This window comes from Microcebus murinus, chromosome 22 (genome assembly GCF_040939455.1).
Source record: "Microcebus murinus isolate Inina chromosome 22, M.murinus_Inina_mat1.0, whole genome shotgun sequence".
NCBI classification, from domain to species: domain Eukaryota; kingdom Metazoa; phylum Chordata; class Mammalia; order Primates; family Cheirogaleidae; genus Microcebus; species Microcebus murinus.
Window position 1 is genome coordinate 28,570,168 of NC_134125.1, and position 71,653 is coordinate 28,641,820.

Consider the following 71,653-nt stretch of genomic DNA (forward strand, 5'->3'; position numbering starts at 1 on the left):
CTTCCCGTCTGCCGTGGGTCAGTGGACATAGCCAGATCCACACAGCACCCTCTCTGCCCGTCTCCCATGGGTGAGTGGACACAGCCAGATCCACACTGCGCCTTGCCATCCCATCTCCCGTGGGTGAGTGGACACAGCCAGATACGCACTGCGCCCTGCCTGCCCGTCTCCCGTGGGTGAGTGGACACAGCCAGATCCGCACTGCGCCTTGCCTGCCCGTCTCCCGTGGATGAGTGGACACAGCCAGATCCGCACTGCACCCTGCCTGACCGTCTGCCGTGGGTGAGTGTACACAGCCAGATCCGCACTGCGCCCTGCCTGCCCGTCTCCCGTGGGTGAGTGTACACAGCCAGATCCGCACTGCGCCTTGCCTGCCCGTCTCCCTAGGATGAGTGGACACAGCCAGATCCACACTGCGCCCTGCCTGCCCGTCTGCCGTGGGTCAGTGGACATAGCCAGATCCACACAGCACAGTCTCTGCCCCTCTCCCGTGGGTGAGTGGACACAGCCAGATCCACACTGCGCCCTACCTGCCCGTCTGCCGTGGGTCAGTGGACACAGCCAGATCAGCACTATGCCCTGCCTGCCAGTCTGCCGTCGGTCAGTGGACATAGCCAGATCCACACAGCGCCCTTTCTGCCCGTCTCCCGTGGGTGAGTGCACACAGCCAGATCCACACTGCGCCTTGCATTACCGTCTGCCGTGGGTGAGTGGACACAGCCAGATCCGCAATGCGCCCTGCCTGCCCGTCTGCCATGGGTGAGTGGACACAGCCAGATCCGCACTGCGCCCTGCCTGCCCGTCTGCCGTGGGTGAGTGGACATAGCCAGATCCACACAGCAACCTCTCTGCCCGTCTCCCGTGGGTTAGTGGACACAGCCAGATCCACAATGCCCCTTGCCTGCCCATCTGCCATGGGTGAGTGGACACAGCCAGATCCGCACTGCGACCTGCCTGCCCGTCTGACGTGGGTCAGTGTACATAGGCAGATCCACACAGCACCCTTTTTGCCCGTCTCCCGTGGGTGAGTGGACACAGCCAGATCCACACTGCGCCTTGCCTGCCCGTCTCCCGTAGGTGAGTGGACACAGCCAGATCCGCACTGCGCCCTGCCAGCCCGTCTGCCGTGGGTGAGTGGACGCAGCCAGATCCGCACTGTGCCCTGCCTGCCCGTCTCCCGTGGGTGAGTGGACACAGCCAGATCCGCACTGCGCCCTTCCTGACCGTCTGCCGTGGGTGAGTGGACACAGCCAGATCCACACTGCGCCCTACCTGCCCGTCTGCCGTGGGTCAGTGGACATAGCCAGATCCACACAGGACCCTCTCTGCCCATCTCCCGTGGGTGAGTGGACACAGCCAGATCCACACTGTGCCTTGCCTTACCGTCTGCCGTGGGTGAGTGGACACAGACAGATCCGCACTGCGCCCTGCCTGCCCGTCTGCCGTGGATGATTGGACACAGCCAGATCCGCAATGTACCCTTCCTGCCCGTCTGCCTTGGGTCAGTGGACATAGCTAGATCCACACAGCACCCTCTCTGCCCGTCTCCCGTGGGTGAGTGGTCACAGCCAGATCAACAGTGCGCCTTTCCTGCCCGTCTCCCGTGGGTGAGTGGACACAGCCAGATCCGCACTGCACCCTGCCTGACCGTCTGCCGTTGGTGATTGGACACAGCGAGATCCGCACTGCGCCCTGCCTGCCCCTCTGCCGTGGGTCAGTGGACATAGCCAGATCCACACAGCACACTCTCTGCCCGTGTCCCTTGTGTGAGTGGACACAGCCAGATCCACACTGCGCCTTGCCTGCCCGTCTCCCGTGGGAGAGTGGACATAGCCAGATCCGCACTGCGCCCTGCCTGCCCGTCTCCCGTGGGTGAGTGGACACAGCCAGATCCGCACTGCGCCCTGCCTGCCCGTCTCCCGTGGGTGAGTGGACACCGCCAGATCCGCATGCGCCCTGCCTGACCGTCTGCCGTGGGTGAGTGGACACAGCCAGATCCGCACTGCGCCCTGCCTGCCCGTCTGCCGTGGGTGATTGGACCCAGGCACATCCGCACTGCGCCCTGCCTGCCCGTCTGCCGTGGATCAGTGGACATAGCCAGATCCGGACAGCACCCTGTCTGCCCGTGTCCCATGGGTGAGTGGACACAGCCAGATCCACACTGCGCCTTGCCTACCTGTCTCCCGTTGGTGAGTGGACACAGCCAGATCCGCACTGCGTCCTTCCTGACCGTCTGCCGTGGTTGAGTGGACACAGCCAGATCCGCATTGCGCCCTGCCTGCCCGTCTGCCGTGGGTGAGTGGACACAGCCAGATACGAACTGTGCCCTGCCTGCCAGTCTGCCGTGGGTCAGTGGACATAGCCAGATCCATACAGCACCCTTTCTGCCCGTCTCCCGTGGGTGAGTGGACACAGCCAGATCCACACTGCGCCTTGCCTTACCGTCTGTTGTGGGTGAGTGGACACAGCCAGATACGCACTGCGCCCTGCCTGCCCGTCTGCCGTGGGTGAGTGGACACAGCCAGATCCGCACTGCGCCCTGCCTGCCCGTCTGCCATGGGTGAGTGGACAAAGCGAGATCCGCACTGCGCCCTCCCTGCCCGTCTGCCGTGGGTCTGTGGACATAGACAGATCCACACAGCAACCTCTCTGCCCGTCTCCCGTGGGTGAGTGGACATAGCCAGATCCACACTGCGCCTTGCCTGCCCATCTCCCATGGGTGAGTGGACAAAGCCAGATCCGCACGGCGCCCTGCCTGCCCGTCTCCCGTGGGTGAGTGGACACAGCCAGATTCGCATTGTGCCCTGCCTGCCCGTCTGCCTTGGGTGAGTGGACACAGCCAGATCCGCACTGTGCCCTGCCTTCCAGTCTGCCGTGGGTCACTGGACATAGCCAGATCCACACAGCGCCCTTTCTGCCCGTCTCTCGTGGGTGAGTGGACACAGCCAGATACACACTGCGCCTTGCCTACCTGTCTCCCGTGGGTAAGTGGACACAGCCAGATCCGCACTGCGCCCTGCCTGACCGTCTGCCGTGGTTGAGTGGACACAGCCAGATCCGCATTGCACCCTGCCTGCCCATCTGCCGTGGGTGAGTGGACACAGCCAGATCAGCACTATGCCCTGCCTGCCAGTCTGCCGTCGGTCGGTGTACATAGGGAGATCCACACAGCACCCTCTTTGCCCGTCTCCCGTGGGTGAGTGGACACACCCAGATCCGCACTGCGCCCTGCCTGCCCGTCTACCGTGGGTCAGTGTACATAGCCAGATCCACACAGCACCCTCTCTGCCCGTCTTCCGTGGGTGAGTGGACACAGCCAGATCCACACTACGCCTTGCCTGCCCGTCTCCCGTGGGTGAGTGGACACAACCAGATCAGCACTGCGCCCTGCCTAATCGTCTGCCGTGGGTGAGTAGACACAGCCAGATCCGCACTGCGCCCTGCCTGCCCGTCTCCCGTGGGTGAGTGGACACAGCCAGAACCGCACTGCGCCCTTCCTGACCGTCTGCCGTGGGTGAGTGGACACAGTCAGATCCGCATTGCGTCAGCCTGCCCGTCTGCCGTGGGTGAGTGAACACAGCGAGATCTGCACTGCGCCCTCCCTGCCCGTCTGCCGTGGATCAGTGGACATAGCCAGATCCACACAGCAACCTCTCTCCCCGTGTCCCTTGGGTGAGTGGACACAGGCAGATCCACACTGCGCCTTGCCTGCCCGTCACCCGTGGGTGAGTGGACACAGCCAGATCCGCACTGTGCCCTGCCTGCCCATCTCCCGTGGGTGAGTGGACACAGCCAGATCCGCACTGCGCCCTGTATGCCGGTCTCCCGTGGGTGAGTGGACACAGCCAGATCCGCACTGCGCCCTGCCTGCCAGTCTGCCGTGGGTCAGTGGACATAGCAGTATCCACACAGCACTCTCTCTGCCCATCTCCCGTGGGTGAGTGGACACAGCCAGATCCACACTGCGACTTACCTACCCGTCCTCCGTGGGTGAGTGGACACAGCCAGATCCGCACTGCGCCGTGCCTGACCGACTGCCATGAGTGAGGGGACACAGCCAGATCCGCACTGCGCTCTGCCTTCCCGTCTGCCGTGGGTCAGTGGACATAGCCAGATCCACACGGCAACCTCTCTGCCCGTCTCCCGTGGGTGAGTGGACACAGCCAGATCCACACTGCGCCCTGCCTGCCCGTCTGCCGTGGGTCAGTGGACATAGCCAGATCCACACAGCACCTCTCTGCCCGTCTCCCGTGGGTGAGTGGACACAGCAAGATCCACACTGCGCATTGCCTGCCCGTCTACCGTGGGTAAGTGGACACAGCCAGATCCGCACTGCCCCCGGGCTGCCCGTCTCCCGTAGGTGAGTGGACACAGCCAGATCCGCACTGCGCCCTGCCTGCCCTTCTGCCGTGGGTCAGTGGACATAGCCAGATCCACACAGCACCCTGTCTGCCCATCTCCCGAGGGTGAGTAGACACAGCCAGATCCACACTGCGCCTTGCCTGCCCGTCTCCCGTGGGTGAGTGGACACAGCCAAATCCGCACTGCGCCCTGCCTTCCCGTCTGCCGTGGGTCAGTGGACAGAGCCAGTTCCACACAGCGCCCTTTCTGCCCGTCGCCCGTGGATGAGTGGACACAGTCAGATACACACTGCGCCTTGCCTGCCCGTCTCCCGTGGGTGAGTGGACACAGCCAGATCCACACTGCGCACTATCTGCCCGTCTGCCATTGGTGAGTGGACACAGGAAGATCCGCACTGCGCCCTGCCTGCCCGTCGGCCGTGGGTCAGTGGACATAGCCAGATCCACAGAGCACCCTCTCTGCCCGTCTCACGTGGGTGAGTGGACACAGCCAGATCCGCACTGCGCCCTGCCTGACCGTCTGTCATAAGTCAGGGGACACAGCCAGATCCGCACTGCGCCCTGCCTGCCCGTCTGCCGTGGGTCAGTGGACATAGCCAGATCCACACGGCACCCTCTCTGCCCGTCTCCCGTGGGTGAGTGGACACAGACCGATCCGCACTGGGCACTGCCTTCCCGTCTGCCGTGCGTGAGTGGACACAGCCAGATCCGCACTGCGCCCTGCCTGCCCGTCTGCCGTGGGTGAGTGGACATAGCCAGATCCACACAGCACCCTCTCTGCCCGTCTCCCGTGGGTGAGTGGGCACAAACAGATCCACACTGCGCCTTGCCTACCCGTCTCCTGTGGGTGAGTGGTGACAGCCAGATCCGAAATGCGCCCTGCCTGATCATCTGCCGTGTGTGCGGGGACACAGACAGATCCGCACTGCGCCCTGCCTGCCCGTCTGCCGTGGGTCAGTGGACATAGCCAGATCCACAGAGCACCCTCTCTGCCCGTCTCCCGCGCGTGAGTTGACACAGCCAGATCCACACTGCGCCTTGCCTACCCGTCCCCCGTGGGTGAGTGGACACAGCCAGATCCGTACTGCGCCCTGCCTGACCGTCTGCCATGAGTGAGGGGACACAGCCAGAACCGCACTGCGCCCTTCCTGCCCGTCTGCCATGGGTGAGTGGACATAGCCAGATCCACACGGCACCCTCTCTGCCCGTCTCCCGTGGGTGAGTGGACACAGCCACATCCACACTGTGCCTTGCCTGCCTGTCTCCCGTGGGTGAGTTGACACAGCCAGATCCGCACTGCGCCCTTCCTGCCCGTCTGCCATGGGTGAGTGGACACAGCCAGATGCGCACTGCGCCCTGCCTGCCCGTCTGCTGTGGGTCAGTGGACATAGCCAGATCCACACAGCACACTCTCTGCCCGTGTCCCGTGGGTGAGTGAACACAGCCCGATCCACACTGCGCCTTGCCTTCCCATTTCCCGTGGGTGAGTGGACACAGCCAGCTCCGCACTGCGCCCTGCCTGCCCGTCTCCCGTGGGTGAGTGGACACTGCCAGATCCGCACTGCGCCCTGCCGGCCGGTCTGCCGTGGGTGAGTGAACACAGCCAGATCCACACTGCGTCCTCGCTGCCCGTCTGCCGTGGGCCAGTGGACATAGCCAGATCCACACAGCACCCTCTGTGCCCGTCTCCCGTGGGTGAATGGACACAGCCAGATCCAAACTGCGAATTGCCTACCCGTCTCCCGTGGGTGAGTGGACACATCCAGATCCGCACTGCACCCTGCCTGACCGTTTGCCGTGGGTGAGTGGACACAGCCAGATCCCCACTGCGCCCTGCCTGCCCGTCTGCCGTGGTTCAGCGGACATAGCCAGATCCACACAGCACCCTCTCTGCCCTTCTCCCGTGAATGAGTGGACACAGCCAGATCCACAATGCGCCTTGCCTGCCCGTCTGCCGTGGGTGAGTGGACACAGCCAGATCCGCACTGCGCCCTGCCTGCCCGTCTCCCGTGGGTGAGTGGACACAGCCAGATCCGCACTGCGCCCTGCCTGCCAGTCTCCCGTGGGTGAGTGGACACAGCCAGATCCGCATTGCGCCTTGCCTGCCCGTCTCCCGTGGGTGAGTGGACACAGCCAGATCAACACAGCACCCTCTCTGCCCGTCTCCCGTAGGTGAGTGGACACAGCCAGATCCACACTGCGCCCTGCCTGTCCGTCTCCCGTGTGTGAGTGGACACAGCCAGATCCGCAATGCGCCCTGCCTGCCCGTCTGCCGTGGGTCAGTGGACATAGCCAGATCCACACAGCACTCTCTCTGCCCTTCTCTCGTGGGTTAGTGGACACAGCCAGATCCACACTGTGCCTTGCCTGCCTGTCTCTTGTGATTGAGTGGACACAGCCAGATCCGCACTGCGCCCTGCTGGCCGGTGTGCTGTGGGTGAATGGACACAGCCAGATCCGCACTGCGGCCTGCCTGCCCGTCTCCCGTGGGTCAGTAGACATAGCCAGATCCACACATCACCCTCTCAGCCCGTCTCCCGTGGGTGAATGGACACAGCCAGATCCAAACTGCAACTTGCCACCCGTCTTCCGTGGGTGAGTGGACACAGCCTGATCCGCACTGCGCCCTGCCTGCCCGACTGCCGTGGGTGAGTGAACACAGCCAGATCCGCACTGCGCCCTGCCTGCCCATCTCCCGTGGGTGAGTGGACACAGCCAGATCCGCACTGCGCCCTGCCTGCCCGTCTGCCGTGGGTCAGTGGACATAGCCTGATCCACACAGCACCGTCTCTGCCCGTCTCCTGTGGGTGAGTGGACACAGCCATATCCACACTGCGCCTTGCCTGCCCGTCTCCCGTGGATGAGTGGACAAGCCAGATCCGCACTGCGCCCTTCCTGACCGTCTGCCGTGGGTGAGTGTACACAGCCAGTTCCGCACTGCGCCCTGCCTGCCCGTCAGCCGTGGGTCAGTCTACATAGCCAGCTCCACACAGCACCCTCTGTGCCCGTCTCCCGTAGGTGAGTGGACACAGCCAGATCCGCACTGCGCCCTGCCTGCCCGTATCCCGTTGGTGAGTGGACACAGCCACATCCGCAGTGCGCCCTGCCTGCCCATCTGCCGTGGGAGAGTGGACGCAGCCAGATCCGCACAGCTCCCTGTCTGCCTGTCTGCCGTGGGTCAGTGGACATAGCCAGATCCATACTGCAACCTCTCTGTCCGTCTCCCGAGGGTGAGTGGACACAGCCATATCCACACTGCGCCTTGCCTGCCCGTCGGCCGAGGGTGATTGGACACAGCCAGATCGGCACTGCGCCCTGCCTGCACGTCTGCCGTTGGTCAGTGGACATAGCCAGATGCACACAGCACCCTCTCTGCCCGTCTCCCGTGGGTGAGTGGACACAGCCAGATACGCACTGCGCCCTGCCTGCCCGTCTCCTATGGGTGAGTGGACGCATCCAGATCCGCACTGAGCCCTACCTGCTTGTCTGCCGTCTATCAGTGGACATAGCCAGATCCACGCAGCACCCTCTCTGCCCATCTGCCGTGGGTCAGTGGACATTGCCAGATCCACACAGCACCCTCTTTGCCCGTCTCCCGTGGGGCAGTGGACACATCCAGAACCACACTGCGCCTTGACTGCCCTTCTCCCGTGGGTGAGTGGACACAGCCATATCCGCACTGCGCCCTGCCTGCCCGTCTGCCGTGGGTGAGTGGACACAGCCAGATCCGCACTGCGCCCTGCCTGCCCGTCTGCCGTGGGTCAATGGACATAGCCAGATCCACACAGCACCCTCTCTGCCCGTCTCCCGTAGGTGAGTGGACACAGCCAGATCCACACTGCGCCCTGCCTGTCCGTCTCCCGTGTGTGAGTGGACACAGCCAGATCCGCAATGCGCCCTGCCTGCCCGTCTGCCGTGGGTCAGTGGACATAGCCAGATCCACACAGCACTCTCTCTGCCCTTCTCTCGTGGGTTAGTGGACACAGCCAGATCCACACTGTGCCTTGCCTGCCTGTCTCTTGTGATTGAGTGGACACAGCCAGATCCGCACTGCGCCCTGCTGGCCGGTGTGCTGTGGGTGAATGGACACAGCCAGATCCGCACTGCGGCCTGCCTGCCCGTCTCCCGTGGGTCAGTAGACATAGCCAGATCCACACATCACCCTCTCAGCCCGTCTCCCGTGGGTGAATGGACACAGCGAGATCCAAACTGCAACTTGCCACCCGTCTTCCGTGGGTGAGTGGACACAGCCTGATCCGCACTGCGCCCTGCCTGCCCGACTGCCGTGGGTGAGTGAACACAGCCAGATCCGCACTGCGCCCTGCCTGCCCATCTCCCGTGGGTGAGTGGACACAGCCAGATCCGCACTGCGCCCTGCCTGCCCGTCTGCCGTGGGTCAGTGGACATAGCCTGATCCACACAGCACCGTCTCTGCCCGTCTCCTGTGGGTGAGTGGACACAGCCATATCCACACTGCGCCTTGCCTGCCCGTCTCCCGTGGATGAGTGGACAAGCCAGATCCGCACTGCGCCCTTCCTGACCGTCTGCCGTGGGTGAGTGTACACAGCCAGTTCCGCACTGCGCCCTGCCTGCCCGTCAGCCGTGGGTCAGTCTACATAGCCAGCTCCACACAGCACCCTCTGTGCCCGTCTCCCGTAGGTGAGTGGACACAGCCAGATCCGCACTGCGCCCTGCCTGCCCGTATCCCGTTGGTGAGTGGACACAGCCACATCCGCAGTGCGCCCTGCCTGCCCATCTGCCGTGGGAGAGTGGACGCAGCCAGATCCGCACAGCTCCCTGTCTGCCTGTCTGCCGTGGGTCAGTGGACATAGCCAGATCCATACTGCAACCTCTCTGTCCGTCTCCCTGCCCGTCTCCCGTGGGTGAGTGGACACTGCCAGATCCGCACTGCACCCTGCCGGCCGGTCTGCCGTGGGTGAGTGAACACAGCCAGATCCACACTGCGTCCTCCCTGCCCATCTGCCGTGGGCCAGTGGACATAGCCAGATCCACACAGCACCCTCTGTGCCCGTCTCCCGTGGGTGAATGGACACAGCCAGATCCAAACTGCGAATTGCCTACCCGTCTCCCGTGGGTGAGTGGACACAGCCAGATCCGCACTGCACCCTGCATGCCCGTCTCCCATGGGTGAGTGGACACAGCCAGATCCGCATTGCGCCTTGCCTGCCCGTCACCCGTGGGTCAGTGGACACAGCCAGATCCAAACTGCGCCTTGCCTGCAAGTCTGCCGTGGGTCAGTGGACACAGCCAGATCCACACAGCACCCTCTCTGACCGACTCCCGTGGGTGAGTGGACACAGTCAGATCCACACTGCGCCTTGCCTGCCTGTCCTCCATGGGTGAGTGGACACAGCCAGATCCGTCCTGCGCCCTGCCTGCCCGTCTCCCGTGGGTGAGTGGACACAGCCAGATCCGCACTGCGCCCTGCTGCCCGTCTGCCCTGGGTCAGTGGACAAAGCCAGATCCACACAGCACCCTCTCTGCCCGTCTCCCGTAGGTGAGTGGACACAGCCAGATCCACACTGCGCCCTGCCTGTCCGTCTCCCGTGTGTGAGTGGACACAGCCAGATCCGCACTGCGCCCTGCCTGCCCGTCTGCCGTGGGTCAGTGGACATAGCCAGAGTCACACAGCACTCTCTCTGCCCTTGTCTCGTGGGTTAGTGGACACAGCCAGATCCACACTGTGCCTTGCCTGCCCGTCTCTTGTGGGTGAGTGGACACAGCCAGATCCGCACTGCGCCCTGCTGGCCGGTCTGCCGTGGGTGAATGGACACAGCCAGATCCGCACTGCGGCCTGCCTGCCCGTCTCCCGTGGGTCAGTGGACATAGCCAGATCCACACATCACCCTCTCAGCCCGTCTTCCGTGGGTGAGTGGACACAGCCTGATCCGCACTGCGCCCTGCATGACCCTTTGCCGTGGGTTAGTGGACACAGCCAGATCCGCACTGTGCCCTGCCTGCCCGTCTGCCGTGTGTCAGTGGACATAGCCAGATCCACACAGCACCGTCTCTGCCCGTGTCCCGTGGGTGAGTGGACACAGCCAGATCCAACTGCGCCTTGCCTACCCGTCTCCCGTGGGTGAGTGAACACAGCCAGATCCGCACTGCGCCCTGCCTGCCCGACTGCCGTGGGTGAGTGGACACAGCCAGATCCGCACTGCGCCCCGTCTGCCCGTCTCCCGTGGGTGAGTGGACACAGCCAGATCCGCACTGCGCCCTGCCTGCCCGTCTGCCGTGGGTCAGTGGACATAGCCAGATCCACACAGCACCGTCTCTGCCCGTATCCTGTGGGTGAGTGGACACAGCCAGATCCACACTGCGCCTTGCCTGCCCATCTCCCGTGGATGAGTGGACAAGCCAGATCCGCACTGCGCCCTTCCTGACCGTCTGCCGTGGGTGAGTGTACACAGCCAGTTCCGCACTGCGCCCTGCCTGCCCGTCAGCCGTGGGTCAGTCTACATAGCCAGCTCCACACAGCACCCTCTGTGCCCGTCTCCCGTAGGTGAGTGGACACAGCCAGATCCGCACTGCGCCCTGCCTGCCCGTATCCCGTTGGTGAGTGGACACAGCCACATCCGCAGTGCGCCCTGCCTGCCCATCTGCCGTGGGACAGTGGACGCAGCCAGATCCGCACTGCGCCCTGCCTGCCCGTATGCCGTGGGTCATTGGACATAGCCAGATCCACAAAGCACCCTCTCTGACTGTCTCCCGTGGGTGAGTGGACACAGCCAGATCCACACTGGCCATGCCTGCCCGTCTCCCGTGGGTGAGTGGACACAGCCAGATCTGCACTGCACCCTGCCTGCCCGTCTGCCGTGGGTGAGTGGACACAGCCAGATCCACACTGCGCCTTGCTTACCCATCTCCCATCGGTGAGTTGACACAGTCAGATCCGCACTGCGCCCTGCCTGACCGTCAGCCGTGAGTGAGTGGACACAGCCAAATCCACACTGCGCCTTGCCTGCCCGTCTCCCGTGGGTGAGTGGACACAGCCAGATCCGCACTGCGCCCTGCCTGCCCAGCTCCCGTGGGTGAGTGGACACAGCCAGATCCGCACTGCGCCCTGCCTGTCCGTCTGCCGTGGGTCAGTGGACATAGCCAGATCCACACTGTGTCTTGCATGCCCGTCTCCCATGGGTGAGTGGACACAACCTGATCCACACTGCGCCTTGCATGCCCGTCTCCCGTGAGTGAAGGGACACAGCCAGATCCGCACTGCGCCCTGCCTGCCCATCTCCCGTGGGTGAGTGGACATAGCCAGATCCACACTGCGCCTTGCCTACCCGTCTCCCGTGGGTGAATGGACACAGCCAGATTTAAACTGCGCCTTGCCTACCCGTCTCCCGTGGGTGAGTGGACACAGCCAGATCCGCACTGCGCCCTGTCTGACCGTCTGCCGTGGGTGAGTGGACACAGCCAAATCCCCACTGCGTCCTGCCTGCCCGTCTGCCGTCGGTCAGTGGACATAGCCAGATCCACACAGCACCCTCTCTGCCCGTCTCCCGTGGGTGAGTGGACACAGGCAGATCCACACTGGGCCTTGCCTACCCATCCCCCGTGGGTGAGTGGACACAGCCAGATCCGCACTGCACCCTGCCTGACCGTCTGCCGTGGGTGAGTGGACACAGCCATATCCCCACTACGTCCTGCCTGCCCCTCTTCCATGGGTAAGTGGACATAGCCAGATCCACACAGCACACTCTCTGCCCGTCTCCCGTGCGTGAGTGGACACAGCCAGATCCACACTGCGCCTTGCCTGCCCGTCTGCCGTGGGTGAGTGGACACAGCCAGATCGGCACTGCGCCTTGCCTGCCTGTCCCCCGTAGGTGAGTGGACACAGCTAGATCCACACTGCGCCCTGCCTGACAGTCTGCCGTGGGTGAGTGGACCCAGCCAGATCCGCACAGCTCCCTGTCTGCCTGTCTGCCGTGGGTCAGTGGACATAGCCAGATCCATACAGCAACCTCTCTGTCCGTCTCCCGAGGGTGAGTGGACACAGCCATATCCACACTGCGCCTTGCCTGCCCGTCTGCCGTGGGCGAGTGGACACAGCCAGATCCGCACTGCGCCCTGCCTGCCCGTCGGCCGAGGGTGATTGGTCACAGCCAGATCGGCACTGCGCCCTGCCTGCACGTCTGCCGTGGGTCAGTGGACATAGCCAGATGCACACAGCACCCTCTCTGCCCGTCTCCCGTGGGTGAGTGGACACAGCCAGATACGCACTGCGCCCTGCCTGCCTGTCTCCTATGGGTGAGTGGACACAGCCAGATCCGCACTGAGCCCTACCTGCTTGTCTGCCGTCTATCAGTGGACATAGCCAGATCCACGCAGCAACCTCTCTGCCCATCTGCCGTGGGTCAGTGGACATTGCCAGATCCACACAGCACCCTCTTTGCCCGTCTCCCGTGGGGCAGTGGACACATCCAGAACCACACTGCGCCTTGACTGCCCTTCTCCCGTGGGTGAGTGGACACAGCCAGATCCACACTGTGCCCTTCCTGACCGTCTGCTGTTGGTGAGTCGACACAGCCAGATCCACACTGCGCCTTGCCTGCCCGTCTCCCGTGGGTGAGTGGACACAGCCAGATCCGCACTGAGCCCTGCCTGCCCGTCGGCCGTGGGTGAGTGGACACAGCCAGATCCGCACTGCGCCCTGTCTGCCCGTCTCCCGTGGGTCAGTGGACATAGCCATATCCCCACTGCACCCTCTCTGCCCGTCTCCCGTGGGTGAGTGTATATAGCCAGATCCACACTGCGCCTTGCCTGCCCGTCTCCAGTGGGTGAGTGGACACAGCCAGATCCAAACTGCGACTTGCCTACCCGTCTCCCGTTGGTGAGTGGACACAGCCAGATCCGCACTGCACCCTGCCTGACCGTTTGCCGTGGGTGAGTGGACACAGCCAGATCCGCACTGCGCCCTGCCTGCCCGTCTGCCGAGGGTGAGTGGACACAGCCAGATCCGCACTGCGCCCTGCCTGCACGTCTGCCGTGGGTCAGTGGACACAGCCAGATCCACACTGCGCCCTGCCTGCCCGTCTGCCCTGGGTCAGTGGACAAAGCCAGATCCACACAGCACCCTCTCTGCCTGTCTCCCGTAGGTGAATGGACACAGCCAGATCCACACTGCGCCCTGCCTGTCAGTCTCCCGTGGGTGAGTGGACACAGCCAGATCCGCACTGCGCCCTGCTTGCCCGTCTGCCGTGGGTCAGTGGACATAGCCAGATCCACACTGCACTCTCTCTGCCCGTCTCTCGTGGGTTAGGGGACACAGCCAGATCCACAATGCGCCTTACCTGCCCGTCTCTTGTGGGTGAGTGCGCATAGCCAGATCCACACTGCGCCCTGCTGGCCGGTCAGCCGTGGGTGAGTGGACACAGCCAGATCCGCACTGCGCCCTGCCTGCCCGTCTGCCGTGGGTCAGTGGACATAGCCAGATCCACACAGCACCCTCTCTGCCCGTCTCCCGTGGGTGAATAGACACAGCCAGATCCAAACTGCGAATTGCCTACCCGTCTCCTGTGGGTGAGTGGACACAGCCTGAACCGCACTGCGCCCTGCCTGACCGTTTGCCGTGGGTGAGTGGACACAGCCAGATCCGCACTGCGCCCTGCCTCCCCGTCTGCCGTGGGTCAGTGGACATAGCCAGATCCACACAGCACCGTCTCTGCCCGTATCCTGTGGGTGAGTGGACACAGCCAGATCCACACTGCGCCTTGCCTACCCGTCTCCCGTGGGTGAGTGGACACAGCCAGATCCGCACTGCGCCCTGCCTGACCGTCTGCCGTGGGTGAGTGGACACAGCCAGATCCGCACTGCGCCCTGCCTGCCCGTCTCCCGTGGGTGAGTGGACACAGCCAGATCCGCACTGCGCCTTGCCTGCCCGTCTCCCTTGGATGAGTGGACAAGCCAGATCCGCACTGCGCCCTTCCTGACCGTGTGCCGTGGGAGAGTGTACACAGCCAATCCGCACTGCGCCCAGCCTGCACGTCTGCCGTGGGTCAGTGTACATAGCCAGATCCGCACAGCACCCTCTCTGCCCGTCTCCTGTGGGTGAGTGGACACAGCCAGATCCACACTGCGCCTTGCCTGCCCGTCTCCCGTGGGTGATTGGACACAGCCAGATCCGCACTGCGCTCTGCCAGCCCGTCTGCCGTGCGTGAGTGTACACAGCCAGATCCGCACTGCGCCCTGCCTGACCGTCTGCTGTGGGTCAGTGGACATAGCGAGATCCGCACAGCACCCTCTCTGCCCGTCTCCCGTGGGTGAATGGACACAGCCAGATTTAAACTGCGCCTTGCCTACACGTCTCCCGTGGGTGAGTGGACACAGCCAGATCCGCACTGCGCCCTGCCTGCCCATCTGCCGTGGGTGATTGGACACAGCCAGATCCGCACTGCGCCCTGCATGCCCGTCTGCCGTGGGTGAGTGGACACAGCCAGATCCACAGGGCACCCTCTCTGCCCGTCTTCTGTTGGGGTGTGGACACAGCCAGATCCACACTGCGCTTTGCCTACCCGTCTCCCGTGGGTGAGTGGACACAGCCAGATCCGCACTGCGCCCTGCCTGCCCGTCTGCCGTGGGTGAGTGGACACAACCAGATCCACACAGCACCCTCTCTGCCCGTCTCCCGTGAGTGAGTGGACACAGCCAGATCCACACTGCGCCTTGCCTACCCATCCCCCTGGGTGAGTGGACACAGCCAGATCCGCACTGCACCCTGCCTGACCGTCTGCCGTGGGTGAGTGGACCCAGCCAGATCCTCACTGCTCCCTGTCTGTCTGTCTGCCGTGGGTCAGTGCACATAGCCAGATCCATACAGCACCCTCTCTGTTCGTCTCCCGTGGGTGAGTGGACACAGCCAGATCCGCACTGCGCCATTCTTGACGGTCTGCCGTGGGTGAGTGGACACAGCCAGATCCGCACTGCGCCCTGCCTGCCCGTCTGCCGTGTGTCAGTGGACATAGCCAGATCCACACAGCACCCCCTCTGCCCGTATCCCGTGGGTGAGTGGACACAGCCAGATCCACACTGCGTCTTGCCTACCCGTCTCCCATGGGTGAGTGGACACAGAAAGATCCGCACTGCACCCTGTCTGACCGTTTGCCGTGGGTGAGTGGACACAGCCAGATCCACACTGCGCCCTGCCTGCCCGTCTGCCGTGGGTCAGTGTACATAGCCAGATCCACACAGCACCCTCTCTGCCCGTCTTCCGTGTGTGAATGGACACAGCCAGATCCAAACTGCGACTTGCCTACCCGTCTCCCGTGGGTGAGTGGACACAGCCAGATCCACACTGCGCCTTGCCTGCCCGTATCCCGTTTGTGAGTGGACACAGGCAGATTCGCACTGCTCCCTGCCTGCCCGTCTGCCGTGGGTGAGTGGACACACCAAGATACGCACTGCGCCCTGCCTGCCCGTCTGCCTTGGGTCAGTGGACATAGCCAGATCCACACAGCACCTCTCTGCCCGTCTCCCAAGGGTGAGTAGACACAGCCAGATCCACACTGCGCCTTGCCTGCCCGTCTCCCGTGGGTTAGTGGACACAGCCAGATCCGCACTGCGCCCTGCCTTCCCGTCTGCCGTGGGTCAGTGGACAGAGCCAGTTCCACACAGCGCCCTTTCTGCCCATCTCCCGTGGATGAGTGGACACAGTCAGATCCACACTGCGCCTTTCCTGCCCGTCTCCCGTGGGTGAGTGGACACAGCCAGATCCACACTGCGCCCTATCTGCCCGTCTGCCATTGGTGAGTGGACACAGGAAGATCCGCACTGCGCCCTGCCTGCCCGTCTGCCGTGGGTCAGTGGACATAGCCAGATCCACAGAGCACCCTCTCTGCCCGTCTCCCGTGGGTGAGTGGACACAACCAGATCCGCACTGCGCCTTGCCTGACCGTCTGCCATAAGTCAGGGGACACAGCCAGATCCGCACTGCGCCCTGCCTGCCCGTCTGCCGTGGGTGAGTGGACATAGCCAGATCCACACAGCACCCTCTCTGCCCGTCTCCCGTGGGTGAGTGGGCACAGCCAGATCCACACTGCGCCTTGCCTACCCGTCTCCCGTGGGTGAGTGGTGACAGCCAGATCCGAAATGCGCCCTGCCTGACCATCTGCCGTGTGTGCGGGGACACAGACAGATCCGCACTGCCCCTTGCCTACCCGTCTGCCGTGGGTCAGTGGACATAGCCAGATCCACACTGTGCCTTGCCTGCCCGTCTCCCGTGGGAGAGTGGACACAGCCAGATCCACACTGTGCCTTGCCTGCCTGTCTCCCGTGGGTGAGTTGACACAGCCAGATCCGCACTGCGCCCTTCCTGCCCGTCTGACATGGGTGAGTGGACACAGCCAAATGCGCACTGCGCCCTGCCTGCCCGACTGCCGTGGGTGAGTGGACACAGCCAGATCCAAACTGCGACTTGCCTACCCGTCTCCCGTTGGTGAGTGGACACAGCCAGATCCGCACTGCACCCTGCCTGACCGTTTGCCGTGGGTGAGTGGACACAGCCAGATCCGCACTGCGCCCTGCCTGCCCGTCTGCCGAGGGTGAGTGGACACAGCCAGATCCGCACTGCGCCCTGCCTGCACGTCTGCCGTGGGTCAGTGGACACAGCCAGATCCACACTGCGCCCTGCCTGCCCGTCTGCCCTGGGTCAGTGGACAAAGCCAGATCCACACAGCACCCTCTCTGCCTATCTCCCGTAGGTGAATGGACACAGCCAGATCCACACTGCGCCCTGCCTGTCAGTCTCCCGTGGGTGAGTGGACACAGCCAGATCCGCACTGCGCCCTGCTTGCCCGTCTACCGTGGGTCAGTGGACATAGCCAGATCCACACTGCACTCTCTCTGCCCGTCTCTCGTGGGTTAGGGGACACAGCCAGATCCACAATGCGCCTTACCTGCCCGTCTCTTGTGGGTGAGTGCGCATAGCCAGATCCACACTGCGCCTTGCCTGCCCGTCTCCCGTGGATGAGTGGACAAGCCAGATCCGCACTGCGCCCTTCCTGACCGTCTGCCGTGGGTGAGTGTACACAGCCAGTTCCGAACTGCGCCCTGCCTGCCCGTCAGCCGTGGGTCAGTCTACATAGCCAGCTCCACACAGCACCCTCTGTGCCCGTCTCCCGTAGGTGAGTGGACACAGCCATATCCGCACTGCGCCCTGCCTGCCCGTATCCCGTTGGTGAGTGGACACAGCCACATCCGCAGTGCGCCCTGCCTGCCCATCTGCCGTGGGAGAGTGGACGCAGCCAGATCCGCACTGCGCCCTGCCTGCCCGTATGCCGTGGGTCATTGGACATAGCCAGATCCACAAAGCACCCTCTCTGACTGTCTCCCGTGGGTGAGTGGACACAGCCAGATCCACACTGGCCATGCCTGCCCGTCTCCCGTGGGTGAGTGGACACAGCCCGATCTGCACTGCACCCTGCCTGCCCGTCTGCCGTGGGTGAGTGGACACAGCCAGATCCACACTGCGCCTTGCTTACCCATCTCCCATCGGTGAGTTGACACAGTCAGATCCGCACTGCGCCCTGCCTGACCGTCAGCCGTGAGTGAGTGGACACAGCCAAATCCACACTGCGCCTTGCCTGCCCGTCTCCTGTGGGTGAGTGGACACAGCCAGATCCGCACTGCGCCCTGCCTGCCCAGCTCCCGTGGGTGAGTGGACACAGCCAGATCCGCACTGCGCCCTGCCTCCCCGTCTGCCGTGGGTCAGTGGACATAGCCAGATCCACACAGCACCGTCTCTGCCCGTATCCCGTGGGTGAGTGGACACAGCCAGATCCACACTGCGCCTTGCCTACCCGTCTCCCGTGGGTGAGTGGACACAGCCAGATCCGCACTGCGCCCTGCCTGACCGTCTGCCGTGGGTGAGTGGACACAGCCAGATCCGCACTGCGCCCTGCCTGCCCGTCTCCCGTGGGTGAGGGGACACAGCCAGATCCGCACTGCGCCTTGCCTGCCCGTCTCCCTTGGATGAGTGGACAAGCCAGATCCGCACTGCGCCCTTCATGACCGTGTTCCGTGGGTGAGTGTACACAGCCAGATCCGCACTGCGCCCAGCCTGCACGTCTGCCGTGGGTCAGTGTACATAGCCAGATCCGCACAGCACCCTCTCTGCCCGTCTCCTGTGGGTGAGTGGACACAGCCAGATCCACACTGCGCCTTGCCTGCCCGTCTCCCGTGGGTGATTGGACACAGCCAGATCCGCACTGCGCTCTGCCAGCCCGTCTGCCGTGCGTGAGTGTACACAGCCAGATCCGCACTGCGCCCTGCCTGCCCGTCTGCTGTGGGTCAGTGGACATAGCCAGACCACACAGCACCCTCTCTGCCCGTCTCCCGTGGGTGAATGGACACAGCCAGATTTAAACTGCGCCTTGCCTACCCGTCTCCCGTGGGTGAGTGGACACAGCCAGATCCGCACTGCGCCCTGCCTGACCGTCTGCCGTGGGTGAGTGGACACAGCCAGATCCGCACTGCGCCCTGCCTGCCCGTCTGCCGTGGGTCAGTGGACATAGCCAGATCCACACAGCACCCTCTCTGCCCGTCTCCCGTGAGTGAGTGGACACAGCCAGATCCACACTGCGCCTTGCCTACCCATCCCCCTGGGTGAGTGGACACAGCCAGATCCGCACTGCACCCTGCCTGACCGTCTGCCGTGGGTGAGTGGACCCAGCCAGATCCTCACTGCTCCCTGTCTGTCTGTCTGCCGTGGGTCAGTGCACATAGCCAGATCCATACAGCACCCTCTCTGTTCGTCTCCCGTGGGTGAGTGGACACAGCCAGATCCGCACTGCGCCATTCTTGACGGTCTGCCGTGGGTGAGTGGACACAGCCAGATCCGCACTGCGCCCTGCCTGCCCGTCTGCCGTGTGTCAGTGGACATAGCCAGATCCACACAGCACCGCCTCTGCCCGTATCCCGTGGGTGAGTGGACACAGCCAGATCCACACTGCGTCTTGCCTACCCGTCTCCCATGGGTGAGTGGACACAGAAAGATCCGCACTGCACCCTGCCTGACCGTTTGCCGTGGGTGAGTGGACACAGCCAGATCCACACTGCGCCCTGCCTGCCCGTCTGCCGTGGGTCAGTGTACATAGCCAGATCCACACAGCACCCTCTCTGCCCGTCTTCCGTGGGTGAATGGACACAGCCAGATCCAAACTGCGACTTGCCTACCCGTCTCCCATGGGTGAGTGGACACAGCCAGATCCTCACTGCGCCCTGCCTGCCCGTCTGCCGTGGGTCAGTGGACATAGCCAGATCCACCCAGCACCGTCTCTGCCCATATCCCGTGGGTGAGTGGACACAGCCAGATCCACACTGCGCCTTGCCTACCCGTCTCCCGTGGGTGAGTGGACACAGCCAGATCCGCACTGCGTCCTGCCTGACCGTCTGCCGTGGGTGAGTGGACACAGCCAGATCCGCACTGCGCCCTGCCTGCCCGTCTCCCATGGGTGAGTGGACACAGCCAGATCCGCACTGCGCCTTGCCTGCCCGTCTACCGTGGATGAGTGGACAAGCCAGATCCGCACTGCGCACTTCCTGACCGTCTGCCGTGAGTAAGTGTACACAGCCAGATCCGCACTGCGCCCTGCCTGCCCGTCTGCCGTGGGTCAGTGGACATAGCCAGCTCCACACAGCACCCTCTCTGCCCGTCTCCCGTGGGTGAGTGGACACAGCCAGATCCACACTGCACCTTGCCTGCCCGTCTCCCGAGGGTGAGTGGACACAGCCAGATCCGCACTGCGCCCTGCCTGCCCGTCTGCCGTGGGTCAGTGGACATAGCCAGGTCCACACAGCACCCTCTGTGCCCGTCTCCCGTAGGTGAGTGGACACAGCCAGATCCACACTGTGCCCTGCCTGCCCGTCTCCCTTGTGTGAGTGGACACAGCCAGATCCGCCCTGCACCCTGCCTGCCCGAATGCCGTGTGTCAGTGGACATAGCCAGATCCACACAGCACCCTCTCTGCCCGTCTCCCGTGGGTGATGGACACAGCCAGATCCACACTGAGCCTTGCCTGCCCGTCTCCCGTGGGTGAGTGGACACAGCCAGATCCGCACTGCGCCCTGCCTGCCCGTATCCCGTGGGTGAGTAGACACAGCCACATCCGCAGTGCGACCTGCCTGCCCGTATGCCGTGGGTCAGGAGACATTGCAAGATCCACACAGCACCCTCTCTGCCCGTCTCCCGTGGGTGAGTCCACACAGCCAGATCCACACTGCGCCTTGCCTGCCCGTCTCCCGTGGGTGAGTGGCCAAGCCAGATCCGCACTGTGCCCTGCCTGCCGGTCTGCCATGGGTCAGTGGACATAGCCAGATCCCCACTGCGCCCTGCCTGCCCGTGTGTCGTGGGTCAGTGGACAGGGCCAGATCCACACAGCACCATCTCTGTCCATCTCCCGTGGGTGAGTGGACACAGCCAGATCCACACTGCGCCTTGCCTGCCCGTCTCCCGTGGGTGAGTGGCCAAGCCAGATCCACACTGCGCCTTTCCTTCCCATCTCCCGTGGGTGAGTGGACACAGCAGATCCTCACTGCGCCCTGCCTGCACGTCTGCCGTGGGTGAGTGGACATAGCCAGATCCGCACTGCGCCCTGCCGGCCCGTCTGCCGTGGGTCAGTGGACAGGGCCAGATCCACACATCACCCTCTCTGTCGGTCTCCCGTGGGTGAGTAGACACAGCCAGATGCACACTGCGCCTTGCCTGCCCGTCTCCCGTGGGTGAGTGGACTTAACCAGATCCGTACTGCGCCCTGCCTGCCCGTCTACCGTGAGTGAGTGGACACAGCCTGATCCGCACTGCGCCCTGCCTGCCCGTCTGCCGTGGGTCAGTGGACATAGCCAGATCCACACAGCACCCTCTCTGCCCGTCTCTCGTGGGTGAGTGGACACAGCCAGATCCACACAGCACCCTGCATGCCCGTCTCCCGAGGGTGAGGGGACACAGCAAGATCCGCACTCTGCCCTGCCTTACCGTCTGCCGTGGGTGAGTGGACACAGCCAGATACGCACTGCGCCCTGCCTGCCCGTCTGCCGTGGGTCAGTGGACATAGCCAGATCCACACAGCACCCTCTCTGCCTGTCTCCCGTGGGTGAGTGGACACAGCCAGATCCGCACTGCGCCCTGCCTGCCCGTCTGCCGTGGGTCAGTGGACATAGCCAGATCCACACAGCACCGTCTCTGCCAGTCTTCCATGGGTGAGTAGACACAGCCAGATCCACACTGCGCTTTGCCTGCCCGTCTCCCGTGGGTGAGTGGACACATCCAGATCCGCACTGCGCCCTGCCGGCCCGTCTGCCGTGGGTGAGTGGGCACAGCCAGATCCGCACTGCGCCCTGCCTGCCCGTCTGCCGTGGGTCAGTGGACATAGCCAGATACGCACAGCACCCTCTTTACCCGTCTCCCGTGGGTGAGTGCACAGAGCCAGATCCACACTGCACCTTGCCTGCCCGTCTCCCATGGGTGAGTGGACACAGCCAGATCCGCACTGCGCCCTGTCTGCCCGTCTCTTGTGGGTGAGTGGACACAGCCAGACCACACTGCGCCCTGCCTGCCCGTCTGCCGTGGGTGAGTGGACACAGCCAGATCCACACTGCACCCTGCATGACCGTTTGCCGTGGGTGAGTGGACATAGCCAGATCCGCACTGCGCCCTATCTGCCCGTCTGCCGTCTGTGAGTAGACACAGCCAGATCCACACAGCACCCTCTCTGTCCGTCTCGCATGGGTGATTGGACACAGCCAGATCCGCACTGCGCCCTGCCTGCCCGTCTGCCGTGGGTCAGTGGACATAACCAGATCCAAACAGCACCCACTCTACCCGTCTCCCGTGGGAGAGTGGGCACAGCCAGATCCGCACTGCGCCCTGCCTGCCCGTCTGCCGTGGGTCAGTGGACATAGCAAGATCCACACAGCACCCTCTCTGCCCGTCTCCCGTGTGTTAGTGGACAAAGCCAGATCCACACTGCGCCTTGCCTGCCCGTCTCCCGTGGGTGAGTGGACACAGCCAGATCCGCAATGCGCCCTGCCTGCCCATCTCCCGTGGATTAGTGGACACAGCCAGATTCGCACTGCGCCCTGCCTGCCCACTCCTGTGGGTGAGTGGACACAGCCAGATCCGCACTGCCCCCTGCCTGACCGTCTGCCGTGGGAGAGTGGACACAGCCAGATACGCACTGCGCCTTGCCTGCCCGTCTGCCGTGGGTCAGTGGACATAGCCAGATCCACACAGCACCCTCTCTGCCCGTCTCCCGTGGGTGAGTGGACACAGCCAGATCCACACTGCGCCTTGCCTGCCCGTCTCCGGTGGGTGAGAGGACACAGCCAGATCCGCACTGCGCCCTGCCTGCCCGTCTGCCGTGGGTGAGTGGACACATCCAGATCCGCACTGCGCATTGCCAGCCCGTCTCCCGTGGGTGAGTGGACACAGCCAGATCCGCACTGCGCCCTGCCTGCCCGTTTGCATGGGTCACTGGACATAGCCAGATCCACACTGCACCCACTCTGCCCGTCACCCGTGGGTGAGTGGACACAACCAGATCCACACTGTGCCCTGCATGCCCGTCTCCCATTGGTGAGGGGACACAGCCAGATCCGCACTGTGCCCTGCCTGACCGTCTGCCGTGGGTGAATTCATACAGCCAGATCCGCACTGCGCCCTGCCTACCCGTGTGCCGTGTGTGAGTGGACACAGCCAGATCCGTTTTGCGCCCTGCCTGCCCGTCTCCCGTGGATTAGTGGACACAGCCAGATTCGCACTGCGCCCTGCCTGCCCACTCCTGTGGGTGAGTGGACACAGCCAGATCCGCACTGCCCCCTGCCTGACCGTCTGCCGTGGGAGAGTGGACACAGCCAGATACGCACTGCGCCCTGCCTGCCCGTCTGCCGTGGGTCAGTGGACATAGCCAGATCCACACAGCACCCTCTCTGCCCGTCTCCCGTGGGTGAGTGGACACAGCCAGATCCACACTGCGCCTTGCCTGCCCGTCTCCGGTGGGTGAGAGGACACAGCCAGATCCGCACTGCGCCCTGCCTGCCCGTCTGCCGTGGGTGAGTGGACACAGCCAGATCCGCACTGCGCATTGCCAGCCCGTCTCCCGTGAGTGAGTGGACACAGCCAGATCCGCACTGCGCCCTGCCTGCCCGTTTGCATGGGTCAGTGGACATAGCCAGATCCACACTGCACCCACTCTGCCCGTCACCCGTGGGTGAGTGGACACAACCAGATCCACACTGTGCCCTGCATGCCCGTCTCCCATGGGTGAGGGGACACAGCCAGATCCGCACTGCGCCCTGCCTGACCGTCTGCCGTGTGTCAGTGGACACAGCCATATCCGCACTGCGCCCTGCCTGACCGTTTGCCGTGGGTGAGTGGACACAGCCAGATCCGCAATGCGCCCTGCCTGCTCGTCTGCCGTTGGTCAGTAGACATAGCCAGATCCACACAGCACCCTCTCTACCCGTCTCCCGTGGGTGAGTGGACACCGCCAGATATACACTGCACCTTGCCTGCCCGTCTCCCGAGGCTGAGTAGACACAGCCAGATCCGCACTGCGCCCTGCCTGCCCGTCTGCCGTGGGTGATTGGACACAGCCAGATCCACACAGCACCCTCTCTGCCCGTCTCGCATGGGTGAGTGGACACAGCCAGATCCACACTTCGCCCTGCCTGCCAGTCTGCCGTGGGTCAATTAACATAGCCAGATTCACACAGCACCCTCTCTACCCGTCTCCCGTGGGTGAGTGGACACAGCCAGGTCCACACTGCACCTTGCCTGCCCGTCTCCCGTGGATGAGTGGACACAGCCAGATCCGCACTGCGCCCTGCCTGCCCGTCTGCCGTGGGTGAGTGGACACAGCCAGATCCGCACTTGTCCCTGCCTGCCCATCTGCCGTGGGTCAGTGGACACAGCCAGATCCACACAGCACCCTCTTTGACCGTCTCCCGTCGATGAGTAAAAAGCCAGATCCACACTGCTCCTTGCCTGCCCGTCTCCTGTGGGTGAGTGGACACAACCAGATCCGCACTGCGCCCTGACTGACCATCTGCCGTGGGTGAGTGGACACAGCAAGATCCGCACTGCGACCTGCCTGCCCGTCTGCCGTGGGTCAGTGGACATAGCCAGATCCTCATAGCACCCTCTCTGCCCGTCTCCCGTGGGTGAGTGTACACACCCAGATCCACACTGCGCCTTGCCTGCCCGTCTCCCGTGGGTGAGTGGACACAGCCAGATCCGCAATGCGCCCTGCCTGCCCGTCTGCCGTGGGTGAGTGGACACAGCCAGATTCGCACTGCGTCCTTCCTGCCCGTCTGCCGTGGGTCAGTGTACATAGCCAGATACGCACAGCACCCTCTCTACCCGTCTCCCGTGGGTGAGTGGACACAGCCAGAACCACACTGCACCTTGCCTGCCCGTCTCCGTGGGTGATTGGACACAGCAGATCCGCATTGCGCCCTGCCTGCCCATCTCCCGTGGATGAGTGGACACAGCCAGATCCGCAATGCTCCCTGCCTGCCCACTCCTGTGGGTGAGTGGACACAGCCAGATCCGCACTGCGCCCTGCCTGCCCGTCTGCCGTGGGTCAGTGGACATAGCCAGATCCACACAGCACCCTTTCTGCCCGTCTCCCGTGGGTGAGTGGACACAGCCAGATCGCACTGTACCCTGCCTGCCCATCTCCCGTGGGTGAGTGTACACAGCCAGATCCGCACTGTGCCCTGCCTGCCCGTCTCCCGTGGGTGAGTGGACACAGCCAGATCCGCACTGCGCCCTGCCTGACCGTCTGCCGTGGGTGAGTGGACACAGCCAGATCCGCACTACGCCCTGCCTGTCCGTTTGCATGGGTCAGTGGACATAGCCAGATCCACACTGCACCCTCTCTGCCCGTCTCCCGTGGGTGAGTGGACACAGCCAGATCCACACTGCGCCCTGCATGCCCGTCTCCCATGGGTGAGGGGACACAGCCAGATCCGCACTGTGCCCTGCCTGACCGTCTGCCGTGGGTGAATTGACACAGCCAGATCCGCACTGCGCCCTGCCTGCCCGTCTGCCGTGGGTGATTGGACACAGCCAGATCCGCACTGTGCCCTGCCTGCCCGTCTGCCGTGGGTCAGTGGACATAGCCAGATCCACACAGCACCCTCTCTGCCTGTCTCCCGTGGTTGAGTGGACACAGCCAGATCCACACTGCGCCTTGCCTCCCGTCTCCCCAGGGTGAGTGGACACAGCTAGATCCGCACTGCGCCCTGCCTGCCCGTCTGCCGTGGGTCAGTGGACATAGCCAGATCCACACAGCACCCTCTCTGCCCGTCTCTCATGGGTGAGTAGACACAGCCAGATCCACACTGCGCTTTGCCTGCCCGACTCAAGTGGGTGAGTGGACACAGCCAGATCCGCACTGCACCCTGTCTGCCCGTCTACCGTGGGTGGGTGGACACTGCCAGACCGCACTGCGCCCTGCCTGCCCGTCTCCCGTAGGTGAGTGGACACAGCCAGATCCGCACTGCGCCTTGCCTGACCGTCTGCCGTGGGTGAGTGGACACAGCCAGGTCCGCACTGCGCCCTGCCTGTCCGTCTGCCGTGGGTCAGTGGACATAGCCAGATCCACACAGCACCCTCTCTGCCCGTCTTCCGTGGGTGAAAGGACACAGCCAGATCCACAGTGCGCCTTGCCTGCCCGTCTCCCGTGGGTGAGTGGATACAGCCAGATCCGCACTGCACCCTGCCTGCTCGTCTCCCGTGGGTGAGTGGACACAGCCAGATCCTCACTGCACCCTGCTTGCTCGTTTGCCGTGGGTGAGTGGACACAGCCAGATCCGCTTTGCACCCTCCCTGCTTGTCTGCCGTGGGTCAGTGGACATAGCCAGATCCACACAGCACCCTCTCTGCCCGTCTCCCGTGGGTGAGTGGACAAAGCCAGATCCGCACTGCGCCTTGCCTGTCCGCTCCCGAGGGTGAGTGGACACAGCCTGATCCGCACTGCGTCCTGCCTGACCGTCTGCCGTGGGTGAGTGGACACAGCCAGATCCGCACTGCGCCCTGCCTGCCCGTCGGCCGTGGGTGAGTGGACACAGCCAGATCCGCACTGCGCCCTGCCTGCCCGTCTGCCGTGGGTCAGTGGACATAGCCAGATCCAAAGCGCACCCTCTCTGCCCGTCTCCCGTGGGTGAGTGGACACAGCCAGATCCGCACTGTTCCTTGCCTGCCCGTCTCCCGAGGGTGAGTGGACACAGCCAGATCCGCACTGCACCCTGCCTGATCGTCTTTCGTGGCTGAGTGGACACAGCCAGATCCGCACTACGCCGTGCCTGCCCGTCTTCCGTGGGTCAGTGGACATAGCCAGATCCACACAGCAACCTCTCTGCCCGTCTCAGGTGGGTGAGTAGACACAGCCAGATCCACACTGCGCTTTGCCTGCCCGTCTCCCGTGGGTGAGTGGACACAGCCAGATCCGCACTGCGCCCTGCCGGCCCGTCTGCCGTGGGTGAGTGGACACAGCCAGATCCGCACTGCGTCCTGCCTGCCCGTCAGCCGTGGGTGAGTGGACACAGCCAGATCCGCACTGCGCCCTGCCTGCCCGTCTGCCGTGGGTCAGTGGACATAGCCAGATCCAAAGCGCACCCTCTCTGCCCGTCTCCCGTGGGTGAGTGGACACAGCCAGATCCACACTGTTCCTTGCCTGCCCGTCTCCCGTGGGTGACTGGACACAGCCAGATCCGCACTGCGCCCTGCCTGCCCGTCTCCCGTGGGTGATTGGACACAGCCAGATCCGGACTTCGCCCTTCCTGACCGTCTGCCATGGGTGAGGGGACACAGACAGATCCGCACTGCGCCCTGCCTGCCGGTCTGCCATGGGTGATTGGACACAGCCATATCTGCACTGCGCCCTGCCTGCCCATCCTCCGTGGGTCAGTGGACATAGCCAGATCCACACAGCACCCTCTCTGCCCGGCTCCCGTGGGTGAGTGGACACAACCAGATCAACACTGCGCCTTGCATGCCCGTCTTCCCTAGGTGAGTGTATAAGCCAGATCTGCACTGCTTCTGGCCAGCCCGTCTCCCGTGGGTGAGTGGACACAGCCAGATCCGCACTGCGCCCTGACTGCCCGTCTCCCGTGGGTGAGTGGACACAGCCAGATCCCCACTGCGCCCTGCCTGACCGTCTGCCGAGGGTGAGTGGACACAGCCAGATCCGCACTGCGCCCTGCCTGCCCGTCTGCGGTGGGTCAGTGGACATAGCCAGATCCACACAGCACCCTCTCTGCTAGTCTCCCGTGGGTGAGTGGACACAGCGAGATCCACACTGCGCATTTACTGCCCGTCTCCCATGGGTGAGTGGACACAGCCAGATCCGCACTGCGCCCTGCCTGACCGTCTGCCGTTGGTGAGTGGACACAGCCAGATCCGCACTGCGCCATGCCTGCCCGTCTGCCGTGGGTGAGTGGAAACAGGAGATCCGCACTGCGCCGGGCCTGCACGTCTGCCGTAGTTCAGTGGACAAGCCAGATCCCCACAGCACACTCTCTGCCCGTCTCCCGTGTGTGAGTGGACACAGCCAGATCCACACTGCGCCTTGCCTACCCGTCTCCCGTGGTGAGTGGACACAGCCTGATCTGCACTGCGCCCTGCTGCCCATCTGCCGTGGGTGATTGGACACAGCCAGATCCACACTGCGCCTTGCTTGCCCGTCTCCCGTGGGTGAGTGGACACAGCCAGATCCGCACTGAGCCCTGCCTGCCCGTCTCCCGTAAGTGAGTGGACACAGACAGATCCGCACTGCGCCCTGCCTGCCAATCTCCCGTGGGTGAGTGGACACATCCAGATCCGCACTGCACCCTGCCTGATCGTCTTTCGTGGGTGAGTGGACACAGCCAGATCCGCACTGCGCCCTGCCTGCCCGTCTGCCGTGGGTCAGTGGACATAGCCAGATCCACACAGCACCCTCAATGCCCGTCTCCCATGGGTGAGTGGACACAGCCAGATCCACACTGCGCTTTGCCTGCCCGTCTCCCTTCGGTGAGTGGACACAGCCAGATCTGCACTGCGCCTAGCCTGACCGTCTGCCCTGGGTGAGTGGACACAGACAGATCCGCACTGCGCCCTTCCTGCCCGTCTGCCGTGGGTCAGTGGACATAGCCAGATCCACACAGCACTCTCTGCCCGTCTCCCGTGGGTGAGTGGACACAGCCAGATCCACACTGCGCCTTGCCTGCCCGTCTCCCCTGAGTGAGTGGACACAGCCAGATCCGCACTGCGCCCTGCCTGCCCGTCTGCCGTGGGTGAGTGGACACAGCCAGATCCGCACTGCGCCCTGCCTGCACGTCTGCCGTGGGTCAGTGGACACAGCCAGATCCACACTGCGCCCTGCCTGCCCGTCTGCCCTGGGTCAGTGGACAAAGCCAGATCCACACAGCACCCTCTCTGCCTGTCTCCCGTAGGTGAATGGACACAGCCAGATCCACACTGCGCCCTGCCTGTCAGTCTCCCGTGGGTGAGTGGACACAGCCAGATCCGCACTGCGCCCTGCTTGCCCGTCTGCCGTGGGTCAGTGGACATAGCCAGATCCACACTGCACTCTCTCTGCCCGTCTCTCGTGGGTTAGGGGACACAGCCAGATCCACACTGCGCCTTACCTGCCCGTCTCTTGTGGGTGAGTACGCATAGCCAGATCCACACTGCGCCCTGCTGGCCGGTCTGCCGTGGGTGAGTGGACACAGCCAGATCCGCACTGCGCCCTGCCTGCCCGTCTGCCGTGGGTCAGTGGACATAGCCAGATCCACACAGCACCCTCTCTGCCCGTCTCCCATGGGTGAATAGACACAGCCAGATCCAAACTGCGAATTGCCTACCCGTCTCCTGTGGGTGAGTGGACACAGCCTGAACCGCACTGCGCCCTGCCTGACCGTTTGCCGTGGGTGAGTGGACACAGCCAGATCCGCACTGCGCCCTGCCTCCCCGTCTGCCGTGGGTCAGTGTACATAGCCAGATCCACACAGCACCGTCTCTGCCCGTATCCCGTGGGTGAGTGGACACAGCCAGATCCACACTGCGCCTTGCCTACCCGTCTCCCGTGGGTGAGTGGACACAGCCAGATCCGCACTGCGCCCTGCCTGACCGTCTGCCGTGGGTGAGTGGACACAGCCAGATCCGCACTGCGCCCTGCCTGCCCGTCTCCCGTGGGTGAGGGGACACAGCCAGATCCGCACTGCGCCTTGCCTGCCCGTCTCCCTTGGATGAGTGGACAAGCCAGATCCGCACTGCGCCCTTCATGACCGTGTTCCGTGGGTGAGTGTACACAGCCAGATCCGCACTGCGCCCAGCCTGCACGTCTGCCGTGGGTCAGTGTACATAGCCAGATCCGCACAGCACCCTCTCTGCCCGTCTCCTGTGGGTGAGTGGACACAGCCAGATCCACACTGCGCCTTGCCTGCCCGTCTCCCGTGGGTGATTGGACACAGCCAGATCCGCACTGCGCTCTGCCAGCCCGTCTGCCGTGCGTGAGTGTACACAGCCAGATCCGCACTGCGCCCTGCCTGCCCGTCTGCTGTGGGTCAGTGGACATAGCCAGACCACACAGCACCCTCTCTGCCCGTCTCCCGTGGGTGAATGGACACAGCCAGATTTAAACTGCGCCTTGCCTACCCGTCTCCCGTGGGTGAGTGGACACAGCCAGATCCGCACTGCGCCCTGCCTGACCGTCTGCCGTGGGTGAGTGGACACAGCCAGATCCACACTGCGCCCTGCCTGCCCGTCTGCCGTGGGTCAGTGGACATAGCCAGATCCACACAGCACCCTCTCTGCCCGTCTCCCGTGAGTGAGTGGACACAGCCAGATCCACACTGCGCCTTGCCTACCCATCCCCCTGGGTGAGTGGACACAGCCAGATCCGCACTGCACCCTGCCTGACCGTCTGCCGTGGGTGAGTGGACCCAGCCAGATCCTCACTGCTCCCTGTCTGTCTGTCTGCCGTGGGTCAGTGCACATAGCCAGATCCATACAGCACCCTCTCTGTTCGTCTCCCGTGGGTGAGTGGACACAGCCAGATCCGCACTGCGCCCTGCCTGCCCGTCTGCCGTGTGTCAGTGGACATAGCCAGATCCACACAGCACCGCCTCTGCCCGTATCCCGTGGGTGAGTGGACACAGCCAGATCCACACTGCGTCTTGCCTACCCGTCTCCCATGGGTGAGTGGACACAGAAAGATCCGCACTGCACCCTGCCTGACCGTTTGCCGTGGGTGAGTGGACACAGCCAGATCCACACTGCGCCCTGCCTGCCCGTCTGCCGTGGGTCAGTGTACATAGCCAGATCCACACAGCACCCTCTCTGCCCGTCTTCCGTGGGTGAATGGACACAGCCAGATCCAAACTGCGACTTGCCTACCCGTCTCCCATGGGTGAGTGGACACAGCCAGATCCTCACTGCGCCCTGCCTGCCCGTCTGCCGTGGGTCAGTGGACATAGCCAGATCCACCCAGCACCGTCTCTGCCCATATCCCGTGGGTGAGTGGACACAGCCAGATCCACACTGCGCCTTGCCTACCCGTCTCCCGTGGGTGAGTGGACACAGCGAGATCCGCACTGCGTCCTGCCTGACCGTCTGCCGTGGGTGAGTGGACACAGCCAGATCCGCACTGCGCCCTGCCTGCCCGTCTCCCATGGGTGAGTGGACACAGCCAGATCCGCACTGCGCCTTGCCTGCCCGTCTACCGTGGATGAGTGGACAAGCCAGATCCGCACTGCGCACTTCCTGACCGTCTGCCGTGGGTAAGTGTACACAGCCAGATCCGCACTGCGCCCTGCCTGCCCGTCTGCCGTGGGTCAGTGGACATAGACAGCTCCACACAGCACCCTCTCTGCCCGTCTCCCGTGGGTGAGTGGACACAGCCAGATCCACACTGCACCTTGCCTGCCCGTCTCCCGAGGGTGAGTGGACACAGCCAGATCCGCACTGCGCCCTGCCTGCCCGTCTGCCGTGGGTCAGTGGACATAGCCAGGTCCACACAGCACCCTCTGTGCCCGTCTCCCGTAGGTGAGTGGACACAGCCAGATCCACACTGTGCCCTGCCTGCCCGTCTCCCTTGTGTGAGTGGACACAGCCAGATCCGCCCTGCACCCTGCCTGCCCGAATGCCGTGTGTCAGTGGACATAGCCAGATCCACACGGCACCCTCTCTGCCCGTCTCCCGTGGGTGATGGACACAGCCAGATCCACACTGAGCCTTGCCTGCCCGTCTCCCGTGGGTGAGTGGACACAGCCAGATCCGCACTGCGCCCTGCCTGCCCGTATCCCGTGGGTGAGTAGACACAGCCACATCCGCAGTGCGACCTGCATGCCCGTATGCCGTGGGTCAGGAGACATTGCAAGATCCACACAGCACCCTCTCTGCCCGTCTCCCGTGGGTGAGTCCACACAGCCAGATCCACACTGCGCCTTGCCTGCCTGTCTCCCGTGGGTGAGTGGCCAAGCCATATCCGCACTGTGCCCTGCCTGCCGGTCTGCCATGGGTCAGTGGACATAGCCAGATCCCCACTGCGCCCTGCCTGCCCGTGTGTCGTGGGTCAGTGGACAGGGCCAGATCCACACAGCACCATCTCTGTCCATCTCATGTGGGTGAGTGGACACAGCCAGATCCACACTGCGCCTTGCCTGCCCGCCTCCCGTGGGTGAGTGGCCAAGCCAGATCCACACTGCGCCTTTCCTTCCCATCTCCCGTGGGTGAGTGGACACAGCAGATCCTCACTGCGCCCTGCCTGCCCGTCTGCCGTGGGTGAGTGGACATAGCCAGATCCGCACTGCGCCCTGCCGGCCCGTCTGCCGTGGGTCAGTGGACAGGGCCAGATCCACACATCACCCTCTCTGTCGGTCTCCCGTGGGTGAGTAGACACAGCCAGATGCACACTGCGCCTTGCCTGCCCGTCTCCCGTGGGTGAGTGGACTTAACCAGATCCGTACTGCGCCCTGCCTGCCCGTCTACCGTGAGTGAGTGGACACAGCCTGATCCGCACTGCGCCCTGCCTGCCCGTCTGCCGTGGGTCAGTGGACATAGCCAGATCCACACAGCACCCTCTCTGCCCGTCTCTCGTGGGTGAGTGGACACAGCCAGATCCACACAGCACCCTGCATGCCCGTCTCCCGAGGGTGAGGGGACACAGCAAGATCCGCACTCTGCCCTGCCTTACCGTCTGCCGTGGGTGAGTGGACACAGCCAGATACGCACTGCGCCCTGCCTGCCCGTCTGCCGTGGGTCAGTGGACATAGCCAGATCCACACAGCACCCTCTCTGCCTGTCTCCCGTGGGTGAGTGGACACAGCCAGATCCGCACTGCGCCCTGCCTGCCCGTCTGCCGTGGGTCAGTGGACATAGCCAGATCCACACAGCACCGTCTCTGCCAGTCTTCCATGGGTGAGTAGACACAGCCAGATCCACACTGCGCTTTGCCTGCCCGTCTCCCGTGGGTGAGTGGACACATCCAGATCCGCACTGCGCCCTGCCGGCCCGTCTGCCGTGGGTGAGTGGGCACAGCCAGATCCGCACTGCGCCCTGCCTGCCCGTCTGCCGTGGGTCAGTGGACATAGCCAGATACGCACAGCACCCTCTTTACCCGTCTCCCGTGGGTGAGTGCACAGAGCCAGATCCACACTGCACCTTGCCTGCCCGTCTCCCATGGGTGAGTGGACACAGCCAGATCCGCACTGCGCCCTGTCTGCCCGTCTCTTGTGGGTGAGTGGACACAGCCAGACCACACTGCGCCCTGCCTGCCCGTCTGCCGTGGGTGAGTGGACACAGCCAGATCCACACTGCACCCTGCATGACCGTCTGCCGTGGGTGAGTGGACATAGCCAGATCCGCACTGCGCCCTGTCTGCCCATCTGCCGTCTGTGAGTAGACACAGCCAGATCCACACAGCACCCTCTCTGTCCGTCTCGCATGGGTGATTGGACACAGCCAGATCCGCACTGCGCCCTGCCTGCCCGTCTGCCGTGGGTCAGTGGACATAACCAGATCCAAACAGCACCCACTCTACCCGTCTCCCGTGGGAGAGTGGGCACAGCCAGATCCGCACTGCGCCCTGCCTGCCCGTCTGCCGTGGGTCAGTGGACATAGCAAGATCCACACAGCACCCTCTCTGCCCGTCTCCCGTGTGTTAGTGGACAAAGCCAGATCCACACTGCGCCTTGCCTGCCCGTCTCCCGTGGGTGAGTGGACACAGCCAGATCCGCAATGCGCCCTGCCTGCCCGTCTCCCGTGGATTAGTGGACACAGCCAGATTCGCACTGCGCCCTGCCTGCCCACTCCTGTGGGTGAGTGGACACAGCCAGATCCGCACTGCCCCCTGCCTGACCGTCTGCCGTGGGAGAGTGGACACAGCCAGATACGCACTGCGCCCTGCCTGCCCGTCTGCCGTGGGTCAGTGGACATAGCCAGATCCACACAGCACCCTCTCTGCCCGTCTCCCGTGGGTGAGTGGACACAGCCAGATCCACACTGCGCCTTGCCTGCCCGTCTCCGGTGGGTGAGAGGACACAGCCAGATCCGCACTGCGCCCTGCCTGCCCGTCTGCCGTGGGTGAGTGGACACATCCAGATCCGCACTGCGCATTGCCAGCCCGTCTCCCGTGGGTGAGTGGACACAGCCATATCCGCACTGCGCCCTGCCTGCCCGTTTGCATGGGTCACTGGACATAGCCAGATCCACACTGCACCCACTCTGCCCGTCACCCGTGGGTGAGTGGACACAACCAGATCCACACTGTGCCCTGCATGCCCGTCTCCCATTGGTGAGGGGACACAGCCAGATCCGCACTGTGCCCTGCCTGACCGTCTGCCGTGGGTGAATTCATACAGCCAGATCCGCACTGCGCCCTGCCTACCCGTGTGCCGTGTGTGAGTGGACACAGCCAGATCCGCAATGCGCCCTGCCTGCCCGTCTCCCGTGGATTAGTGGACACAGCCAGATTCGCACTGCGCCCTGCCTGCCCACTCCTGTGGGTGAGTGGACACAGCCAGATCCGCACTGCCCCCTGCCTGACCGTCTGCCGTGGGAGAGTGGACACAGCCAGATACGCACTGCGCCCTGCCTGCCCGTCTGCCGTGGGTCAGTGGACATAGCCAGATCCACACAGCACCCTCTCTGCCCGTCTCCCGTGGGTGGGTGGACACAGCCAGATCCACACTGCGCCTTGCCTGCCCGTCTCCGGTGGGTGAGAGGACACAGCCAGATCCGCACTGCGCCCTGCCTGCCCGTCTGCCGTGGGTGAGTGGACACAGCCAGATCCGCACTGCGCATTGCCAGCCCGTCTCCCGTGAGTGAGTGGACACAGCCAGATCCGCACTGCGCCCTGCCTGCCCGTTTGCATGGGTCAGTGGACATAGCCAGATCCACACTGCACCCACTCTGCCCGTCACCCGTGGGTGAGTGGACACAACCAGATCCACACTGTGCCCTGCATGCCCGTCTCCCATGGGTGAGGGGACACAGCCAGATCCGCACTGCGCCCTGCCTGACCGTTTGCCGTGGGTGAGTGGACACAGCCAGATCCGCAATGCGCCCTGCCTGCTCGTCTGCCGTTGGTCAGTAGACATAGCCAGATCCACACAGCACCCTCTCTACCCGTCTCCCGTGGGTGAGTGGACACCGCCAGATATACACTGCACCTTGCCTGCCCGTCTCCCGAGGCTGAGTAGACACAGCCAGATCCGCACTGCGCCCTGCCTGCCCGTCTGCCGTGGGTGATTGGACACAGCCAGATCCACACAGCACCCTCTCTGCCCGTCTCGCATGGGTGAGTGGACACAGCCAGATCCACACTTCGCCCTGCCTGCCAGTCTGCCGTGGGTCAATTAACATAGCCAGATTCACACAGCACCCTCTCTACCCGTCTCCCGTGGGTGAGTGGACACAGCCAGGTCCACACTGCACCTTGCCTGCCCGTCTCCCGTGGATGAGTGGACACAGCAAGATCCGCACTGCGCCCTGCCTGCCCGTCTGCCGTGGGTGAGTGGACACAGCCAGATCCGCACTTGTCCCTGCCTGCCCATCTGCCGTGGGTCAGTGGACACAGCCAGATCCACACAGCACCCTCTTTGACCGTCTCCCGTCGATGAGTAAAAAGCCAGATCCACACTGCTCCTTGCCTGCCCGTCTCCCGTGGGTGAGTGGACACAACCAGATCCGCACTGCGCCCTGACTGACCATCTGCCGTGGGTGAGTGGACACAGCAAGATCCGCACTGCGACCTGCCTGCCCGTCTGCCGTGGGTCAGTGGACATAGCCAGATCCTCATAGCACCCTCTCTGCCCGTCTCCCGTGGGTGAGTGTACACACCCAGATCCACACTGCGCCTTGCCTGCCCGTCTCCCGTGGGTGAGTGGACACAGCCAGATCCGCAATGCGCCCTGCCTGCCCGTCTGCCGTGGGTGAGTGGACACAGCCAGATTCGCACTGCGTCCTTCCTGCCCGTCTGCCGTGGGTCAGTGTACATAGCCAGATACGCACAGCACCCTCTCTACCCGTCTCCCGTGGGTGAGTGGACACAGCCAGAACCACACTGCACCTTGCCTGCCCGTCTCCGTGGGTGATTGGAACACAGCAGATCCGCATTGCGCCCTGCCTGCCCATCTCCCGTGGATGAGTGGACACAGCCAGATCCGCAATGCTCCCTGCCTGCCCACTCCTGTGGGTGAGTGGACACAGCCAGATCCGCACTGCGCCCTGCCTGCCCGTCTGCCGTGGGTCAGTGGACATAGCCAGATCCACACAGCACCCTTTCTGCCCGTCTCCCGTGGGTGAGTGGACACAGCCAGATCGCACTGTACCCTGCCTGCCCATCTCCCGTGGGTGAGTGTACACAGCCAGATCCGCACTGTGCCCTGCCTGCCCGTCTCCCGTGGGTGAGTGGACACAGCCAGATCCGCACTGCGCCCTGCCTGACCGTCTGCCGTGGGTGAGTGGACACAGCCAGATCCGCACTACGCCCTGCCTGTCCGTTTGCATGGGTCAGTGGACATAGCCAGATCCACACTGCACCCTCTCTGCCCGTCTCCCGTGGGTGAGTGGACACAGCCAGATCCACACTGCGCCCTGCATGCCCGTCTCCCATGGGTGAGGGGACACAGCCAGATCCGCACTGTGCCCTGCCTGACCGTCTGCCGTGGGTGAATTGACACAGCCAGATCCGCACTGCGCCCTGCCTGCCCGTCTGCCGTGGGTGATTGGACACAGCCAGATCCGCACTGTGCCCTGCCTGCCCGTCTGCCGTGGGTCAGTGGACATAGCCAGATCCACACAGCACCCTCTCTGCCTGTCTCCCGTGGTTGAGTGGACACAGCCAGATCCACACTGCGCCTTGCCTCCCGTCTCCCCAGGGTGAGTGGACACAGCTAGATCCGCACTGCGCCCTGCCTGCCCGTCTGCCGTGGGTCAGTGGACATAGCCAGATCCACACAGCACCCTCTCTGCCCGTCTCTCATGGGTGAGTAGACACAGCCAGATCCACACTGCGCTTTGCCTGCCCGACTCAAGTGGGTGAGTGGACACAGCCAGATCCGCACTGCACCCTGTCTGCCCGTCTACCGTGGGTGGGTGGACACTGCCAGACCGCACTGCGCCCTGCCTGCCCGTCTCCCGTAGGTGAGTGGACACAGCCAGATCCGCACTGCGCCTTGCCTGACCGTCTGCCGTGGGTGAGTGGACACAGCCAGGTCCGCACTGCGCCCTGCCTGTCCGTCTGCCGTGGGTCAGTGGACATAGCCAGATCCACACAGCACCCTCTCTGCCCGTCTTCCGTGGGTGAAAGGACACAGCCAGATCCACACTGCGCCTTGCCTGCCCGTCTCCCGTGGGTGAGTGGATACAGCCAGATCCACACTGCACCCTGCCTGCTCGTCTCCTGTGGGTGAGTGGACACAGCCAGATCCTCACTGCACCCTGCTTGCTCGTTTGCCGTGGGTGAGTGGACACAGCCAGATCCGCTTTGCACCCTCCCTGCTTGTCTGCCGTGGGTCAGTGGACATAGCCAGATCCACACAGCACCCTCTCTGCCCGTCTCCCGTGGGTGAGTGGACAAAGCCAGATCCGCACTGCGCCTTGCCTGTCCGCTCCCGAGGGTGAGTGGACACAGCCTGATCCGCACTGCGTCCTGCCTGACCGTCTGCCGTGGGTGAGTGGACACAGCCAGATCCGCACTGCGCCCTGCCTGCCCGTCGGCCGTGGGTGAGTGGACACAGCCAGATCCGCACTGCGCCCTGCCTGCCCGTCTGCCGTGGGTCAGTGGACATAGCCAGATCCAAAGCGCACCCTCTCTGCCCGTCTCCCGTGGGTGAGTGGACACAGCCAGATCCGCACTGTTCCTTGCCTGCCCGTCTCCCGAGGGTGAGTGGACACAGCCAGATCCGCACTGCACCCTGCCTGATCGTCTTTCGTGGCTGAGTGGACACAGCCAGATCCGCACTACGCCGTGCCTGCCCGTCTTCCGTGGGTCAGTGGACATAGCCAGATCCACACAGCAACCTCTCTGCCCGTCTCAGGTGGGTGAGTAGACACAGCCAGATCCACACTGCGCTTTGCCTGCCCGTCTCCCGTGGGTGAGTGGACACAGCCAGATCCGCACTGCGCCCTGCCGGCCCGTCTGCCGTGGGTGAGTGGACACAGCCAGATCCGCACTGCGTCCTGCCTGCCCGTCAGCCGTGGGTGAGTGGACACAGCCAGATCCGCACTGCGCCCTGCCTGCCCGTCTGCCGTGGGTCAGTGGACATAGCCAGATCCAAAGCGCACCCTCTCTGCCCGTCTCCCGTGGGTGAGTGGACACAGCCAGATCCACACTGTTCCTTGCCTGCCCGTCTCCCGTGGGTGACTGGACACAGCCAGATCCGCACTGCGCCCTGCCTGCCCGTCTCCCGTGGGTGATTGGACACAGCCAGATCCGGACTGCGCCCTTCCTGACCGTCTGCCATGGGTGAGGGGACACAGACAGATCCGCACTGCGCCCTGCCTGCCGGTCTGCCATGGGTGATTGGACACAGCCATATCTGCACTGCGCCCTGCCTGCCCATCCTCCGTGGGTCAGTGGACATAGCCAGATCCACACAGCACCCTCTCTGCCCGGCTCCCGTGGGTGAGTGGACACAACCAGATCAACACTGCGCCTTGCATGCCCGTCTTCCGTAGGTGAGTGTATACAGCCAGATCTGCACTGCTTCTGGCCAGCCCGTCTCCCGTGGGTGAGTGGACACAGCCAGATCCGCACTGCGCCCTGACTGCCCGTCTCCCGTGGGTGAGTGGACACAGCCAGATCCCCACTGCGCCCTGCCTGACCGTCTGCCGAGGGTGAGTGGACACAGCCAGATCCGCACTGCGCCCTGCCTGCCCGTCTGCGGTGGGTCAGTGGACATAGCCAGATCCACACAGCACCCTCTCTGCCAGTCTCCCGTGGGTGAGTGGACACAGCGAGATCCACACTGCGCATTTACTGCCCGTCTCCCATGGGTGAGTGGACACAGCCAGATCCGCACTGCGCCCTGCCTGACCGTCTGCTGTTGGTGAGTGGACACAGCCAGATCCGCACTGCGCCATGCCTGCCCGTCTGCCGTGGGTGAGTGGACACAGGAGATCCGCACTGCGCCGGGCCTGCACGTCTGCCGTAGTTCAGTGGACAAGCCAGATCCCCACAGCACACTCTCTGCCCGTCTCCCGTGTGTGAGTGAACACAGCCAGATCCACACTGCGCCTTGCCTACCCGTCTCCCGTGGTGAGTGGACACAGCCTGATCTGCACTGCGCCCTGCTGCCCATCTGCCGTGGGTGATTGGACACAGCCAGATCCACACTGCGCCTTGCTTGCCCGTCTCCCGTGGGTGAGTGGACACAGCCAGATCCGCACTGAGCCCTGCCTGCCCGTCTCCCGTAAGTGAGTGGACACAGACAGATCCGCACTGCGCCCTGCCTGCCAATCTCCCGTGGGTGAGTGGACACATCCAGATCCGTACTGCGCCCTGCCTGATCGTCTTTCGTGGGTGAGTGGACACAGCCAGATCCGCACTGCGCCCTGCCTGCCCGTCTGCCGTGGGTCAGTGGACATAGCCAGATCCACACAGCACCCTCAATGCCCGTCTCCCATGGGTGAGTGGACACAGCCAGATCCACACTGCGCCTTGCCTGCCCGTCTCCCCTGAGTGAGTGGACACAGCCAGATCCGCACTGCGCCCTGCCTGCCCGTCTGCCGTGGGTGAGTGGACACAGCCAGATCCGCACTGCGCCCTGCCTGCCCGTCTGCCGTGGGTCAGTAGACATAGCCAGATACACACAGCACCCTCTCTACCCGTCTCCCGTGGGTGAGTGGACACAGCCAGATCCGCACTGCGCCCTGCCTGCCCGTGTGCCGTGGGTGATTGGACACAGCCAGATCCACACAGCACCCTCTCTGCCCGTCTCGCATGGGTGAGTGGACACAGCCAGATCCACACTGCGCCCTGCCTGCCAGTCTGCCGTGGGTCAGTGGACATAGCCAGATCCACACAGCACCCTCTATGTCCGTCTCCCGAGGGTGAATGGACACAGCCAGATCCGCACTGCGCCCTGCCTGCCCGTCTCGCATGGGTGAGTGGACACAGCCAGATCCACACTGCGCCCTGCCTGCCAGTCTCCCGTGGGTGAGTGGACACAGCCAGATCCGCACTGCATCCTGCCTGCCCGTCTGCCGTGGGTCAGTGGACACAGCCAGATCCGCACTGCGCCCTGCCTGCCCGTCTGCCGTGGGTCAGTGGACATAGCCAGATCCACACAGCACCCTCTCTGCCTGTCACCCGTGGGTGAGTGGACACAGACAGATCCACACTGCGCCTTGCCTACCCGTCTCCCCAGGGTGAGTGGACACAGCCAGATCCGCACTGCGCCCTGCCTGCCCGTCTGCCGTTGGTCAGCGGACATAGCCAGATCCACACAGCACCCTCTCTGCCCGTCTCCGTGGGTGAGTAGACATAGCCAGATCCACACTGCGCTTTGCCTACCCGTCTCCCGTGGGTGAGTGGACACAGCCAGATCAGCACTGCGCCCTGCCGGCCCGTCTGCCGTGGGTGAGTGGACACAGCCAGATCCGCACTGCGCCCTGCCTGCCCGTCTGTCGTGGGTCAGTGGACATAGCCAGATACGCACAGCATGCTCTTTACCGTCTAACGTGGGTGAGTGGACACAGCCAGATCCACACTGCACCTTGCCTGCCCGTCTCCCGTGGGTGAGTGGACACAGCCAGATCCACACTGGGCCCTGTCTGCCCATCTCCCTTGGGTGAGTGGACACAGCCAGATCGCACTGCGCCCTGCCTGCCCGTCTCTCGTGGGTGAGTAGACACAGCCAGATCCGCACTGCGCCCTGCCTGACCGTCTGCCGTGGGTGAGTGGACACAGCCAGATCCGCACTGCGCCCTGCCTGCCCGTCTGCCGTTGGTCAGTGGACATAGCTAGATCCACACAGCACCCTCTGCCCGTCTCCCGTGGGTGAGTGGACACAGCCAGATCCACACTGCGCCTTGCCTGCCCGTCTCCCGTGAGTGAGTGGACACAGCCAGATCCGCACTGCGCCCTGCCTGCCCGTCCTCCGTGGGTGAGTGGACACAGCAAGATCCGCACTGCACCCTGCCTGCCCGTTTGCCGTGGGTGAGTGGACATAGCCAGATCCGCTTTGCGCCCTGCCTGCCCGTTTGCCGTGGGTCAGTGGACATAGCCATATCCACACAGCACCCTCTCTGCCCGTCTCCCGTGGGTGAGTGGACACAGCCAGATCCACACTGCGCCCTGCCTTCCCGTCTGCCGTGGGTGAGTGGACACAGCCAGATCCGCACTGGTCCCTGCCTGCCCATCTGCCGTGGGTCAGTGAACATAGCCAGATCCACACAGCACCCTCTCTGCCCATCTCCCGTGGGTGAGTAGACACAGCCAGATCCACACTGCGCCTTGCCTGCCCCTCTCCCGTGGGTGAGTGGACATAGCCAGATCCGCACTGCGCCCTGCCTGACCATCTGCCGTGGGTTAGTGGACACAGCCAGATCCGCACTGCGCCCTGCCTGCCCGTCTGCCGTGTGTCAGTGGACATAGCCATATCCACACAGCACCCTCTCTGCCCGTCTCCCGTGGGTGAGTGGACACAGCCAGATCCGCACTGAGCCCTGTCTGCCGGTCCACCGTGCGTGAGTGGACACAGCCTGATCAGCACTGCGCCCTGCCTGACCGTCTGCCGTGTGTGAGTGGACAAAGCCAGATCCGCACTACGCCCTGCGTGCCCGTCTGCCGTCTGTCAGTGGACATAGCCAGATCCACACAGCACCCTCTCTGCCCGTCTCCCATGGGTGAGTGGACACAGCCAGATCCACACTGCACCTTGCCTGCCCCTCTCCCGTGGGTGAGTGGACATAGCCAGATCCGCACTGCGCCCTGCCTGACCATCTGCCGTGGGTTAGTGGACACAGCCAGATCCGCACTGCGCCCTGCCTGCCCGTCTGCCGTGTGTCAGTGGACATAGCCAGATCCACACAGCACCCTCTCTGCCCATCTCCCGTGGGTGATTGGACACAGCCAGATTCGCACTGAGCCCTGTCTGCCCGTCTCCCGTGCGTGAGTGGACACAGCCTGATCAGCACTGCGCCCTGCCTGACCGTCTGCCGTGTGTGAGTGGACAAAGCCAGATCCGCACTGCGCCCTGCCTGCCCGTCTGCCGTCTGTCAGTGGACATAGCCAGATCCACACAGCACCCTCTCTGTCCGTCTCCCGTGGGTGAGTGGACACAGCCAGATCCACACTGCGCCTTTCCTGCCCGTCTCCCGTGGGTGAGTTGACACAGCCAGAACTGCACTGTGCCCTGCCTGACCTTCTCCCGTGGGTGAGTGGACACAGCCAGGTCCGCACTTTGCCTTGCCTGCCCATCTCCCGTGGGTGAGAGGACATAGCCAGATCCACACATCACCCTCTCTGCCCGTCTCCCGTGGGTGAGTGGACACAGCCAGATCCACACTGCGCCTTGCCAGGCTGTCTACCGTGGGTCATTGGACATAGCCAGATCCACACAGCACCCTCTCTGCCCGTCTCCCGTGGGTGAGTGGACACAGCGAGATCCGCACTGCGCACTGCCTGACCGTCTGCCGTGGGTGATTGGACACAGCCAGATCCGTACTGCGCCCTTCCTGACCGTCTGCCATGGGTGAGGGGACACAGCCAGATCCGCACTGCGCCCTGCCTAACCGTCTGCCTTGGGTCAGTGGACATAGCCAGATCCACACAGCACCCTCTCTGCCCTTGTCCCGTGGGTGAGTGGACAAGCCAGATCCACACTGCGCCTTGCTCACTTGTCTCCCGTGGGTGAGTGGACACAGCCAGATCCACACTGCGCCCTGCCTCACCATCTGCCGTGGGTGAGTGGACACAGCCAGATCCGCACAGCGCCCTGTCTGCCCGTCTTCCCTGGGTGATTGGACACAGCCAGATCCGCAATTCGCCCTGCCTGCCCGTCTGCCATGGGTCAGTGCACATAGCCAGATCCACACAGCACCCTCTCTGCCCGTCTCCGTGTGTGAGTGGACACAGCCAGATCCAAACTGCGCCTTGCCTGCCCGTCTCCCGTGGGTGAGTGGACACAGCCAGATCCGCACTGTGCACTGCCTGCCCGTCTCCCGTGGGTGAGTGGACACAGCGAGATCAGCATTGCGCCCTGCCTTACCGTCTGCCGTGGGTGAGTGGACAAAGCCAGATCCGCACTGCGTCCTGCCTGCCCGTCTGCCGTGGGTCACTGGACATAGCCAGATCCACACAGCACCCTCTCTGCCCGTCTCCCGTGGGTGAGTGGACACAGCCAAATCCACACTGCTTCCGGCCAGCCCGTCTCCCGTGGGTGAGTGGACACAGCCAGATCCGCAATGCGCCCTGACTGCCCGTCTCCCGTGGGTGAGTGGACACAGCCAGATCCCCACTGCGCCCTGCCTGACCGTCGGCTGTGGGTGAGTGGACACAGCCAGATCCGCACTGCGCCCTGCCTGCCCGTCTGCGGTGGGTCAAAGGACATAGCCAGATCCACACAGCACCCTCTCTGCCAGTCTCCCGTGGGTGAGTGGACACAGCTAGATCCACACTGCGCCTTGCCTGCCCGTCTCCCGTGGAAGAGTGGACACAGCCAGATCCGCACTGCACCCTGCCTGCCCGTCTGCCGTGGGTGAGTGGACACATCCAGATCCGCACTGCGCCCTGCCTGGCCGTCTCCCGTGGGTGAGTGGACATAGCCAGATCCGCACTGCGCCTTGCCTGCCCGTCTCCCGTGGGTGAGTGGACACAGCCAGATCCGCACTGCGCCTTGCATGCCCGTCTCCCGTGGGTGAATCGACACAGCTAGATCCGCACTGCGCCCTGCCTGCCCGTCTGGCGTGGGTGATTGGACACCGCCAGATCCGCACTGCGCCCTGTCTGCCCGTCTTCCGTGGGTCAGTGGACATAGCCAGATCCACACAGCACCCTCTCTGCCCGTCTCCCGTGGGTGATTGGACACAGCCAGATCCACACTGCGCCTTGCCTGACCGTCTCACGTGGGTGAGTGGACACAGCCAGATCCGCACTGCGCCCCTGCCTGCTTGTCTTCCGTGGGTGAGTGGACACAGCAAGATCCGCACTGCGCGCTGCCTGCCCGTCTGCGGTGGGTGAGTAGACACAGCCAGATTTGCACTGCACCCTGCCTGCCCGTCTCCCGTGGGTGAGTGGACACAGCCAGATCCGCACTGCTCCCTGCCTGCCCGTCTCCCGTGGGTGAGTGAACACAGCCAGATCCGCACTGGGCCCTGCCTGCCCGTCTCCCGTGGGTGAGTGGACACAGCCAGATCCGCATTGCGCCCTGCCTGCCCGTCTGCTGTGGGTGAGTGGCCACAGCCAGATCCGCACTGCGCCCTGCCTGCCCGTGTGCCGTGGGTCAGTGGACATAGCCAGATCCACACAGCACCCACTCTGCCGGTCTCCCGTGGGTGAGTGGACACAGTCAGATCCACACTGCGCCTTGCCTGCCCGTCTGCCGTGGGTGAGTGGACACAGCCAGATCCGCACTGCGCGCTGCCTGCCCGTCTGCGGTGGGTGAGTAGACACAGCCAGATTTGCACTGCACCCTGCCTGCCCGTCTCCCGTGGGTGAGTGGACACAGCCAGATCCGCACTGCTCCCTGCCTGCCCGTCTCCCGTGGGTGAGTGAACACAGCCAGATCCGCACTGGGCCCTGCCTGCCCGTCTCCCGTGGGTGAGTGGACACAGCCAGATCCGCATTGCGCCCTGCCTGCCCGTCTGCTGTGGGTGAGTGGCCACAGCCAGATCTGCACTGCGCCCTGCCTGCCCGTCTGCCGTGGGTCAGTGGACATAGCCAGATCCACACAGCACCCTCTCTGCCGGTCTCCCGTGGGTGAGTGGACACAGCCAGATCCGCACTGCGCCTTGCATGCCCGTCTCCCGTGGGTGAGTGGACACAGCCAGATCCGCACTGCGCGCTGCCTGCCCGTCTGCCGTGGGTGAGTGGACACAGCCAGATTCGCACTCTGCCCTGCCTGCCCGTCTGCCGTGGGTCAGTGGACATAGCCAGATCCACACAGCACACTCTCTGCCCGTCTCCCGTGGGTGAGTGGACACAGCCAGATCCACACTGCGCCTTCCCTACCCGTCTCCCGTGGGTGAGTGGACACAGCCAGATCCGCACTGCGCCTTGCCTGCCCGTCTCCCGTGGGTGAGTGGACACAGCCAGATCCGCACTGCGCCTTAGCTGCCTGTCACCCGTGGGTGAGTGGACACAGCCAGATCTGCACTGTGCACTGCCTGCCCGTCTGCCGTGGGTGAGTGGACATAGCGAGATCCGCACTGCGCCCTGCCTGCCCGTCTGCCGTGGATCAGTGGACATAGCCCAATCCACACAGCACCCTCTCTGCCCTTCTCCCGTGGGTGAGTGGACACAGCCAGATCAACACTGCGCATTGCCTACCCGTCTCCTGTGGGTGAGTGGACACAGCCAATTCCGCACTGCGCCCTGCCTGACCGTATGCCGTGGCTGAGGGGACACAGCCAGATCCGCACACCGCCCTGCATACCCGTCTGCCATGGGTCAGTGGACATAACCAGATCCACACAGCACCCTCTCTTCCCGTCTCCCGTGGGAGAGTGGACACAGCCAGATCCACACTGCGCCTTGCCTACTGGTCTCCCGTGGGTGAGTGGACACAGCCAGATCCGCACTGCGCCCTGCCTGACCGTCTGCCGTGGGTGAGGGGACACAGCCAGATCCGTACTGCGCCCATCCTGCCCGTCTGCGGTGGGTCAGTGGACATAGCCAGATCCACACGGCACCCTCTATGCCCGTCTCCCGTGGGGGAGTGAACACAGCCAGGTCCACACTGCGCTTTGCCTACCCGTATCCCGTGGGTGAGTGGACACAGCCAGATCCGTACTGCGCCCTGTCTGCCCGTCTTCCGTGGGTCAGTGGACATAGCCAGATCCACACAGCACCCTCTCTGCCCGTCTTCCGTGGGTGAGTGGACACTGCCAGATCCACACTGCGCCTTGCCTGCCCGTGTCCCTTGGGGAGTCGACACAGCCAGATCCGCACTGCGCCCTGCCTACCCATCTTCCGTGGGTGAGTGGACACAGCAAGATCCGCACTGCACCCTGCCTGCCCGTCTGCCGTGGGTGAGTGGACACAGCCAGATCCGCACTGCGCGCCGCCTGCCCGTCTGCGGTGGGTGAGTAGACACAGCCAGATTTGCACTGCACCCTGCCTGCCCGTCTCCCGTGGGTGAGTGGACACAGCCAGATCCGCACTGCTCCCTGCCTGCCCGTCTCCCGTGGGTGAGTGAACACATCCAGATCCGCACTGCGCCCTGCCTGCCCGTCTCCCGTGGGTGAGTGGACACAGCCAGATCCGCACTGCGCCCTGCCTGCCCGTCTGCCGTGGGTGAGTGGCCACAGCCAGATCCTCACTGCGCCCTGCCTGCCCGTCTGCCGTGGGTCAGTGGACATAGCCAGATCCACACAGCACCCTCTCTGCCGGTCTCCCGTGGGTGAGTGGACACAGCCAGATCCACACTGCGCCCTGCCTGCCCGTCTCCCTTGGGTGAGTGGACACAGCCATATCCGAACTGCGCGCTGCCTGCCCGTCTGCCGTGGGTGAGTGGACACAGCCAGATTCGCCCTGCGCCCTGCCTTCCCGTCTGCCGTGGGTGAGTGGCCACAGCCAGATCCGCACTGCGCCCTGCCTGCCCGTCTCCCGTGGGTGAGTGGACACAGCCAGATCCGCACTGCGCCTTGACAAGCCGTCTACCGTGGGTGAGTGGACACAGCCAGATCCACACTGCGCCTTGCCTTCCCGTCTGCCGTGGGTGAGTGGACACAGCCAGATCCACACTGCGCCCTGCCTGCCGGTCTGCCGTGGTTGAATGGACACAGCCAGATCCGCACTGCGCCCCGCCTGCCCATCTGCCGTGGGTAAGTGGACATAGCCAGATCCACACAGCACCCTCTCTGCCAGTCTCCCGTGGGTAAGTGGACACAGCTAGATCCACAGTGCGCCTTGCCTGCCCGTCTCCCGTGGGAGAGTGGACACAGCCAGATCCGCACTGCGCCCTGCCTGCCAGTCTGCCGTGGGTGAGTGGACACAGCCAGATCCGCACTGCGCCCTGACTGGCCATCTCCCGTGGGTGAGTGGACACAGCCAGATCCGCACTGCGCCTTGCCTGCCCGTCTCCCGTGAGTGAGTGGACACAGCCAGATCTGCACTGCGCCCTGTCTGACCGTCTCCCGTGGGTGAATCGACACAGCTAGATCCGCACTGCGCCCTGCCTGCCCGTCTGGCGTGGGTGATTGGACACCGCCAGATCCGCACTGCGCCCTGTCTGCCCGACTTCCGTGGGTCAGTGGACATAGCCAGATCCACACAGCACCCTCTCGGCCCGTCTCCCGTGGGTGAGTGGACACAGCCAGAACCACACTCCGCCTTGCCTACCCTTCTCCCGTGGGTGAGTGGACACAGCCTGATCCGCACTGCGCCCTGCCTGACCGTCTGCCGTGGGTGAGGGGACACAGTCAGATCCGCACTGCACCCTGCCTTCCCGTCTGCCGTGGGTCAGTGGACTTACCCAGATCCACACAGCGCCCTTTCTGTCCGTCTCCCGTGGGTGAGTGGACAGGGCCAGATCCACACTGCGCCTTGCCTGCCAGTCTCCCTTGGGTGAGTGGACACAGCCAGATCCGCACTGCGCCCTGCCTGCCCGTTTGCCGTGGGTGAGTGGACACAGCCAGATCCGCACTGCGCATTTCCTGCCCGTCTCCCGTGGGTGAGTGGACACAGCCAGATCCGCACTGCGCCTTGCCTGCCCGTCTCCCGTGGGTGAGTGGACACAGCCAAATCCGCACTGCGCCCTGCCTTACCGTCTGCCGTGGGTGAGTGGACACAGCCAGATCTGCACACCGCCCTGCCTGCCCGCCTGCCGTGGGTCAGTGTACATAGCCAGATCCACACAGCACCCTCTCTGCCCGTCTCCCGTGAGTGAGTGGACACAGCCAGATCCACACTGCGCTTTGCCTGCCCTTCTCCCGAGGGTGAGTGGACACAGCCAGATCCGCACTGCGCCCTGTCTTACCGTCAGCCGTGGGTGAGGGGACACAGCCAGATCCGCACTGCGCCCTGCCTGCCCGTCTCCCGTGGGTCAGTGGACATACCCAGATTCACACAGCGCCCTTTCTGCCCGTCTCCGTGGGTGAGTGGACACAGCAGGATCCACACTGCGCCTTGCCTGCCCGTCTCCCGTGGGTGAGTGGACACAGCCAGATCCGCACTGCGCCCTGCCTGCCCGTCTGCCGTGGGTGAGTGGACACAGCCAGATCCGCACTGCGCCCTGCCTGCCCGTCTCCCGTGGGTGAGTGGACACAGCCAGATCCGCACTGCGCCCTGCGTGCCCGTCTCCCGTGGATGAGTGGACAGAGCCAGATCCGCACTGCGCCCTGCCTGCCCACTCCTGTGGGTGAGTGGACACAACCAGATCCGCACTGCGCCCTGCCTGACCGTCTGCCGTGGGTCAGTGGACATAGCCAGATCCACACAGCACCCTCTCTGCCCGTCTTCCGTGGGTGAGTGGACACAGCCAGATCCACACTGCGCCTTGCCTGCCCGTCTCCCGTGGGTGAGTGGACACAGCCAGATCCGCACTGAGCCCTGCCTGCCCGTCTCCCGTGGGTGAGTGGACACAGCCAGATCTGCACTGCGCCCTGCCTGCCCATCTCCCGTGGGTGAGTGGACACAGCCAGATCCGCACTGCGCCCTGCCTGATCGTCTTTCGTGGGTGAGTGGACACAGCCAGATCCGCACTGCGCCCTGCCTGCCCGTGTGCCGTGGGTCAGTGGACATAGCCAGATCCACACAGCACCCTGAATGCCAGTCTCCCATGGGTGAGTGGATACAGCCAGATCCACACTGCGCTTTGCCTGCCCGTCTCCCTTGGCTGAGTGGACACAGCCAGATCCGCACTGCGCCCTGCCTGACCGTCTGCCTTGGGTGAGTGGACACAGACAGATCCGCACTGCGCCCTGCTTGCCCGTCTCCCGTGGGTGAGTGGACACAGCCAGATCCACACTGCGCCATGCCTGCCCGTCTCCCGTGGGTGAGTGGACACAGCCAGATCCGCACTGCGCCCTGCCTGCCCGTCTGCCGTGGGTGAGTGGACACAGCCAGATCCGCACTGCGCCCTGCCTGCCCGTCTGCCGTGGGTCAGTAGACATAGCCAGATACACAAGCTCCCTCTCTACCCGTCTCCCGTGGGTGAGAGGACACAGCCAGATCCGCACTGCGCCCTGCCAGCTCGTGTGCCGTGGGTGATTGGACACAGACAGATCCACACAGCACCCTCTCTGCCCGTCTCGCATGGGTGAGTGGACACAACCAGATCCACACTGCGCCCTGCCTGCCAGTCTGCCGTGGGTCAGTGGACATAGCCAGATCCACACAGCACCCTCTATGTCCGTCTCCCGAGGGTGAATGGACACAGCCAGATCTGCACTGCGCCCTGCCTGCCCTTCTCGCATGGGTGAGTGGACACGGCCAAATCCACACTGTGCCCTGCCTGCCAGTCTCCCGTGGGTGAGTGGACACAGCCAGATCCGTACTGCACCCTGCCTGCCCGTCTGCCATGGGTGATTGGACACAGCCAGATCCGCACTGCGCCCTGCCTGCCCGTCTCCCGTGTGTGAGTGGACACAGCCAGATCGCAATGCGCCCTGCCTGCCCGTCTCTCGTGGGTGAGTAGACACAGCCAGATCCGCACTGCGCCTTGCCTACCTGTCTCCCCAGGGTGAGTGGACACAGCCAGATCCGCACTGCGCCCTGCCTGCCCGTCTGCTGTGGGTCAGTGGACATAGCCAGATACGCACAGCACCCTCTTTACCTGTCTAACGTGGGTGATTGGACACAGCCAGATCCACACTGCACCTTGCCTGCCCGTCTCCCGTGGGTGAGTGGACACAGCCAGATCCGCACTGCGCCCTGTCTGCCCGTCTCCCGTGGTGACTGGACACAGCCAGATCGCACTGCGCCCTGCCTGCCCGTCTCTCGTGGGTGAGTAGACACAGCCAGATCCGCACTGCGCCCTTCCTGACCGTCTGCCGTGGGTGAGTGGACACATCCAGATCTGCACTGCGCCCTGCCTGCCCGTCTCCCGTGGGTGAGTGGACACAGCAAGATCCGCACTGCAACCTGACTGCCCGTTTGCCGTGGGTGAGTGGACATAGCCAGATCCGCTTTGCGCAATGCCTGCCCGTTTGCCTTGGGTCAGAGGACATAGCCAGATCCACACAGCACCCTCTCTGCCCATCTCCCATGGGTGATTGGACACAGCCAGATCCACACTGCGCCCTGCCGGCCCGTCTGCCGTGGGTGAGTGGACACAGCCAGATCTGCACTGGTCCCTGCCTGCCCATCTGCCGTGGGTCAGTGAACATAGCCAGATCCACAGAGCACCCTCTCTGCCCATCTCCCGTGGGTGAGTAGACACAGCCAGATCCACACTGCACCTTGCCTGCCCCTCTCTCGTTGTGAGTGGACATAGCCAGATCCGCACTGCACCCTGCCTGACCATCTGCCGTGGGTTAGTGAACACAGCCTGATCCGCACTGTGCCCTGCCTGCCCGTATGCCGTGGGTCAGTGGACATAGCCAGATCCACACAGCACCCTCTCTGCCCGTCTCCCGTGGGTGAGTGGACACAGCCAGATCTGCACTGCACCCTGCCTGCCCGTCTCTCGTGTGTGAGTGGACACAGCCTGATCCGCACTGTGCCCTGCCTGACCGTCTGCCGTCGGTGAGTGGACACAGCCAGATCCGCACTGTGCCCTGCCTGCCCGTCTGCCGTGGGTCAATTAACATAGCCAGATTCACACAGCACCCTCTGTGCCCGTCTCCCGTGGGTGAGGGGACACAGCCAGGTCCACACTGCACCTTGCCTGCCCGTCTCCCGTGGATGAGTGGACACAGCAAATCCGCACTGCGCCCTGCCTGCCCGTCTGCCGTGGGTGAGTGGACACAGCCAGATCCGCACTGGTCCCAGCCTGCCCATCTGCCGTGGGTCAGTGGACATAGCCAGATCCACACAGCACCCTCTTTGACTGTCTCCCGTCGATGAGTGGACACAGCTAGATCCATACTGTGCCTCTCCTGCCCGTCTCCCGTGGGTGAGTGGACACAGCCAGATCCGCACTGCGCCCTGCCTGCCCATCTCCCGTGCGTGAGTGGACACAGCCAGATCCGCACTGCGCCTTGCCTGCCCGTCTACCGTGGGTGAGTGGACACAGCCAGATCCCCACTGTGCCTTGCCTGCCTGTCTGCCGTGGGTGAGTGAACACAGCCAGATCCGCACTGTGCCTTGCCTGCCCGTCTCCCGTGGGTGAGTGGACACAGCCAGATCCGCAATGCGCCCTGCCTGCCCATCTGCAGTTGGTTAGTGGACATAGCCAGATCCACACAGCACCCTCTCTGCCCGTCTCCCGTGGGTGAGTAGACACAGCCAGATTCACACTGCGCTTTGCCTGCCCGTCTCCCGTGGGTGCGTGGACACAGCCAGATCCGCACTGCGCCTTTCCGGCCCGTCTGCCGTGGGTGAGTGGACACAGCCAAATCCGCACTGCGCCCTGCCTGACCGTCTGCCGTGGGTGAGTGGACACAGCCAAATCCGCACTGTGCCCTGCCTGCCCGTCTGCCGTGGGTCAATTAACATAGCCAGATTCACACAGCACCCTCTCTACCCGTCTCCCGTGGGTGAGTGGACACAGCCAGGTCCACACTGCACCTTGCCTGCCCGTCTCCCTTGGATGAGTGGACACAGCAAGATCCGCACTGCGCCCTGCCTGCCCGTCTGCCGTGGGTGAGTGGACACAGCCAGATCCGCACTGGTCCCTGCCTGCCCATCTGCCGTGGGTCAGTGGACACAGCCAGATCCACACAGCACCCTCTTTGACCGTCTCCCGTCGATGAGTGGACACAGCCAGATCCACACTGCGCCTTGCCTGCCCGTCTCCCGTGGGTGAGTGGACACAACCAGATCAGCACTGGGCCCTGACTGACCATCTGCCGTGGGTGAGTGGACACAGCCAGATCCGCACTGCGACCTGCCTGCCCGTCTGCCGTGGGTCAGTGGACATAGCCATTTCCTCATAGCACCCTCTCTGCCCGTCTCCCGTGGGTGAGTGTACACACCCAGATCCACACTGCGCCTTGCCTGCCCGTCTCCCGTGGGTGAGTGGACACAGCCAGATCCGCAATGAGCCCTGCCTGCCCGTCTGCCGTGGGTGAGTGGATACAGCCATATCCGCACTGCGTCCTTCCTGCCCGTCTGCCGTGGGTCAGTGGACATAGCCAGATACGCACAGCACCCTCTCTACCCGTCTCCCGTGGGTGAGTGGACACAGCCAGAACCACACTGCACCTTGCCTCCCCGTCTCCGTGGGTGATTGGACACAGCCAGATCCGCACTGCGCCCTGCCTGACCGTCTGCCGTGGGTGAGTGGACACAGCCAGATCCGCACTGCGCCCTGCCTGCCCGTTTGCATGGGTCAGTGGACATAGCCAGATCCACACTGCACCCTCTCTGCCCGTCTCCCGTGGGTGAGTGGACACAGCCAGATCCACACTGCGCCCTGCATGCCCGTCTCCCATGGGTGAGGGGACACAGCCAGATCCGCACTGTGCCCTGCCTGACCGTCTGCCGTGGGTGAATTGACACAGCCAGATCCGCACTGCGCCCTGCCTGCCCGTCTGCCGTGGGTGATTGGACACAGCCAGATCCGCACTGTGCCCTGCCTGCCCGTCTGCCGTGGGTCAGTGGACATAGCCAGATCCACACAGCACCCTCTATGCCTGTCTCCCGTGGTTGAGTGGACACAGCCAGATCCACACTGCGCCTTGCCTCCCGTCTCCCCAGGGTGAGTGGACACAGCTAGATCCGCACTGCGCCCTGCCTGCCCGTCTGCCGTGGGTCAGTGGACATAGCCAGATCCACACAGCACCCTCTCTGCCCGTCTCTCATGGGTGAGTAGACACAGCCAGATCCACACTGCGCTTTGCCTGCCCGACTCAAGTGGGTGAGTGGACACAGCCAGATCCGCACTGCGCCCTGTCTGCCCGTCTTCCGTGGGTGGGTGGACACTGCCAGACCGCACTGCGCCCTGCCTGCCCGTCTCCCGTAGGTGAGTGGACACAGCCAGATCTGCACTGCGCCTTGCCTGACCGTCTGCCGTGGGTGAGTGGACACTGCCAGGTCCGCACTGCGACCTGCCTGTCCGTCTGCCGTGGGTCAGTGGACATAGCCAGATCCACACAGCACCCTCTCTGCCCGTCTTCCGTGGGTGAAAGGACACAGCCAGATCCACACTGCGCCTTGCCTGCCCGTCTCCCGTGGGTGAGTGGATACAGCCAGATCCGCACTGCGCCCTGCCTGCTCGTCTCCCGTGGGTGAGTGGACACAGCCAGATCCTCACTGCACCCTCCTTGCTCGTTTGCCGTGGGTGAGTGGACACAGCCAGATCCGCTTTGCACCCTGCCTGCTTGTCTGCCGTGGGTCAGTGGACATAGCCAGATCCACACAGCACCCTCTCTGCCCGTCTCCCGTGGGTGAGTGGACAAAGCCAGATCCGCACTGCGCCTTGCCTGTCCGCTCCCGAGGGTGAGTGGACACAGCCTGATCCGAACTGCGTCCTGCCTGACCGTCTGCCGTGGGTGAGTGGACACAGCCAGATCCGCACTGCGCCCTGCCTGCCCGTCGGCCGTGGGTGAGTGGACACAGCCAGATCCGCACTGCGCCCTGCCTGCCCGTCTGCCGTGGGTCAGTGGACATAGCCAGATCCAAAGCGCACCCTCTCTGCCCGTCTCCCGTGGGTGAGTGGACACAGCCAGATCCGCACTGTTCCTTGCCTGCCCGTCTCCCGAGGGTGAGTGGACACAGCCAGATCCGCACTGCGCCCTGCCTGATCGTCCTTCGTGGCTAAGTGGACACAGCCAGATCCGCACTACGCCCTGCCTGCCCGTCTTCCGTGGGTCAGTGGACATAGCCAGATCCACACAGCAACCTCTCTGCCCGTCTCAGGTGGGTGAGTAGACACAGCCAGATCCACACTGCGCTTTGCCTGCCCGTCTCCCGTGGGTGAGTGGACACAGCCAGATCCGCACTGCGCCCTGCCGGCCCGTCGGCCGTGGGTGAGTGGACACAGCCAGATCCGCACTGCGTCCTGCCTGCCCGTCAGCCGTGGGTGAGTGGACACAGCCAGATCCGCACTGCGCCCTGCCTGCCCGTCTGCCGTGGGTCAGTGGACATAGCCAGATCCAAAGCGCACCCTCTCTGCCCGTCTCCCGTGGGTGAGTGGACACAGCCAGATCCACACTGTTCCTTGCCTGCCCGTCTCCCGTGGGTGACTGGACACAGCCAGATCCGCACTGCGCCCTGCCTGCCCGTCTCCCGTGGGTGATTGGACACAGCCAGATCCGTACTGCGCCCTTCCTGACCGTCTGCCATGGGTGAGGGGACACAGACAGATCCGACTGCGCCCTGCATGCCCGTCTGCCGTGGGTCAGTGGACATAGCCAGATCCACACAGCACCCTCTCTGCCCTTGTCCCGTGGGTGAGTGGACACAGCCAGATCCACACTGCGCCTTGCCCACCCGTCTCCCGTGGGTGAGTGGACACAGCCAGATCCACACTGCACCCTGCCTCACCATCTGCCGTGGGTGAGTGGACACAGCCAGATCCGCACAGCGCCCTGTCTGCCCGTCTGCCCTGGGTGATTGGACACAGCCAGATCCGCAATTCGCCCTGCCTGCCCGTCTGCCGTGGGTCAGTGCACATAGCCAGATCCACACAGCACCCTCTCTGCCCGTCTCCGTGTGTGAGTGGACAAAGCCAGATCCAAACTGCGCCTTGCCTGCCCGTCTCCCGTGGGTGAGTGGACACAGCCAGATCCGCACTGTGCCCTGCCTGCCCGTCTCCTGTGGGTGAGTGGACACAGCGAGATCCGCACTGCGCCCTGCCTGACCGTCTGCCTTGGGTGAGTGGACACAGCCAGATCCGCACTGCGTCCTGCCTCCCCGTCTGCCGTGGGTCAGTGGACATAGCCAGATCCACACAGCACCCTCTCTGCCCGTCTCCCATGGGTGAGTGGACACAGCCAAATCCACACTGCGCCTTGCCTACCCGTATCCCGTGGGTGAGTGGACACAGTCAGATCCGCACTGCGCCCTTCCTGCCCGTCTCCCGTGGGTGAGTGGACACAGCCAGATCCGCACTGCGCCTTGACTAGCCGTCTACCGTGGGTGAGTGGACACAGCCAGATCCACACTGCGCCCTGCCTGCCGGTCTGCCATGGGTGATTGGACACAGCCATATCTGCACTGCGCCCTGCCTGCCCATCCTCCGTGGGTCAGTGGACATAGCCAGATCCACACAGCACCCTCTCTGCCCGGCTCCCGTGGGTGAGTGGACACAACCAGATCAACACTGCGCCTTGCCTGCCCGTCTTCCGTAGGTCAGTGGATACAGCCAGATCTGCACTGCTTCTGGCCAGCCCGTCTCCCGTGGGTGAGTGGACACAGCCAGATCCGCACTGCGCCCTGCCTGCCCGTCTGCCGTGGGTGAGTGGCCACAGCCAGATCCGCACTGCGCCCTGCCTGCCCGTCTGCCGTGGGTCAGTGGACATAGCCAGATCCACACAGCACCCTCTCTGCCGGTCTCCCGTGGGTGAGTGGACACAGCCAGATCCACACTGCGCCCTGCCTGCCCGTCTCCCTTGGGTGAGTGGACACAGCCATATCCGAACTTCGCGCTGCCTGCCCGTCTGCCGTGGGTGAGTGGACACAGCCAGATTCGCCCTGCGCCCTGCCTGCCCGTCTGCCGTGGGTCAGTGGACATAGCCAGATCCACACAGCACACTCTCTGCCCGTCTCCCGTGGGTGAGTGGACACAGCCAGATCCACACTGCGCCTTCCCTACCCGTCTCCCGTGGGTGAGTGGACACAGACAGATCCGCACTGCGCCCTGCCTTCCCGTCTGCCGTGGGTGAGTGGCCACAGCCAGATCCGCACTGCGCCCTGCCTGCCCGTCTCCCGTGGGTGAGTGGACACAGCCAGATCCGCACTGCGCCTTGACAAGTCGTCTACCGTGGGTGAGTGGACACAGCCAGATCCGCACTGCGCCCTGCCTGCCCGTCTCCCGTGGGTGAGTGGACACAGCCAGATCCGCACTGCGCACTGCCTGACCGTCTGCCGTGGGTGAGTGGACACAGCCATATCCGCACTGCGCCCTGCCTGACCGCCTGCCGTGGGTGAGTGGACACAGCCAGATCCGCACTGCGCCCTGCCTTCCCGTCTGCCGTGGGTGAGTGGACACAGCCAGATCCGCACTACGCCATGCCTGACCGCCTGCCGTGGGTCAGTGGACACAGCCAGATCCACACAGCACCGTCTCTGCCCATCTCCCGTGGGTGAGTGGACACAGCCGGATCCGCACTGCGCCCTGCCTGCCCGTCTCCCGTGTGTGAGTGGACACAGCCAGATCCGCACTGCGCCCTGCCTGCCCGTCTCCCGTGGGTGAGTGTACACAGCCAGATCCACACTGCGCCATGCCTGCCCGTCTCCCATGGGTGAGTGGACACAGCCAGATCCGCACTGCACCCTGCCTGACCGCCTGCCGTGGGTGAGTGGACACAGCCAGATCCGTACTGCACCCTGCCTGCCCGTCTGCCATGGGTCAGTGGACATAGCCAGATCCACACAGCACCGTCTCTGCCCATCTCCCGTGGGTGAGTGGACACAGCCGGATCCGCACTGCGCCCTGCCTGCCCGTCTGCCGTGGGTGAGTGGACACAGCCAGATCCGCACTGCGCCCTGCCTCACCGCCTGCCGTGGGTGAGTGGACACAGCCAGATCCGCACTGCGCCCTGCCTCACCGCCTGTCGTGGGTGAGTGGACACAGCCAGATCCGTACTGCACCCTGCCTGCCCGTCTGCCGTGGGTCAGTGGACATAGCCAGATCCACACAGCACCCTCTCTGCCAGTCTCCCGTGGGTAAGTGGACACAGCTAGATCCACAGTGCGCCTTGCCTGCCCGTCTCCCGTGGGAGAGTGGACACAGCCAGATCCGCACTGCGCCCTGCCTGCCCGTCTGCCGTGGGTGAGTGGACACAGCCAGATCCGCACTGCACCCTGCCTGGCCATCTCCCGTGGGTGAGTGGACACAGCCAGATCCGCACTGCGCCTTGCCTGCCCGTCTCCCGTGAGTGAGTGGACACAGCCAGATCTGCACTGCGCCCTGTCTGACCGTCTCCCGTGGGTGAATCGACACAGCTAGAACCGCACTGCGCCCTGCCTGCCCGTCTGGCGTGGGTGATTGGACACCGCCAGATCCGCACTGCGCCCTGTCTGCCCGACTTCCGTGGGTCAGTGGACATAGCCAGATCCACACAGCACCCTCTCGGCCCGTCTCCCGTGGGTGAGTGGACACAGCCAGAACCACACTCCGCCTTGCCTACCCTTCTCCCGTGGGTGAGTGGACACAGCCTGATCCGCACTGCGCCCTGCCTGACCGTCTGCCGTGGGTGAGGGGACACAGTCAGATCCGCACTGCACCCTGCCTTCCCGTCTGCCGTGGGTCAGTGGACTTACCCAGATCCACACAGCGCCCTTTCTGTCCGTCTCCCGTGGGTGAGTGGACAGGGCCAGATCCAAACTGCGCCTTGCCTGCCCGTCTCCCTTGGGTGAGTGGACATAGCCAGATCCGCACTGCGCCCTGCCTGCCCGTCTGCCGTGGGTCAGTGCACATAGCCAGATCCACACAGCACCCTCTCTGCCCGTCTCCGTGTGTGAGTGGACACAGCCAGATCCACACTGCGCCTTGCCTGACCGTCTCACGTGGGTGAGTGGACACAGCCAGATCCGCACTGCGCCCTGCCTGCTTGTCTTCCGTGGGTGAGTGGACACAGCAAGATCCGCACTGCACCCTGCCTGCCCGTCTGCCGTGGGTGAGTGGACACAGCCAGATCCGCACTGCGCGCTGCCTGCCCGTCTGCGGTGGGTGAGTAGACACAGCCAGATTTGCACTGCACCCTGCCTGCCCGTCTCCCGTTGGTGAGTGGACACAGCCAGATCCGCACTGCTCCCTGCCTGCCCGTCTCCCGTGGGTGAGTGAACACAGCCAGATCCGCACTGGGCCCTGCCTGCCCGTCTCCCGTGGGTGAGTGGACACAGCCAGATCCGCATTGCGCCCTGCCTGCCCGTCTGCCGTGGTTGAGTGGCCACAGCCAGATCCGCACTGCGCCCTGCCTGCCCGTCTGCCGTGGGTCAGTGGACATAGCCAGATCCACACAGCACCCTGACTGCCGGTCTCCCGTGGGTGAGTGGACACAGTCAGATCCACACTGCGCCTTGCCTGCCCGTCTCCCTTGGGTGAGTGGACACAGCCAGATCCGAACTGCGCGCTGCCTGCCCGTCTGACGTGGGAAGTGGACACAGCCAGATTCGCCCTGCGCCCTGCCTGCCCGTCTGCCGTGGGTCAGTGGACATAGCAAGATCCACACAGCACACTCTCTGCCCGTATCCCGTGGGTGAGTGGACACAGCCAAATCCACACAGCACCCTCTCGGCCCGTCTCCCGTGGGTGAGTGGACACAGCCAGATCCGCACTGTTCCTTGCCTGCCCGTCTCCCGTGGGTGAGTGGACACAGCCAGACCGCACTGCGCCCTGCCTGATCGTCTTTCGTGGCTGAGTGGACACAGCCAGATACGCACTACGCCCTGCCTGCCCGTCTTCCGTGGGTCAGTGGACATAGCCAGATCCACACAGCAACCTCTCTGCCCGTCTCAGGTGGGTGAGTAGACACAGCCAGAACCACACTGCGCTTTGCCTGCCCGTCTCCCGTGGGTTAGTGGACAAAGCCAGATCCGCACTGCGCCTTGCCTGTCCGCTCCCGTGGGTGAGTGGACACAGCCAGATCCGCACTGTTCCTTGCCTGCCCGTCTCCCGAGGGTGAGTGGACACAGCCAGATCCGCACTGCGCCCTGCCTGATCGTCTTTCGTGGCTGAGTGGACACAGCCAGATCCGCACTACGCCCTGCCTGCCCGTCTTCCGTGGGTCAGTGGACATAGCCAGATCCACACAGCAACCTCTCTGCCCGTCTCAGGTGGGTGAGTAGACACAGCCAGATCCACACTGCGCTTTGCCTGCCCGTCTCCCGTGGGTGAGTGGACACAGCCAGATCCGCACTGCGCCCTGCCGGCCCGTCTGCCGTGGGTGAGTGGACACAGCAAGATCCGCACTGCGTCCTGCCTGCCCGTCAGCCGTGGGTGAGTGCACACAGCCAGATCCGCACTGCGCCCTGCCTGCCCGTCTGCCGTGGGTCAGTGGACATAGCCATATCCAAAGCGCACCCTCTCTGCCCGTCTCCCGTGGGTGAGTGGACACAGCCAGATCCACACTGTTCCTTGCCTGCCCGTCTCCCGTGGGTGACTGGACACAGCCAGATCCGCACTGCGCCCTGCCTGCCCGTCTCCCGTGGGTGATTGGACACAGCCAGATCCGCACTGCGCCCTGCCTGCCCGTCTGCCGTGGGTCAGTGGACATAGCCAGATCCACACAGCACCCTCTCTGCCCTTGTCCCGTGGGTGAGTGGACACAGCCAGATCCACACTGCGCCTTGCCCACCCGTCTCCCGTGGGTGAGTGGACACAGCCAGATCCACACTGCACCCTGCCTCATCATCTGCCGTGGGTGAGTGGACACAGCCAGATCCGCACAGCGCCCTGTCTGCCCGTCTGCCCTGGGTGATTGGACACAGCCAGATCCGCAATTCGCCCTGCCTGCCCGTCTGCCGTTGGTCAGTGCACATAGCCAGATCCACACAGCACCCTCTCTGCCCGTCTCCGTGTTTGAGTGGACACAGCCAGATCCAAACTGCGCCCTGCCTGCCCGTCTGCGGTGGGTCAAAGGACATAGCCAGATCCACACAGCACCCTCTCTGCCAGTCTCCCGTGGGTGAGTGGACACAGCTAGATCCACACTGCGCCTTGCCTGCCCGTCTCCCGTGGGAGAGTGGACACAGCCAGATCCGCACTGCACCCTGCCTGCCCGTCTGCCGTGGGTGAGTGGACACATCCAGATCCGCACTGCGCCCTGCCTGGCCGTCTCCCGTGGGTGAGTGGACATAGCCAGATCCGCACTGCGCCTTGCCTGCCCGTCTCCCGTGGGTGAGTGGACACAGCCAGATCCGCACTGTGCCTTGCATGCCCGTCTCCCGTGGGTGAATCGACACAGCTAGATCCGCACTGCGCCCTGCCTGCCCGTCTGGCGTGGGTGATTGGAAACCGCCAGATCCGCACTGCGCCCTGTCTGCCCGTCTTCCGTGGGTCAGTGGACATAGCCAGATCCACACAGCACCCTCTCTGCCCGTCTCCCGTGGGTGATTGGACACAGCCACATCCACACTGCGCCTTGCCTGACCGTCTCCCGTGGGTGAGTGGACACAGCCAGATCCGCACTGCGCCCTGCCTGCCCGTCTTCCGTGGGTGAGTGGACACAGCAAGATCCGCACTGCGCCCTGCCTGCCCGTCTCCCGTGGGTGAGTGCACACAGCCAGATCCGCACTGCGTGCTGCCTGCCAGTCTGCGGTGGGTGAGTAGACACAGCCAGATTTGCACTGCACCCTGCCTGCCCGTCTCCCGTGGGTGAGTGGACACAGCCAGATCCGCACTGCTCCCTGCCTGCCCGTCTCCCGTGGGTGAGTGAACACAGCCAGATCCGCACTGGGCCCTGCCTGCCCGTCTCCCGTGGGTGAGTGGACACCGCCAGATCCGCACTGCGCCCTGCCTGCCCGTCTGCCGTGGGTGAGTGGCCACAGCCAGATCCGCACTGCGCCCTGCCTGCCCGTCTGCCGTGGATCAGTGGACATAGCCAGATCCACACAGCACCCTCTCTGCCGGTCTCTCGTGGGTGAGTGGACACAGTCAGATCCACACTGCGCCTTGCCTGCCCGTCTCCCTTGGGTGAGTGGACACAGCCAGATCCGAACTGCGCGCTGCCTGCCCGTCTGACGTGGGAAGTGGACACAGCCAGATTCGCCCTGCGCCCTGCCTGCCCGTCTGCCGTGGATCAGTGGACATAGCAAGATCCACACAGCACACTCTCTGCCCGTATCCCGTGGGTGAGTGGAAACAGCCAGATCCACACTGCGCCTTCCCTACCCGTCTCCCGTGGGTGAGTGGACACAGCCAGATCCGCACTGCGCGTTGCATGCCCGTCTCCCGTGGGTGAGTGGACACAGCCAGATCCGCACTGCGTGCTGCCTGCCCGTCTGCCGTGGGTGAGTGGACACAGCAAGATTCGCACTCTGCCCTGCATTCCCGTCTGCCGTGGGTCAGTGGACATAGCCAGATCCACACAGCACACTCTCTGCCCGTCTCCCGTGGGTGAGTGGACACTGCCAGATCCACACTGCGCCTTCCCTACCCGTCTCCCGTGGGTGAGTGGACACAGCCAGATCCGCACTGCGCCTTGCCTGCCCGTCTCCCGTGGGTGAGTGGACACAGCCAGATCCGCACTGCGCCTTGCCTACCCGTCTCCTGTGGGTGAGTGGACACAGCCCATTCCGCACTGCGCCCTGCCTGACCGTCTGCCATGGGTGAGTGGACACAGCGAGATCCGCACTGCGCCCTGCCTGCCCGTCTGCCGTGGATCAGTGGACATAGCCCAATCCACACAGCACCCTCTCTGCCCTTCTCCCGTGGGTGAGTGGACACAGCCAGATCAACACTGCGCCTTGCCTGCCCGTCTCCCTTGGGTGAGTGGACAGAGCCAGATCCGCACTGTGCCCTGCCTGCCCGTCTCCCTTGGGTGAGTGGACACCGCGAGATCCGCACTGCGCCCGGCCTGCCCGTTTGCCGTGTGTCAGTGGACATAGCCAGATCCACACGGCACCCTCTCTGCCCGTCTCCCGTGGGTGAGTGGACACAGCCAGATCCACACTGCGCTTTGCCTATCCGTCTACCGTGGGTGAGTGGACACAGCCAGATCAGCACTGCGCCCTGCCTGCCCGTCTGCCGTGGGTCAGTGGACATAGCCAGATCCACACAGCACCCTCTCTTCCCGTCTCCCGTGGGAGAGTGGACACAGCCAGATCCACAGTGCGCCTTGCCTACTGGTCTCCCGTGGGTGAGTGGACACAGCCAGATCCGCACTGCGCCCTGCCTGACCGTCTGCCGTGGGTGAGGGGACACAGCCAGATCCGTACTGCGCCCATCCTGCCCGTCTGCGGTGGGTCAGTGGACATAGCCAGATCCACACGGCACCCTCTATGCCCGTCTCCCGTGGGGGAGTGAACACAGCCAGATCCACACTGCGCTTTGCCTACCCATATCCCGTGGGTGAGTGGACACAGCCAGATCCGTACTGCGCCCTGTCTGCCCGTCTTCCGTGGGTCAGTGGACATAGCCAGATCCACACAGCACCCTCTCTGCCCGTCTTCCGTGGGTGAGTGGACACTGCCAGATCCACACTGCGCCTTGCCTGCCCGTGTCCCGTGGGTGAGTCGACACAGCCAGATCCGCACTGCGCCCTGCCTACCCATCTTCCGTGGGTGAGTGGACACAGCAAGATCCGCACTGCACCCTGCCTGCCTGTCTGCCGTGGGTGAGTGGACACAGCCAGATCCGCACTGCGCGCTGCCTGCCCGTCTGCGGTGGGTGAGTATACACAGCCAGATTTGCACTGCACCCTGCCTGCCCGTCTCCCGTGGGTGAGTGGACACAGCCAGATCTGCACTGCTCCCTGCCTGCCCGTCTCCCGTGGGTGAGTGAACACATCCAGATCCGCACTGCGCCCTGCCTGCCTGTCTCCCGTGGGTGAGTGGACACAGCCAGATCCGCACTGCGCCCTGCCTGACCGTCTGCCGTGGGTGAGTGGCCACAGAAAGATCCGCACTGCGCCCTGCCTGCCCGTCTGCCGTGGGTCAGTGGACATAGCCAGATCCACACAGCACCCTCTCTGCCCGTCTCCCGTGGGTGAGTGGACACAGCCAGATCCACACTGCACCTTGCCTGCCCGTCTCCCTTGGGTGAGTGGACACAGCCATATCCGAACTGCGCGCTGCCTGCCCGTCTGCCGTGGGTGAGTAGACACAGCCAGATTTGCCCTGCGCCCTGCCTGCCCGTCTGCCGTGGGTCAGTGGACATAGCCAGATCCACACAGCACACTCTCTGCCCGTCTCCCGTGGGTGAGTGGACACAGGCAGATCCACACTGCGCCTTCCCTACCCGTCTCCCGTGGGTGAGTGGACACAGACAGATCCGCACTGCGCCCTGCCTTCCCGTCTGCCGTGGGTGAGTGGCCACAGCCAGATCCGCACTGCGCCCTGCCTGCCCGTCTCCCGTGGGTGAGTGGACACAGCCAGATCCGCACTGCGCCTTGACAAGCCGTCTACCGTGGGTGAGTGGACACAGCCAGATCCACACTGCGCCTTGCCTTCCCGTCTGCCGTGGGTGAGTGGACACAGCCAGATCCACACTGCGCCCTGCCTGCCGGTCTGCCGTGGTTGATTGGACACAGCCAGATCCGCACTGCGCCCTGCCTGCCCATCTGCCGTGTGTAAGTGGACATAGCCAGATCCACACAGCACCCTCTCTGCCAGTCTCCCGTGGGTGAGTGGACAGAGCTAGATCCACACTGCGCCTTGCCTGCCCGTCTCCCTTGGGAGAGTGGACACAGCCAGATCCGCACTGCGCCCTGCCTGCCCGTCTGCCGTGGGTGAGTGGACACAGCCAGATCCGCACTGCGCCCTGCCTGGCCATCTCCCGTGGGTGAGTGGACACAGGCAGATCCGCACTGCGCCTTGCCTGCCCGTCTCCCGTGAGTCAGTGGACACAGCCAGATCTGCACTGCGCCCTGTCTGACCGTCTCCCGTGGGTGAATCGACACAGCTAGATCCGCACTGCGCCCTGCCTGCCCGTCTGGCGTGGGTGATTGGACACCGCCAGATCCGCACTGCGCCCTGTCTGCCCGACTTCCGTGGGTCAGTGGACATAGCCAGATCCACACAGCACCCTCTCGGCCCGTCTCCCGTGGGTGAGTGGACACAGCCAGATCCACACTCCGCCTTGCCTACCCTTCTCTTGTGGGTGAGTGGACACAGCCTGATCCGCACTGCGCCCTGCCTGACCGTCTGCCGTGGGTGAGGGGACACAGTCAGATCCGCACTGCACCCTGCCTTCCCGTCTGCCGTGGGTCAGTGGACATACCCAGATCCACACAGCGCCCTTTCTGTCCGTCTCCCGTGGGTGAGTGGACAGGGCCAGATCCACACTGCGCCTTGCCTGCCCGTCTCCCTTGGGTGAGTGGACACAGCCAGATCCGCACTGCGCCCTGCCTGCCCATCTCCCGTGGGTGAGTGGACACAGCCAGATCCACACTGCGCCTTGCCTGCCCGTCTCCCGTGGGTGAGTGGACACAGCCAGATCCGCACTGAGCCCTGCCTGCCCGTCTGCCGTGGGTGAGTGGACACAGCCAGATCCGCACTGCGCCCTGCCTGCCCGTCTCCCGTGGGTGAGTGGAAACAGCCAGATCCTCACTGCATCCTCTCTGCCCGTCTCCTGTGGGTGAGTGGACACAGCCAGATCCACACTGCGACTTGCCTGCCCGTCTCCCATGGGTGAGTGGACACAGCCATATCCGCACTGCGCCCTGCCTGCCCGTCTGCCCTGGGTGAGTGGACAAAGCCAGATCCGCACTGCGCCCTGCCTGCCCGTCTCCCGTGGGTGAGTGGACACAGCCAGATCCGCACTGCGCCCTGCCTGACCGTGTGCCGTTGGTGAGGGGACACAACCAGATCCGCACTGCGCCCTGCCTGCCCTTCTGCCGTCGGTCACTGGACATAGCCAGACCACACAGCACCCTCTCTGCCCGTCTCCCGTGGGTGAGTGGACACAGCCAAATCCACACTGCGCCTTGCCTGCCCGTCTCCCTTGGGTGAGTGGACACAGACAGATCCGCACTGCGCCCTGCCTGACCGTCTGCCGTGGGAGAGGGGAGACAGCCAGATCCGCACTGCGCCCTGCCTGACCGTCTGCTGTGGGTGAGGGGACACAGCCAAATCCGCAGTGCGCCCTGCCTGCCCGTATACCGTGGGTCAGTGGACATAGCCAGATCCACACGACACCCTCTCTGCCCGTCTCCCGTGGGTGAGTGGACACAGCCAGATCCGCACTGCGCCCTGCCTGACCGTCTGCCGTGGGTGAGTGGACACAGCCACATCCGCACTGCGCCCTGCCTGCCCGTCTGCCGTAGGTCAGTGGACATAGCCAGATCCACACAGCGCCCTTTCTGCCCGTCTCTTGTGAGTGAGTGGACACAGCCAGATCCACACTGCGCCTTGCCTGCCCGTCTCCCGTGGCTGAGTGGACACAGCCATATCCGCACTGCACCCTGCCTGCTCGTCTGCCGTGGGTGAGTGGACACAGCCAGATCCGCACTGCGCCCAGCCGGCCCGTCTCCCGTGGGTGAGTGGACACAGCCAGATCCGCACTGCGCCCTTCCTGACCGTCTGCCGTGGGTGAGTGGACACAGCCAGATCCGCACACCGCCCTGCCGGACCGTCTGCCGTGGGTCAGTGTACATAGTCAGATCCACACAGCACCCTCTCTGCCCGTCTACCGTGGGTGAGTGGACACAGCCAGATCTGCACTGCGCCCTTCCTGCCCGTCTGCCGCGGGTCAGTGGACATAGACAGATCCATACAGCACCCTCTCTGCCCGTCTGCCGTGGGTGAGTGGACACAACCAGATCCGCACTGCGACCTGCCTGCCCGTCTGCCGTGGGTCAGTGTACATAGCCAGATCCACACAGCACAATCTCTGCACGTCTCTCGTGGGTGAATGGACACAGCCAGATCCACACTGCGCCTTGCCTGCCCGTCTCCCGTGGGTGAGTGGACACAGCCAGTTCCGCACTGCGCCCTGCATGCCCGTCTGCCGTGGGTGAGTGGACAAAGCCAGATCCGCACTGCGCCCTGCCTGCCCGTCTGCTGTGGGTCAGGTTTACATAGCCAGATCCACACAGCACCCTCTCTGGCCGTCTCCCGTGGGTGAGTGCACACAGCCAGATCAACACTGCGCCCTGCCTGACCGTCTGCCGTGGGTGAGCGGACACAGCCAGATCATCACTGCGCCCTGCCTGCCCGTCAGCCGTGGGTGATTGGACACAGCCAGATCCGCACTGCGCCCTGCCTGCCCGTCTGCCGTGGGTGAGTGGACACAGCCAGATCCGCACTGCGCCCTTCCTGCCCGTCTGCCGTGGGTCAGTGTACATAGCCAGATCCACACTGCACCCTCTTTGCCCGTCTCCCGTGGGTGAGTGGACACAGCCAGACCCGCACTGCGCCCTGCCTGCCCGTGTGCCATGGGTCAGTGTACATAGCCAGATCCACACAGCACCGTCTCTGCACGTCTCCCGTGGGTGAGTGGACACAGCCAGATCCACACTGCGCCTTGCCTGCCCGTCTCCCGTGGGTGAGTGGACACAGCCAGATCCGCACTGCGCCCTGCCAGCCCGTCTGCCGTGGGTGAGTGGAAACAGCCAGATCCGCACTGCGCCCTGCCTGCCCGTCTGCCGTGGGTCAGTGGAGATAGCCAGATCCACACAGCACCCTTTCTGCCCGTCTCCCGTCGGTGAGTGGACACAGCCAGATCAACACTGCGCCTTGCCTACACGACTCCCGTAGTTGTGTGGACACAGCCAGATCAACACAGCACCCTCTCTGCCCGTCTCCCGTGGGTGAGTGGACACAGCCAGATCCACACTGCGCCTTGCCTACCCGTCTCCCGTGGGTGAGTGGACACAGCCAGATCCTCAGTGCGCCTTGTCTGCCCGTCTCCCGTTGGTGAGTGGACACAGCCATATCCGCACTGCGCCCTGCCTGCCCGTGTGCTGTGGGTCAGTGGATATAGCCAGATCAACACAGCACCCTCTCTGCCCGTCTCCCGTGGGTGAGTGGACACAGCCAGATCCACACTGCGCCTTGCCTGCCCGTCTCCCATGGGTGAGTGGACACAGCCAGATCCGCACTGCGCCCTGCCTGCCCGTCTGCCGTGGGTGAGTGGACACAGCCAGATCCGCACTGCGCCCTGCCTGCCCGTCTCCCGTGAATGAGTGGACACAGCCAGATCCGCACTGCGGCCTTCCTCACCGTCTGCCGTGGGTGAGTGGACACAGCCAGATCCGCACACCGCCCTGCTCTACGTCTGCCGTGGGTCAGTGTACATAGCCAGAACCACACAGCACCCCCTTGCCCGTATCCCGTGGGTGAGTGGACACAGCCAGATCCACACTGCACCTTGCCTGCCCGTCTCCCGTGGGTGAGTGGACACAGCCAGATCCGCAGTGTCCTGCCTGCCTGTCTGCCGGGGGTCAGTGGAAATAGCCAGATCCGCACTGCGCCCTGCCTGTCCGTCTGCCCTGGGTCAGTGGACACAGCCAGATCTGCACTGAGCCCTGCCTGCCCGTCTGCCGTGGGTCAGTCGACATAGCCAGATCCACAGAGCACACTCTCTGCCCATCTCCCGTGGGTCAGTGGACATAGCCAGATCCACACTGCGCCTTGCCTACCCGTCTCCCGTGGGTGAGTGGACACAGCCAGATCCGCACTGCGCCCTGCCTGACCGTGCCGTGGGTGAGTGGACAAAGCCAGATCCGCACTGCGCCCTGCCTGCCCGTCTGCCATGGGTGATTGGACACAGCCAGATCCGCACTGCGCCCTGCCTGCCCGTCTGCCGTGGGTCAGTGGACATAGCCAGATCCACACAGCACCCTCTCTGCCCGTCTCCCGTGGGTGAGTGGACACAGCCAGATCCACACTGCGCCTTGCCTGCCCGTCTCCCGTAGGTGAGTGGACACAGCCAGATCCGCACTGCGCCCTGCCTGGCTGTCTGCCGTGGGTGAGTGTACACAGCCAGATGCGCACTGCGCCCTGCCTGCCCCACTGCCGTGGGTCAGTGAACATAGCCAGATGCACACAGCACCCTCTCTGCCCGTCTCCCGTGGGTGAGTGGACACAGCCAGATCCACACTGTGTCTTGCCTGCACGTCTCCCATGAGTGGGTGGACACAGCCAGATCCGCACTGCGCCCTGCCTGCCCGTCTCCCGTGGGTAAGTGGACACAGCCAGATCCGCACTGCGCCCTGCCTGACCGTCTGCCGTGGGTGAGTGGACACAGCCAGATCCGCACTGCGCCCTGCCTGCCCGTCTGCCGTGAGTCAGTGGACACAGCCAGATCCGCACTGCGTCCTGCCTGCCCGTCTGCCATGGGTGAGTGGACACAGCCAGATCCGCACTGCGCCCTGCCTGCCCGTCTGCTGTGGGTCAGTGGACATAGCCAGATCCACACAGCACCATCACTGCCTGTCTCCCGTGGGTGAGTGGACACAGCCAGATCCATACTGAGCCCTGCCTGACCGTCTGCCGTGGGTGAGTGGACACAGCCAGATCCCAATTGCGCCATTCCTGCCCGTCTGCCGTGGGTGATTGGACACAGCCAGATCCGCACTGCGTCCTGCCTTCCCGTCTGCCGTGGGTCAGTGGACATAGCCAGATCCACACAGCAACCTCTCTGTCCGTCTCCCGTGGGTGAGTGGACACAGTCAGATCCACAGTGCGCCTTGCCTGCCCGTCTCTCTTGGGAGAGTGGACACAGCCAGATCCGCACTGTGCCCTGCCTGCCCGTCTGCCGTGGGTGATTGGACACAGCCAGATCCGCACTGTGCCCTGCCTGCTCGTCTGCCGTGGGGCAGTGGACATAGCCAGATCCACACAGCAACCTCTCTGCCCGTCTTCCGTGGGTGAGTGGACACAGCCTGATCCACACTGCGCTTTGCATACCCGTCTCCCGTGGGTGAGTGGACACAGCCAGATCCAGATTGCGCCTTCTCTGACCATCTCCGTGGGTGAGGGGACACAGCCAGATCCACACTGCGCCCTGCCTGCCCGACTGCCGTGGGTCAATGGACATAGCCAGATCCACACAGCACCCTCTCTGCCCGTCTCCCGTGGGTGAGTGGACACAGCCAGATCCACACAGCGCGTTGCCTACCTGTCTCCCCTGGGTGAGTGAACACAGGCAGATCCACACTGCGCCTTGCCTACCCGTCTCCCGTGGGTGAGTGGACACAGGCAGATCCGCACTGCGCCCTGCTTGCCCGACTGCCGTGTGTGAGTGGACACAGTCAGATCCGCACTGCGCCCTGCCTGCCCGTCTCCAGTGAAAGAGTGGACATAGCCAGATCCTCACTGCGCCCTGCCTGCCCGTCTCCCGTGGGTGAGTGGACACCGCCAGATCCGCACTGCGCCCTGCCTGACCGTCTGCCGTGGGTGAGTGGACTAAGCCAGATCCGCACTGCGCCTTGCCTGCCAGTCTCCCATGGGTGAGTGGACACAGGCAGATCCGCACTGCGCCATCCCTGCCTGTCTGCCGTGTGTGAGTGGACACAGTCAGATCGCACTGCGCCCTGCCTGCCCGTCTTCAGTGAAAGAGTGGACATAGCCAGATCCGCACTGCGCCATGCCTGCCCATCTCCCGTGGGTGAGTGGACACCGCCAGATCCGCACTGCGCCTTGCCTGCCCGTCTGCCGTGGGTCAGTGTACATAGCCACATCCACACAGCACCATCTCTACGCGTCTCCCGTGGGTGAGTGGACACTGCCAGATCCGCACTGCGCCCTGCCTGCCCGTCTGCCGTGGGTGATTGGACACAGCCAGATCCTCACTGCGCCCTGCCTGCCCATCTGCCGTGGGTCAGTGGACATAGCCAGATCCACACAGCACCCTCTCTGCCCATGTCCCGTGGGTGAGTGGACACTGCCAGATCAACACTGCGCCTTGCCTGCCCGTCTCCCATGGGTGAGTGGACACAGCCAGATCCGTACTGCGCCCTGCCTGCCCGTCTGTCGTTGGTGAGTGGACAAAGCCAGATCCACACTGCGCCCTGCCTGCCCCTCTGCCGTGGGTCAGTGGACATAGCCAGATCCACACGGCAACCTCTCTGCCCGTCTCCCGTGGGTGAGTGCACACACAGATCCACAGTACGCTTTGCCTACCCGTCTCCCGTTGGTGAATGGTCATAGCCAGATCCGAAGTGCGCCCTGCCTACCCGTCAGCCGTGGGTGAGTGGACACAGCCAGATCCTCAGTGCGCCTTGCCTGCCCGTCTCCCGTGGGTGAGTGGACACAGCCATATCCGCACAGCGCCCTGCCTGCCCGTCTCCCGTGGGTGAGTGGACACAGCCAGATCTGCACTGCGCCCTGCCTGACCTTCTGCCGTGGGTGAGTGGACACAGCCAGATCCGCACAGCGCCCTGCCTGCCCGTCTCCCGTGGGTGAGTTGACACAGCAAGATCCGCACTGCGCCCTGCCTGACCGTCTGCCGTGGGTGAGTGGACACAGCCAGATCCGCACTGCGCCCTGCCTGCCCGTCTGCCGTGGGTGAGTGGACACAGCCAGATCCGCACTGCGCCCTGCCTGCCCGTCTCCCGCCGGCGAGTGGACACAGCCAGATCCGCACTGCGCCCTGCCTGACCGTCTGCCTTAGGTGAGGGGACACAGCAAGATCCGCACTACGCCCTGCCTGCCCGTCTGCTGTGGGTCAGTGGACATAGTCAGATCCACAAAGCACACTCTCTGCCCGTCTCCCGTGGGTGAGTGGACACAGCCAGATCCACACTGCGCCTTGCCTGCCCGTCTCCAGTGGGTGAGTGGACACAGCCAGATCCGCACTGCGCCCTGCCTGCCCGTCTCCCCTGGGTGAGTGGACACAGCCAGAACCACACTGCGCCCTGCCTGCCCGTCTGCCATGGGTGAGTGGACACAGCCAGATCTGGACTGCGCCCTGCCTGCCCGTCACCCGTGGGTGAGTGGACACAGCCAGATCCGCACTGCGCCCTGCCTGCCCGTCTGCCGTGGGTCAGTGGACATAGCCAGATCCACACAGCACCCTCTCTGCCCGTCTACCGTGGGTGAGTGGTACAGCCAGATCCGCACTGCGCCATGCCTGCTTCTCTGCCGTGGGTGAGTGGACACAGCCTGATCCTCAGTGCGCCTTGCCTGGCCGTCTCCCGTGGGTGAGGGGACACAGCCATATCCGCACTGCGCCCTGCCTGACCGTCTGCCGTGGGTGAGTGGACACAGCCAGATCCGCACTGCGCCCTGCCTTTCCGTCTGCCGTGGGTGATTGGACACAGCCAGATCCGCACTGCGCCCGCCTTCCCGTGTGCCGTGGGTCAGTGGACATAGCCAGATCCACACAGCGCCCTTTCTGCCCGTCTCCCGTGGGTGAGTGGACACAGCCAGATCCACACTGAGACTTGCCTGCCCGTCTCCCGTGCGTGAGTGGACACAGCCAGATCCACACTGCGCCCTGCCTGCCCGTCTGCCATGGGTGAGTGGACACAGCCAGATCCGCACTGCGCCCTGCCTGCTTGTCTCCCGTGTGTGAGTGGACACAGCCAGATCCGCACTGCGCCCTGCCTGCCCGTCTGCCGTGGGTCAGTGGACATAGCCAGATCCATACAGCACCCTCTCTGCCCGTCTCCCTTGGGTTAGTGGACACAGCCAGATCCACACGGCGCCTTGCCTACCCGTCTCCCGTGGGTTAGTGGACACAGCCAGATCCACACTGCGCCCTGCCTGACCGACTGCCGTGGGTGAGTGGACACAGCCAGATCCTCACTG